General features: G+C 38.1%; 1 non-coding gene and 1 pseudogene across 1 annotated transcript; both read right to left on the bottom strand.

The window, feature by feature from the left end:
* Positions 1 to 19,016: 19,016 nt before the first annotated feature.
* On the bottom strand, positions 19,017 to 19,122 carry LOC141422064 (U6 spliceosomal RNA). Its single transcript, XR_012446726.1, has one exon. It is a non-coding gene; the product is annotated as a U6 spliceosomal RNA (small nuclear RNA).
* Positions 19,123 to 30,449: 11,327 nt separating this feature from the next.
* Positions 30,450 to 32,123, bottom strand: LOC109675984 (prolyl hydroxylase EGLN3 pseudogene; annotated as a pseudogene).
* Positions 32,124 to 72,089: the final 39,966 nt, after the last annotated feature.

Here is a 72,089-nt window from a genome sequence, read left to right as displayed (position 1 = left end):
TCATGTTTGTTAAGCACTTATGCAAATGGCAACTGACAATAATAATACCTGTCCCACAGGGTTGTTGTGAGGATTAAACATAGGGAGGAGAGAATGGTAGATGCTAGTTGCTGCTTATGATTATGGTCAAGGGGTAATAGTAGACTATGAGATCTGACTGGATGGAGCCTGGGAGACAGAGAAACCAGTAGATTTTGAAGTCTGAGTGTCCAGAGAGATGAATTTGGAAACATGAGAGACTAAGATCTTGATGAGAAGGATAGGGTAGAGAACAGAGCCTAGCACACAGCCAACTCCACAAGGACACATGCTGACATCTGAAACTGCATGAAGCATAGAACTCAGCAAAAGGCCTCTGAGAAGCAGGAGAGAGGTTTAGACAGCCTCACTATATTAAGAAGCAAATATAAAGTTCAGAAACTACCATTCCAGTAAGTACACCAGGTTCCCAGTTGAAAGTCCCAGTGGTCTATATAATAAAAGTGTTGGGAACCAACAGAATCACAGTCAAAGTCTTTAGCCAAGGACCCAATTGGATTAAGTAATTAGCCTTCAGTCTGTCTGCCTGGCAGAGGAAAGCATTAATCACTTCTATTGGAAGATAGTAGGAATTATCTGAAACCTCTACACTATTTTCACACATAGTGCCTAAAATTCAATAAAAAGAATGGGCTAATGCTAAGATAAACCTTAAGACCAAAGTGTTCTTTAAAAAAGACAAAACTGACAGAAGAAACAGATATGTGGATGATCCAAATATTGAGTTAGCAAAGACTTAAAGTGACTATGATTAATATGTTCAATAATACATTTTATTTTTTTTTAGGTAAAAACTTTATAAGCTTTAATCATTTCTTCTAGAGTGATATACTGTTCATTTTATTCAATAATATATTTTAAATAGTTTTTTTAAAGACTATTTTACCAAAAACTTGCAATCTACATAAAAGGATCAAATGGAAATTCTAGAAGAAAATATAAGCCACCACTGTGGATTGAATTGTGACTCCCCAAAATTCATATATTGAGGCCTAATCCCTGGTACCTTTGTGAGTGATTGGATTTTGGAGATGGGCCTTTAAAGAGCTAATTATGTTAAGTGGGCCAGGGAGGAACCTGTAGGGTGGAGGGGCTTGGAGATAGTGGTGAACATCTAACCAATGTAAGGCTATTTGGAATTACCACAATGAATTCCCCCTGTACAACAAATACATCCTAATAAAAATGGGGAAAAAATAGCTACTTATGTTAAAATGAGATCATTAGTATTGGTCCTAATCAATGTTCCTGAAAGACTTTAAACATGGAAAGACAGGCTGGGCACATGTGTACAGAGGGACAACCATGAGAAGGCTGATCTGCAAGTCAGAGAAAGGACACCAACCCTGCCAGCTCTGTGATCTTGAACTTCCAGCATCCAGAAATGTGAGAAAATAAATTTCTGTTGCCTAAAGGGCTAACTCTGTGGTATTTTGTTACAGCAGCCCTAGACAACCAATGCAATAATTGAAAATAAGAATTCAATAAGTACATCTAGCAGCAAAATGAACAGAGTTGAACAGGAATACAGATCAATGGAAAATATCCAAGCTGAAGAATAGAGAAAAATATACAGAAAATGCAGAAAAGAACTAGTTGGCAAAGCAAAAGATAGTATTTATAAATAATTGGAGTTCCAGACAGAGAAAAGAGAGCAAAGGGGACAAAATGATATATGAAAAGATAATGGCTGAAAATTCTAAGACAAATGAATTCCAGCAAACCCCCAGAACGATAAATATAAAGAAAACTACATGGAAGCACAGCAGAATAAAATTGCTAAAAACCAAAAGCAGAAAGAAAAAAAGACAAATTACCTTCACATTCACAGAAACAATGGAAGTCAGAAGATAATGGATGATAGCTATAATGTGCTTAAAGAAAATAACTGTTCCTGTATAATTCTATATCAGTAAAAATATCTATTTAAAATAAAGGGGCAGAGATTCCAAGATGGTGGCTAGAGGGGCGAAGCAGAAAGCATGCCTCCTAAAGTAAAATCTTAGAGAGATGCTGGAGATACACCTTACAGGAAAAACCACCAAGAAGAGGCAAAACTTTGACTCCTCCACACCTCCACACCTCCACACCTCCAGCCTGCACATAGCATTCTCCACTTCACGTTAAACAGAGAAACCAGGAGGGCTCCCGCACCACTAGATGCCAGTGTCCAGACCACTTGGGAAGAAGTAGACCACAAGGTGAGCTAAACGGCACGTGGTACTCCCACAGCCAACCCTGGGCCAGATCAGCATAGCCCCCTGGACAGACTGACCCCCAGCCAGGGAAAAAATTAAAAAAAAACTGAATAATAGGCAACAACAACAAAAAAGACACGTAGCAAAGAGGGCAAGGCACCATGAGCACTGAAGGGCGGCGAGAATCCCGCATGGAACTGTAAATAAACAAGCCAGCCGGAGAAGGCAGGAGCAGCGGCACAGGCCCAGCAGCAGCCAGGAGTGGGAAATCTTGTAAAACTGGTGGTAGGAGAAAAACTACACAGGAGAGGGGGAAAGGCCCACTTCCCATGCTAGATGTAAATAAACATGCAGGGCTGAGAAAGCAGGTGCAGTGTCACCTCCCCCAGTGTGCTTGGAAAGGAGAAAGCTTGTACAGTGGCAGTTGCGCCCAGGAGAACTCTAAGTAAACAAAGCCTGAGGGGCCAGGTGAGTGTTAAGCTCACTCTTCAGATCTGCATAAATAACATCTCCAGCAACAGCAGCTGACAGCAGTGGGCAGGAGAGCCACAGCCTCAGATAGCCATTCACAGACCTGTCTCCAGACTCCCTTTTTTTCTCCCTACCTTTGATGAGACAACAACCGAACTACACCTGCATACTGAAAAACTTACTGAAACTGTATTGCATTTGAACTTGGGACACTTTGTGGTGGTTTTTTTTTGTTTTGTTTCTTTTGTTTTTCTTTTTCCCCTTTGATGAGACAATGACAGAACTACTTCTAAGACACCATCTCCAGGATTGGAGGCTGAGAGACTAACACCAAAATTATTAAGACTGAAACTTTATTGCATTTGAACTTGGAGATTTTTTTATTTTTTTAATTTTTATTTATTTAATTTTTTAAAATTTTTATTTATTTTTTTCTCAATCCTCTCTCTGTCTCTCTAATGCCTGTTCAGCTTAGTGTTGATTAGTACACTATCTCTCCCTCTTTATATCTTTGAAACATTTTTTGTTGTTTGTTTGGTTTGGTTTTTTTGTTTCTTTACTTGTTTTTCCCTCTTTCTTTAACTTCTTTGCTTTCCCTATCCTCTCACTCTTCCATTCTAAATATCACCATTGTTATTATTACAAACTAGAAAATATTTAATTGCACAAAGTACAGGGACAATAACAACACCAAGGGCAATGACGGGAAGACAGAAAAAACAGGGAAACCAGTTTCCCCAAAGCAAAAAATTAGTACAGGAACCAGAGGAAAATGAAGAAAACAGATACTCAGATCCAGAATCCAACAAAATGAAGATAAACTATGCCAAAGAACCCAATGAAGCCAACAAGAATAATCTAAAAGAAGAAATACTACAGGTACTCAATGAGAATTTTATAGAGATGATACTGGATATGGTCAACCAAAATGTACAGGAGACACTCAAGAAATTCTAAGACAATGAAAACAGAGAATTTGAAAAAGCAAAAGAAGAAATAAAGGAAACCATAGAAGCACTGTATAAACACCAAAGTGAAACAAAGAACACAATTAATAAAGAGATAAATGAACTCAGGACAAAAATAGACAACATTAAAGAGGAAATGACCCAGGATATGGAAAACCTCAGAAAAAAGAACAAAACAGAATTGCAAAACAAAATGGAAGGCCAATCCAGCAGAAGAGAACAAACAGAAGACAGAATCTCAGAACTCAAAGATGAAATGGTAATTAAAGGAGAAACTGAAGAACTATTAGTTAAACAACTCAAGACCTGTGAAAAGAAAATGCAAGAACTCACCAACTCCATCAAAAGACCAAACCTGAGAATCATGGGCATCGAAGAAGGAGAAGAGGTGCAAGCAAAGGGAATGCATAATATATTCAACAAAATAATAACAGAAAATGTCCCAAATCTAGAGAAAGATATTCCCATAAAGATGCAAGAGGCCTCCACAACACCAAACAGACCAGATCAAAATAGAACTACCCCACGACATATCATCATTAAAACAACAAGTTCAGAAACTAGGGAAAGAATATTGAAGGCTGTAAGAGAGACAAAACAAGTAACATACAAAGGTAAACCCATCAAAATCACAGCAGACTTCTCAACAGAAACATTAAAAGCAAGACGAGCGTGGGGTGAGATCTTCCGGGCACTGAATGAAAATAACTTCAACCCCAGGATACTCTACCCAGCAAAACTATCATTCAAAATAGATGGAGCAATAAAAATCTTCCATGATAAGCAGAAACTAAAACAATATGTGACCACAAAGCCACCACTACAAAAGATTCTTCAAGGGATTCTGCACACAGAAAGTGAAACCCAACATAACCATGAAAGGGCAGGCAGCACCAAACTACAGGAAAAGAAAAAGCAAGAAAGTAGAGAGTAGCCTCAACTTAGGTACACACAATCAAACCTTCAAACAACTAAGACAACTAAATGACAGGAATCACCACATACCTATCAGTACTAACACTTAGTATTAATGGACTTAATTCCCCCATCAAAAGACACCGTTTGATGAACTGGATTAAAAAGTAAGACCCAACAATTTGTTGCTTACAGGAGACCCATCTCACCAACAGAAATAAGCATAGGCTTAGGATGAAAGACTGGAAGAAGATTTACCAACTCTTTACACCCCAAAAACAGGCAGGAGTGGCAATACTTATCTCTGACAAAGTAAACTTCAAACCTACATTGATCAAACAAGATAAAGAAGGACATTCCATACTAATAAAAGGGGAAATAGACACAAAGGAAATAACAATTATCAACCTATATGCACCCAATGTCAATGCAACCAATTTCATCAAACATACACTAAAGGACATAAAAGCATATATTAACTCCAACACAGTGGTTGTGGGAGACATTAACACCCCATTATCATCAATAGATAGGTCATCCAAACAAAAAATCAATAAAGACATCCTAGATCTAAAATATACAATAGATCAAATGAACCTAGTTGATGTCTACAGAACATTTCATCCAACTTCTACACAATATACATTCTTCTCAGCAGCCCATGGAACCTTCTCCAAAATAGATCATATCCTAGGGCACAAAGCAAGCCTCAGCAAATATTAAAAAATGGAAATTATACTATGTATTCTATCTGATCACAATGCAATAAAACTAGAACTCAACAACAAAAGTAAAGACAAAAAACATGCAAACAGCTGGAAACTGAATAACTCATAGCTTAATGAACAATGGGTCATTGATGAAATAAAAGGGGAAATTAAAAAGTTCCTGGAAGGCAATGAAAATGAAAACACCACCTACTGGAACCTATGGGACACAGCAAAGGCAGTGCTGAGAGAAATGTAGACTAGTACAACCACTCTGGAAAAAAATTTGGAGGCTACTTAAAAAGCTAAACATTAATCTACCATTTGATCCAGTAATACCACTCTTGGGGATATACCCAAAAGACTGTGACACAGGTTACTTCAGAGGCACCTGCACACCCATGTTTATTGTGGCACTATTCACAATAGCCAAGTTATGGAAACAGCCAAGATGCCTCACTACTGATGAATGAAGCAAGAAAATGTGGTATCTATACAGAAATGTGGTATTTATACAGAATGGAATTTTATGCAGCCGTGAAGAAGAACGAAATGTTATCATTCGCTGGTAAATGGATGGAATTGGAGAACATCATCCTGAGTGAGGTTAGCCTGGCCCAAAAGACCAAAAATCATATGTTCTCCCTCATATGCAGACATTAGATCAAGGGCAAACACAACAATGGGATTGGACTTTATCACATGATGAGGCGAGAGCACACAAGGGAGGTATGAGGATAGGTAACACACTTAAGAAACTAGAAGGCATTTGTTGCCCTCAACGCAGAGAAACTAAAGCAGATACTTTGGGGCAACTGAGGCCAATAGGAGAGAGAGACCAGGAACTACAGAAAAGGTTAGTTCAAAAAGAATTAACTTAGAAGGCAACACACATGCACAGGAAATCAATGTGAGTCAACTCCCTGTATAGCTATCCTTGTCTCAACTAGCAAAAGCCCTTGGTCCTTCTTATTATTGCTTATACTCTCTCTTCCACAAAATTAGAGATAAGGACAAAATAGTTTCTGCCGGGTAGTGAAGGGGTACGGGAGGGTTAGGGAGGGGGTGGGGGGTAAGGGAGGGGGCAGGGGAGGTGGGAGAAATTACCCAAACATTGTATGCATATATTAATAAAATAAAAATTAAAAATAAATAAATAAAGGGGCAAATACAGGTCATTTCAGGCAAAGAGTGAGTGAATTTGTCGCTAGAAAAGTCAATAATAAAAGAAGTACTAAAGACATTACTTAGGCACAAGGAAAATTATCTCAGATGAAACACAGAAATGTAAAAAAAAATAAACAAACAAACATGATGAGCACCAAAAATAGTGAATAGGTGGGTTCCATTCACTAATATCCCCCCAAAATTCATATGGTAAAATCTTAACCCCCAGTGTGGCTGTATTCAGAATGGGGCCTCTAAGGAAGTAACTGACGTTAAATGAGGTCAAAGGAGAGGGCCCTGGTCTGATGGTATTAGTGTCCTTTGTAAGAAGAGACACCAGGCTGCTTGTGTGGGAAGGAAAGTCCATGTAAGCACACAATGAATAGTCCTCCATCTGCAATTCATGAGGGCCTTATTCAGATACCAACCCTGCTGGCACCCTGCTCCTGATTTTTGTAGTTTCCAAAACAGTGAGAAAATTAACTCCCTTTGCTCAAGCCAATCAGTCTGTGGTATTTTGTTGTGGTAATCTAAGCAGATTAGAAACAGTGGATAGCTATCATTGAATATTGACTGTAAAGTCTTATGGAGGTTAAAAATGTGTTCAGAATTAAAGTGCATCATGACAACAATAATACAAAGTAGTAAGACACAAATGGAGTTAAAGTGTTTTAATATTCTAGTTTGTTATAGAAGTGATAAAAATTAATATTTGTATTACAATGAACAATTTACAAATACATGCTATAATTTCTGTAGAAACTACTAAAAATGAGAAGATGAATAACTAAAAATGCAAGAAAATATACTATAATAAAAATATTTGATCAATCCAAAGGAAAGCAAGAAATGAGAGAAAAGGGCAAATAAAACAGGTGAGACAAATAAAACACAAATAGTAATATGGTAGATACAAACCCAATACATCAGTAATTGCATCAAATACAAATGCATCAAATATGCCAAATAAAAAAGAATGTCAGAATGTATTTTCTACAAATATATATTTTAGAAAGTGATATATCCTAACTAAAAAATGCTAGCATGATGCCTGACATATGGTGTCCCCAAAAGGGAGCTGGTGGTGAAAGCTGTAGTTAATAGGATTGTGCAGTCTCCTGAGGAACCAGGAGGTGAGCTCTTCAGAAGAGATACAAAAAGGGACATGGCTAGTTCACAATTTTACCAACTATAGACTCACAGAATGGACATTGAGAGTTATATCTATAGGAAGGATATGAATTGAAGCTAAATATCATATGCTTTGATTTTTTTAAAAGGTTTCCTTATTAAGAGATGGTATACATCAATAGAATTTTACACATGTTCCAACCACTGACACATTCTGACAATTACAGCAACCCATGGCGACCATTTATAGATTTTAATTGCTTCTTCAAAACAAGTAGTTTTTCCTAGACTTTAAAACACCTTAGAGCCAAATGTACTGACAGTTCCAGTACTTGGAGCACCAAGTACTGGAAGCCTATTTTATAATCCAATATCCATGCTTCAAAGGTTAGCTGCACAAATCCGTCAACAGTCTTTTGCCACTGCAAATGTAACTTTAACTGCTAAAACTTTCTGTTTTTTCTTCAGAAAATTTTAGAATTAAATGCTTCAATTTTTAAGAAAAGTGTAAGCTATTTTAGTTTTCCTTTGGTAAAAACTTCAAACTATAGGAAATTTATAGAAAAAAATCACATCAATAAAACAATGAACTCTTTGCCCTGTCACCAGTTTTGAACATTTTGCCATATTTAGTGTGTGTGTCTCTCTCTCCATACAAAAATATACACACATGTGTGCATATGAGTGTACGTGTGTGTAACAATTACTATTTTGCCAAGGATTTTGAGAATCAATTTCAAAAGTCACTATTCCTACCCTAAATATTTCAGTTTGTATCTAAGAACAAGGACATTTTCTTACATATTGCTACAATATAATTATTAAATTGGGGAAGTTTAAAATTGTTATACTATAGTTAACTAATAAAGATTTTAATATTTTAAGTCTAGCTCATATGTCATGTCAGCAGAGAATACCTTCTTGCTCATTCTGGTTCTTTTTATTTCATCGTCCCTCTAATCTCTTCACTTGCCATATGATTTTAGTGTCACACTTGCCATAATCCAATACATTTCCTCTTCCATCTCTATCTTGCCAGGGCATTCTAGAGGGCAGTGACTAAGTTTTATTTGTTTTTTTTTTTCCTCTGGTGCCTATGACAATACCCAGCACATTGAAAATTCTACAGAAATATTTTATGAATGAATGAAATAAATGCATCATGCATACTTCCTTTGCTCTTTTATTTCTTTACCCAAAGCACTAAATCACTGATTTATGTTTAATTTGTGGTCAACTTAAATATCTTGTTCTTTTTCTATACATTAATCAGGCATACTATATAATTACACAATCAACATAAAATTTCTGCCTATTCATTTTTCATTAAAATTCAATCTTTCTAACTCCTGCTAAATCTCCTGCTACTGCTATATAACTAGTTACATTATAAAACTAGTAATATATGAAGATACATGAATGATAAGATATTCTCATAAAAATTACAAAACACATGATTGTGTATTAAGCAAATAACAATAGAGGTCAAAAATTAACATTTGCTGTATATACACTAGGCTTCCGATCTTTAATAACTCTCCCCTATCCTTTTCACACTATCAAGAAAAGAATTTGAGAAGAGATTGGAAGGGAAGAGGAGAGAAGAAAAAGTTGTTACAGGTTAGACCTGAATTTGTGATAACACATATATCATTTGGAAGAATATAGCCCACCTATGCATGACAAAGGAGAAAGAAATGTTAAATAACAGCTTCCATCCCCCTAGTCTTCTGACTCTAAAGATCCCATCAACAAACATGAATTGAATGACTATTACTATCCAATTTCCTTATAAAGTCCATTATATATATTTATCTTACTTTATCTTCACCACAAATGTATACCATACTCACCATTATCATGCCATTCTATAAAGAAAACTGGGATTTAAAGATGCTGCATGGTAGCATCTCATAGAATGAGTCAACTACAGTTGTTTGACTTGTCCTTATTTTGGGCTCCATTAGGAAATAAAAATGTTAGCCCTTAAAGTATGACAACATGCAAAGATGTCATAGATTATAAAATGTTTCCCAATTTTACACAAGTAAAAATGTACCTTCAAACATATGAAATAAGATAAGTGGTAAAGGTTGACTTAAACATAGTCTATTCATCTTCAAGCTTAGTGCAAATTCAACCTGTGCCAAAGTCATACACTCTGTGCTTGCAATCCAGGCAGGTAGGTGTTGAGCACTGATAATTCCTAAGGCTTTGAAAGGAAAGTGACATTTCTGACCATCTCCCCAGGTGAGAAAGATCAAGGTTTGTCTCCCTTGGAGGTGATGCTCATTCCAGTGATAACAATTGAACAGCTGGAAAGAAGACACCGAGAAAGCCAATGACTGCCTGACCTGCTCTTGGAAGAGACATTATTCTCCCCGTATTCCAGTATGACTGGGAGTACAGCCACTGGGTCTTGCACCTGAAACCCTAGACACAAAAGGTTCCAGACTCTCCCAGTGATGCCATGCATCAGGAGCAGACTCCCAATGAAAACGTGCAGTTTCCTGCTCCCAGGCCTGTGCTGAGTCCACTTTGGCATTCTGCTTTCCCTGCACAACTGTGATTCTTGCTGAATAATTGAAGCCCAGGCTTTGTCCATATCAGGGATATTACTGTTTGATTTTGCGATCCCAAAGGGACAGCTGCAAACAGCTGATGCCTCTGCTTGTACTGAAATTGCTACCAAATGTGAGAATTTTTCTAGTTTCCTGCTGAAAAAACCACCAGGCATTGTACTGAGAAGTGGAGGCTTTTTAGAGGTTTTATAAAAGGTGCAAGAGTCTTTGGATGGCAGGGATGAGAGGCTAGTTGCATACTTTTCTGCAAGGCAAAATTGCATCTGAGCAATACATTGCAAAGAATTAATTATGAATGGAATAACCCAGCCCCGGAGGAATTGAGATAATGTAGAATAGATTCCTGCTAATGGGAAGACGTGAATTTTAATACACACACCATTCCAGGACAATACTGGTCACAGAATGGACTACAAAACCATGCTCAATGGCCCCTATGTCACCCTAAGCAAAAGCAAAAAAGAAGCCACACAGGTGAAGTTACAAAAGATAACTTTTTCAAATATAAACCTCCCAGATGTGCATCCATAAATGAAGCAGGCTGGCTGTAGTACCATTCTGTGAATACAGTCGTGATCTTACCCTAACAGATCTGCACACAGGTCACAGAGCAGAGGGCAGGGTCCTGACCAACAGCAGAATTTATGCTCTTTGCCATGTGTAACCCTTCCAAAATGTTTGTAGTGATTTCTCACAAAAAAATGTTATTGATCAAATATTTACTGTTTTATTATGTATGAAAAATGTTTGAAACAGAGGCACAAAAAGATTCAATGAATTGCCTTAAGAGAAGTACACACCATTGAACTCTGACATATTGGAAGAACTTTTGTAACTGTTACAAGGTACCCCCAGCACAACAATAATAAAAAATATATATTAAAAAATTCCCAAGTTGAGGCCAAAGAATACAAGCAAAACATCTCTTCCTGCTTGGTGGCAAAGAACCTGGGGTGAAAATAGAATTCTGGAGTTTGCTCAGACCCAAATTTCTAAAAAAGGTTTAAACAGCTGATTCTCAAACATGATGTGACAAAAATGGTTACCCACATCCCCCTTTTTCCTCTGTTATTCCATGGCCAGGGATAAAAATCCACACGTATGTACAAACATTGGCTACCTAATATAGAAACGGAGCTTAAATTGTCTTTAAAAAGGTAGTATATACATGGAATTAATAAATGTAATAGTGAGAAATTCACTCAACAGACAAAACAAATGAAAAAAATAAGAGTGCTAAGATGCTGGAGTTTTGTCTCAAGTTCTGCTTTCTGTGGAGGAAGAGGACTGCATTTGAGGTGAGGAGACCTAGGTTCAAATCCCATCTCATTTCCCACTGTGTGAAACCTAGCAACTCATCTGCCCATCACTCAGCACTTTCATGGGTGACACAGAGTGAAAAATATCCATTGCACATTTTCCATCAGAGATAAAAATTCAATGTGGAAAGCTCTTAGCACAGTGCCTAGTTTCAATAAATGTGAGCTGAATATTAACCTGTAGTCAAAAAGCACAATTTGATGGGCAGCCTTGAACAAGAGTCACTTATCTCAAAATATTGTCACCAAGAAAAAATCCTTTTCATTTGCTGGAAGGCAATGAATAACTGGTGGCTAAAAATTTTATTATATTTTATTTTAATTTGTGTCTTTGTTTTGGTTTGAATTTGGGGTTTGGTTTTGTTTTTAAGTTTATGTGTATGTGTCAATGTGTGGTGCCTACTATATGCTAGGTATTTAAGAAGTGTTTGTTGAGTTCAATTAAAAGAGGGAGAAATTTGGTCAGGAATCTTGTCTTCCCTGTAATTCACTGTCTTCCCAGGATTTAGCATAGTTCCATGTATACATTACATTTTCATAGACTATTTGTCACATTACTGAATACTGGTTGTTAAAATAGAGATTTTTCAAGTTTTTTCCCTATTATATTTTACATTTCCTTTCTGAATTTTCATCCTCACTTCCAGTGCCCTCTCCCTTTATAGTAGTTATGGCCTCTCTATAATAAAACAGAAAACCCAATCCTCTGTCAGATTCTCAGTATTTTAGAAAACTCTGGTGTCTTTCCAATATCATGAGTGCCATTCCATAGTACAGAACTCTATCCAGTTGTCTCCCAATTTAACTGTCTCCCAGCTCTTCTCACCATAGCATCCTACAGCCCTAAACTGCTAGTACATCATGCAACCAGCCCTACATAAATTCCAAGAGTTTGTGTGTCCTGACAACCTCTCAACTCAAGTCTACAATTTAAGTTTACCTGTTTCCTCACCCACATCCACCTACACATTCAAAGAAAACAAATAACAAATAAAACAAAGAGGAGAAAGAAAATCCCATCTTTAATTGTGCTTTCCTCACAAAAGAGGCCTTCAGAATTATCTGGACCCAGAGGGAATGCCAACTGCCTCCCATAAGTGGTGCCTTGCAGAGGAAACCTCTCACTGCCTGTGGCCTGTTCCTCTCTGTCTCATACTCCCCATCTTAAAATGGGACAAGATGATCTACCTTACAGAGTTGTTAAGGAGAATAAAAAGGTTTACGCTTTTTAACTTTATTCATTTTATACAGTGTTGAGGATTGAGCCCAGGACCTTGTGCATGCTAGGCAAGCACTTTAACACTGAGCTGCATCCCCAGCCCTTAGTTTTTTGAAACAGGATCTCACTATGAATACCAGGTTGGCCTCAAATTCATGATCCTCCTGCCTCTGCCTCCTCAGTGCTAGGATTACAAGCATGTGCCAGCACACGTGGTTCTAAGAGGCTCATACTTTAAAATGTTTAAAATAAGGCACTCTATAAGTATTATAAAATACATACTGTTTTTTTAAAAAAAAAACATGCTATTGGCTTTGAATCACTCGTTCAAGGCTAGATGTACAGCCAGTAATCCCACAGACTCTTATGTAAATGATCCAAAAGGGCAAATCGGAATTTCCACGTGAGGAGGGGGAGGGGAAACTGTCCTGGACAGTCAACCCAGAGGCTGACATCATAAGGATTTCTAACTCTTTCATGGTGGGGAGCCAGCCCCACTCAGATCATTCCTCCCCACTTCCTCATTTTTCTCATTAGAAATTGTTACTCACACAGTGACAAATTCGCTTTTAAAGCAATGGTCTTTTATTTCTCAGACAATGAAATATTTTGACTATCTGAGGAACACCACATACTCTCTTCTCTAAGAAAGACTTATAAACATATCCATAATCTATTCCAGGCACTGAAGTAGGTTGTGGATAATTCTGAGATATTACAAAGTCTTGGGATCTCCTCTACTGGTAGAAATTTAAAAAGCCCCTTAGAATTTTATTGAGTCAGGAAGCCATTGTCACTGTTGCTATTGTTATTATTATTAGATGTAGCAACAACAACAAAACAGCTAACTTTTTTTTTTAAGTCAATATTATCGGTAAGACTGAGTGCTAAGAACTGGGTTAATTCTCTTAATTCTAACAAACTGTGTGAGAAATTTTATTTTAAAAAAAAACATGTTATTAAGGGTGATTTTTTAAAAAATATCTTGAAGTTGGCCCATAAGCCACTATCTTCACAACTACACAAAAGCAATTCCCACAGAATATCAGAATCAGTCACAATTACTGCTATGATCTAAATATTTATGTCCTCCCAAAATTCATATGGTGATATCCACCACCCCTGGGTGATGGTATTAGGAGGTAGGGTCTTTGAGAGTCATTAGACTCTCAAACATCATGAGAGTGGACAACTCATGATTCACGAGTGGGTTTAGTGCTTTTATCAAAGAAACCTAAGAAAGACCCCTCACTCCTCCTACCATGACGGAGGAATCTCCCTGTATAGCTATCCTTATCTCAACTAGCAAAAACCCTTCATCCTTCTTATTATTGTTTATATTCTCTCCTCAACAAAATTAGAGATAAGGGCAAAACAGTTTCTGCCTGGAAGCGAGGGGGTTGGGGGGAGAGGGAGGGGGCAAGGGAAAAGAGAAGGGGTGGGGGAAGGGGGGAATAATGACCCAATCATTGTATGCACATATGAATAAATGTAAAAAAAAGCAGAAAGCAGGACTTTACCACATACCAAACCTGCCAGCATGTTGACCTTGGTCTTTGCCAGCCTCCAGAACTTTGAGAAATAAAATTCTGCCTATAAGCCACCCAGTCTATTACACTTTTATAGCATCCTGAACAATGACAGTCACTCTATGGAGACAGGAGAACAAGGTAGAGACAAGGCCTGTCTAAGTCCAAATTTAAAATGAGACAGAGACAAGTATGGTAAATATTCCCCACCTTCAACTAAGAGGAGTAACTCCTGCTTTTTCTTTTTACCAGTGACAGCTCTAGTTCTACTTTAATCCTCCCATTACCCAAAGAGTTACCAAGAAAGGTGATCATCAAATTGCCCATGTGTCCTGACAGCACTCTATCCAAACCAACTCTGCTTTGCTCCTGTAAACCCTCTCCTTAGTCACTCAGCACAAGCCCTACTCCTACAGTCTATAATAACCCCCCTAGTCTTAGTGGGTAGATTAGGGCCCCCTTGTCACTCTCCCTGCTGTAGCAGGTTAAGAAACCTGACCTTGCTGTGACTTGGTGTGTGCCTGTTGGGCCAGAAAATAATGCCTCTAACAAGACCAACAGCTATCACTTCTTGGTTTACTCCATACCAGAGGCCTTCTAAAGTGCTTCTGTGTACTCACTTTCAATCCTCACAACCACCTACATCCATCCCAGACTTTGAGAACTAAAGTAACTTGTCAACTAAGTAGAGAAGCCAGAATTCAAACACTGGTTTGACAGGCACAGAGCTGGTGCTCCTTAATGGGTTTCCTGCTCTGCTGAATAGAGGGCAGTGGCAGAGCAGGATTAGTATCCTCTGTGTCTTAAATTGAAATTGAGCACAGCTTACAGTTTGGCTTCATTATTTCCCAGTGCATGTTTATCATCAAAGAGATGGGAAAGAGAAAATGAGTACTCTCCAAATGCAGTACACTTTTCATTTTGCATCCACATAAGCTTGAAACTGGAGTTATTAGGTTTTTTGTTTTGTTTGTTTTGTGGTCATGGGAATTGAACCCAGGGCCTCATGCAAGAGCTCCACCACTTGAGCCCTTTATTTTTATTTTTTTTTTATTTTATTTTTGGGATTTAAGATAGGGTCTTCCTACCTTTGCCCAGGGTGGCCTTAAATCATGATCCTCTTGGCTTTACCTCTCAAACAATGGGAATTACAGGTGTGCACCACTACACTATGTAATTATTGGTTTTAAATCTGGAGCTGAGAAGAGATATTCAGTTGAGCAAGGAGAGTAATAATAGCCTGTGACATCCAGGAGCCCTGGTTCAGCCCTGGCTGAAACTCTTCTAACACAATGGACAGTTTCCTAGTCAGTACCATGGGCACCTCAGTGTCTATCTCAGATGGCAACAGTGAAAAGTCTAATATTAAAAGAACTGGATATATGAAAGCCCCCTCAAGGGCTTTTAGTGGCTCACACACCCTGAGAAATCACAAAAGTCCCCATTGGGTCCCTTAGATGTTTGCTATAGGTCACAGGAGCCTTCAGCACTAGGAATGAGGACAGGGAAGGGAAAGCAAGAAGAAAGGGGCTATTTAGAAAAGAAGAAGGTCTCGTTTGAGATCCTGTGCCTACTCATCAAAAAATCCAACAGCACAGAAAATAAGAAAGCTCTCAGTTCAGGACATTGTCATTTAAAGAATTATGCTATGGGAGACTTCACAATCACATTGAACAACAACAAATTCTCATCTTCATAATAATCCTGGAGAGTTTAGACTTCCAAAAGAAAAAGAAAAAAGTATGTGTGAGTATGTGTGTAGTGTAGTATAGTGTGCATGTGTGTATGTGTTCATGTATATATTAGAAAAGAAAGTTGCAATTTCCACCAGTAAGCAAACAATTCCCTGTATTTACCACAAACCTCTATTTAAAGAACTGCAACTTACTCATTAAATGAAGGGGAAAATATGAGGACAGGAAATGGAAGGGAAGGGGGGTTGGGGGAGAGGAGAGAGGGTAAAAGAAATCACTTTGTTTCTAACATGATACAGGAAGATAAAAATACAATCAAAGGGGTTAATCTAATCCCTTTGTGAAGCACTGAATCAGAGAACAAGACAAAAACAAACCTGTGATCTGGAACTTCTCGGGCCCCCACTCGGGGGATTAATGAGGAGTACACGGCTGTGAAATTACGTGCCCTCTGAGTCAGGAAAATGGTCCTACTGGTGCATGACCTTGAAATGAGGGGATGAAAACTTCACCTGATCCACAATTATGAAGCCCAAAAAGGAGGGGCTCGGGGAGAAGGGAGAGGCCACGTAAAAGAGGCTATACAAATGCTCAGAATATGAAAACCCACAAATCTCAACCAACCCCAGCTTGAAAGGAGATCTAAACACAACATAAAATATTCAGAGGACTTTAAAAGGACGCTGGCATTTGTGCGACAGCGTTAGGAGGCAAGCCTGTCCTCTTTATTTACATGAAGTAGATATTTTGTGGCTGTTGTTATGGACTTAGTGATGTTTGTCTCTGTTCAATTTTCCCTTTGCAATGAAAAATTGTTGTGAGATGATTTCTAGTCTTAGCTGCTTTTACATGACAGTATTATCAAGGATTCATCAAGAGGCCATCTGTCGAATTTATGAAAAAAATATGCAAAAACAAAACAGATGAAAAGGAAAGAGCAAGACAGACTGGTCCAGGGGAAGATAGATGTAACAGCATGTGCCTCCGTGTGAAAATTACAACATTTAAATCCTGCAGAATAAATTACTGTGCCGAAAAATTAGCGAGGCTCTCCCACTTCAGACGCTACCCTTCCATAAGAACATAATGAAATACATCACATATCAAATCGCCCTTTCTCAGACTATTATTATATTCTAATGAAAAATTAGGAGAGGAGAGATGCATAAACCTCAAATGGGAGGGATGAAAATGGCCAGAATGGATTTGCTGTGGGGCTGAGCCATGAGAAACACCTCTGAAATGCTCAGTCCATATGGAAATAAGAGATTTTCCCCCTATTTATTAGAAAGTCAAAATAAATTACAGATTTTGTGAAAAACTAAAATAATTTATATTAAAATGACAACAAGTCTGGCCAAGTTTACACCCAAATTCTGAAAAACAACGTATTTCAGAAAGGAAATAAGGAGCAGAGGAAAGCCTGAGGATACAAATGACCAGGGCTGTGGGTGTCGCCCCCTGGAGGCGAGACACAGAACCCACATGTACATACTGCTCCCTTGTTCCTGAAGAAGGAATGACCCAGGAGCAGCTCTGCCAGATGCTAGCACCACAGGGACTGAGTCTTAACACAGCCCAGCACTAGGTTCCCTGCAGCCACAACTCTTGACAGCTCCCCTGACCCTCACAGATCATCCTCTCATTTTCCTCCATTTCGCCCTCCCCTCCTAGAGTTTGATCTACAAAAAACTTCTATTCCAGTGCCTTAAGAAGATGTTTAACAGCCTGGCTAATAAGGAATTAAAGCAAAATGCTGCAGTTGCAATAAGATTACAGCTGACACCTACTCTAGATGTCCAAAGAAGAGCAGAGACCTATCAAACCAAGAGCCAGAAGTCAATAAATCTGTAAGGGAAAATTGTGAACAATAACAGCAGTAGCTAACACTAGCCTAAGTGCATTGATTAAGCTAGTTTATGCCTCACACAAACCCTGTGAGAGAATTATTCTTTGTCATTGTTCCCCCCTGTACAGACAGAGAAATGGGAGCACAGTGTCCCAACCAAGGTCACATAGCTAGTAAGTGATAGTACAGGGACTAGAACCCAGGCTGCCAGGTTCAAGACTCTAGGCCCTTCAGAAAGCAGCCCTATGGTACTTCATTTGTTTTGTTTGAAATGTTGCCGATATTTTCACCAATGTATATAAGAATAAAAATGATCTCCATGAAACTAAGTTGGGCTATATCTTCCCTCAGACTATTTCAAACCATAATCCTCAACAGCCCTAGTTTTCTAGCATGATTGGATGATAATATTTACAAATGTTTCCTTCCATCTATTATAGGAGTAAAGAAAATGAGGTAATGAAAATAAGGAGAAGGAATGTGTCAACAAAAGGTTGAAAATGAGAAATGACAAGAAGAGATATGCTTTATGAGAGCTACTTGGAACTAAATTAGGTCCTCTTAGAGTGGTATCCACATTACCATTCACCCTGGAAAATCCAGAAATGTTTCAAGCCTACAATTGATCAGTTTATAGACATTTTATCAAGGCACCGCAAAGCCTCTAATCTACATTCAACACCTGATTAAAGATTTCACATCTGGACTAAGCATTGTATTATTCGCTAAACCAAACAATAATTGCAGCATTTGAAATATGTAAATAACATTATACCTAACATACATGAGACCATTATGTATATTGGTCCTTATAAGATATTTATATCAAATTGTTCTATTTTCAACATAAATGTTAAGTTGACCAACTTCAATTAATTGCCTTCTTTTCTCCCAAGTTTACTTCCCTTTCTTTAAGCAAAAATTGTTCACATATGCCACCAAGTTTGTTTTAAAAATTCATGTATAGTAAATGTATATATTTATGGAGTACAACGTAACATTTAAAAACATATACATCTCTGGGTGTTGGTGGCTCATGCCTGCAATCTTAGTTGCTTGGGAGCTGAGATCCAGAGGATCATGGTTCAAGGCTACCACAGGTGAATAGTTCAAGCTACTCCACCTCCAGAATAACCAGAGAAAAATGGACTGGAGGTGTGGCCAAGCAGCAAAGCACCTGCTTTGCAATAGCAAAGCCCTGAGTTCAAACCCAGTCCCACCTATATAAGTACATATATACTGCTTCACAAATTTGGGGTCCATGCTTGTGCGGGGCCATGTTAATCTTATCTGCACTGTTCTAATTTTAGTATATGTGCTGCAAAAGTGAGCACTTGACCTTGACTTTTATGAAACTGTCTGCAAATAAGCACAGGAGTATATCAGTTCAGGAAGCTTGCTCAACTCAACAGTGCTTCTGGCAATGAGAGTGATCACATCTTCAGAAATTCACCAATCAATCACGTACGGGGATCCCATGAAAACGTCACAGTGATAGCAAGACTGGATTACTGTCAGCTGTTCCATCCTCCCTCTGATTCTCTCACACAAGCACAGAGATATTGATGATGCTGCCTGAACACAATTTTTTAAATTTTATGTATTTTTCAAATTATAAGTAAAGCAGAATTATACTCATTGATCACCTTATGGAAGCCCAGTCCCATTCCTAAATTAACTTCTAAAATACACCAAAACTGGGAACCAGGTTATTAACGGACCCTCTCACACCTGCTACTAACAAGTCCTTGGTCTTGCTAACTCAAAATTCAACACTGCTGTGGGTAGCTCGAAAGAAGCCAGCCCTTCCAAGTATGGAAGTTAGCTCAAGGGACAGTAAAACTAGATGGCTACCACAGTGACCTCAGACAAATGTAAAACTGGGGAGGCACAAAAAATATTTTATTTACCTGTCATGTTTACCCAAATTCTTCCCCGCAATTCTGTTTTTCCTCCTAGTCATCAGACTTGGAGGCCAGTGGCTTGTACACACACATCCTCATGACCAAGGCATAGAGAGTTGTACTCTGGCCACTCAAGATCCTAGTACCTGGGATTAAGCTCCATCCAGGGATCCTTTGGTAACTGAAAACTTCATTGTTTCTGGGTGGCTCACTAAATTGCAACCAGACTTGACTTGCCTATTTTTGAATCCCAGACTTCTGGTAGATCTAAAAAACTCAGAAGCTGTGCATGGTGGTATACTTCTGTAATCCCAGTCACTTGGGAGATGGAGATAGAAGGATCTCAAGGTCTAAGGCTGCCCTGGGCAAAAAGCAAGACGCTATCCAAAAAATAAAGTAAAGCAAAAAAGAATAGGAGGTGTGGCCGAAGTGGTAGAGCTCCTGCTTAGCAAGCACAAGGCTCTGAGTTCAAACCACAGTACCACTCAAAAAAAGAAAAAAATGAAGGAAAAAAACTATCACACAATGCACACAGGTGGGGGTTATAACTATATCACGCCACACAACTACTTCCTTCAATGAATATAAAAGTGCGTCATTCAAACTTATAAGTGAAAAACATATAAAAGGCATTTTAAACTTAATACACCCTAAACAGAACTCTTAACTTTTTTTTTTAATTTTTTTGGCAGTACTAAGGTTTGAACTCGGGGCCTTGCACTTGCTAGGCTCTACCACTTGAGCCAGCCTATTTGTGCTTTAGTTATTTTTCAAGTAGGATCTCACATTTTTTTCCTGGGCTGGCCTTGGACCATATTCCTCCTATCTATGCCTCTGCCACAGTTGGGGTAACAGGTGTGAGCTAACACACCCCAGCTTGTTTGTTGAAATGGGGTCTCACTAACTTTTGGCCCAGGCTGGCCTCAAACCCTGATCTTCTCAATCTCTACTTCTCAAGTAGCTGGGATTAGAGGCATGAACCATGGTGCCCAGCATAGAACTAAATTTTTATGCCCAGAAACTATCTCTTTCCCAGCATCTATTATCTCTAAAAACTGCCCCAACGTTCATTCACCCAGTTTCTTAAGCCAAATATCCTGTACTGTCCTTGCCTCCACTGCCCCTTGTTCCTAACTTACTTCTGGCATTTACAATTCCCTTGTAAAACAAGAAGAACAATATTTTCTAGCTTCAATTTTGGCAAAGGCTGTGATGTCTCTTTTGCACATATAGCTTTTACCCAAAAAGTTTTACAAAATGAAAAACTGACTATTGTAATGGCAAGAATACATAGATAACTTCCTAAAATGTTTAAAGGCACTATCTTTCATTTGGGATGTGTTTTTTATAAAATATACCTCATATTTTGAAGAATATGAGATTAATATAACAATGAAGAAAGATTGCTAATACAATGATTTGCTGATAATATTCAATAAATGTAGATGAGCCCTTACATTTATGGGGGGCCAAGCATTTGTCAGTGCTGTTCATATTAATGATAGCATCATATGTTCTTATAGCCATTTACACTGGTCCTCATGCCCACCATGTCATTTGTGCTTTGCCATAGCACCATGACAACTGTTTTCACCACCCTACAGATGGAAGTGCTGGTTAATTTGCCCAAGAACACTTAGTGTGTCAATGCTAAAATTCACCCCAGAGTCTCAGTTTTCAAATGTCTATAGCACACATTCTAACTTTCTCTGGGCAATTCTTTCCCCTAAATCAGTAGCAGAGCCTGAGAGGGAGGGAGGGAAAGAGGGAGGGAGGAAAAGAGGGAGAGGAAGAGAGAGAGAGAAAGAGAAGTTATACACATACACAAACATGTTTAAGCATATGGATACAATATGCATGCATGCACCTGCACACATGCTCAAAATGCACATACATGCACTCACAAGACTGAGTTTCTTCATAGTCACCAAAGAATCAGGCTGTTTTGGGAATTCCACAGCCACCTTTGAATCTAGCAATTTGCCTGAAATTTCTTTTTTTGTTTCTTAGGGGTTTTTGTTTTGTTTTGTTTTGGAGAGGGTCTGACTATGTAGCTCAGGCTGGCCTCTGATTCCCAATCCTCCTGTTTTAGCCCTCTGAGTGTTGAGATTACAGGTGTGTATCGCTAACACTCAGTTAGACTAGGGTATTTCTCAAGAAGCTTGAAAGGAATCACCTGAGACCCCATTAATGTACATTAAATTAACCACGCAGTGCAAAACACTGCCCCACAAAGAAGTCCCCGACACCAATCACCAAGGCTGCTCCTCCCCAGACCTTTGCCCTGGCTTATGAAGGAGACAGTGTTCAGGTGCTGGGGCAGCTGTGTACGAAGCTGGAGCAAAGAGGCAAAGATATTGAGTGGCAGCCCTGACCTCAGGTTCTACTTGGGTCCATTTTGTTCATTTTAAAGCAATCGTCCTTTATAGAACAAATCTCTTCTGATCTGTGCCTGCTCAGCATGTGGAAAGGAGGCCGGAGGAGAGTCAGTGTTATCTCAAATTACGGGTACACCAAATAAACACGACACACTCCCCTCAGCCTTACAGAAATAGAAAATAAATCAGCACCAAAAAGCTTATTTTACAAACCCACAAATCATCAGAAATATAAATGCTTTCCTTTCTAGTCCCATGTTTTAATAAAACTTCCCCCCCTCCGATTTTTCAGACTCACTCAATTACAATATCACTATCAGTTCACATTACAGGTCAGAGATATGGAGCTTAATGTATGAAGAACCACTTCCCTCTCCTAATAGCCTGTCACTCCGGGAATTTGAATGTCAGAATACAGCCTGCCGCAGTAATGCTAGTCGGCAGCCCAATGATGAAAACTTTAGACAAATCATGAAGAACAGTCCAGATCCACATCAGGGGAAGGTTACGGGGGAGAGCTTTTCATTCTGCTTTGACCCCTTGATCTGACAAATGACACCTACAAAATGAACAGCTCTCCAACTTAAATTGTTTAACTGTAGCCTGATCAGTTTTATTATCTTGCTAATCCAGATATCAGCCGTTTCATCAGAATGGAAGATATGCATATCATGAATTATTTTGACACGGGGACCTTTTAATTTTTGCCAGCAATATTTCACTGCCCCAATCAGGCCCCACAGTCATGGATGCCGTTCGCCTCCTGGGATGTCAGCGGACAGCACACTCCTCCTGATGGCACCAAATCACCCGGGAGCCGTGAGGAGCCATGGCCACGACTATTATTATCTGCTGTAGTCATGCATTTCATTAAGTTCAGGCAGCCAGGGCTGGGCTTCAGGGCAGTCTTCCTCAGGCATCTCTGCCATTTTATGGGCTAGCCAAGCTCTGGGATGTAATTTCCCTCTGCTTTCCACCAATAGACAAGGCAGGGTGAATTTCTAATAAAAACAACACTAGATAGGCACTGCAGGAAGAGTCAGCTCAATACAGGACATTAAGCAGCAGTAAGGCAGCCTGGATGGCCCCCTTGAAGTTTATGGATGCCATGGTTAATCTGTAATATGGTTTGCTACAGACAGAAACGAAGGGCTGTTTGGTATGAGGGGGGGGGTGGGCATGTAGGGGAATGTTCTCTTCTAAACTGCAAAGTGCTAAGAGTGCTTTAAGGAAAAGTCCCTTGTATACTTAGACTTGTTTCTTAATTTCCTTCTCCTTGCTGTTTATCTTTTTTCTTTTGAATTTCCATTCTCTGAGGATCCAGTGCCTCTCCAAGCCAGAACCACTCTGTCTGCATTCACCGACTTGTGCTTTGGCACAGTGCCATGAGCTAGCCCAATGGCCTCAGGAAGTACTGTTACATTGACTCCAAGGCTGTGTGGATTGTATCAATCAATATCCTAATACTGCCTTGTTGACAAGTACCCACAGGAGAGTTTTCTCTAGTCTCATCTGTGTTTGCCTTGGGAGCCCTGTGAATCATAAAGTTTATTATTTTCTTCCTTGCAATGGCCAATAGAAATCTCAAAGTTAGATCTACTGTTTCTTTAAAAACAAAACATAGGTGATCTAACCAATGTACAATATAAGCCTATTTAGAATTGTCACAATGAATCCCCCCTGTACAATAAATATATCCTAATAAAAGTGTTTTTAAAAAAACTAAACATAGAGCCACCATATAGTCCAGCAATTCCACTTAATGTGTACCCAAAAGAACTGAAAGCAGGAGCTCAAATAAATACTTGGACACCCTTGTTCAGAGCAGCACTATTTTTCATAGCCAAAAAGTGGAAACAATTCAAGTATCTGTCAACAGATGAACAGATAAACCATGTTTGACACATACCCACAATGGAATATTATTCAGCCTTAAAAAGGAAGGGAATTCCACTGCATGCTACAATGTGGATGAACTTTGAAAACATTACACTAAAAGAAATAAGCCAGACCGAAAAAGATAAATACTGTGATGATTCCACTTACATGAATTGCCTAGAGTAACTAAATGCTCAGAGACAGAAAGTAGAATGGCAGTTGTCAGGGGCTGGGAGGTGTCATGAGGAGGAAGAAAAGGGGAATACTTGTTAACCAGCTCTGAGTGTCAGTTGTGCAAGATGAATAAGCGTTATGGAAGAGGACAGTGGTCATGATGGCCACACAGCACTGTAAGTGTACCTAATACTACTGTGCACTTAAAAATGATTAAGAGTAAATTTTATATTATATATACATATATATACTTCATCACAATAAAAAATAAGAAATTTGCAGCCAACCACTACAAATATAAAGTGTATCAAACAATGTACATTATGTAATTATGTCAGTATTGGCTTCACTTACTGTCCCTTCCTTTTTCATTATCTTTGCTTTATTTTCCTCACTGACTTCTTAAAAATATTGTGCTAAATTGGGCACCAGTGGCTCACACCTGTAATCCTCGCTATGCAGGAGGCAGAGATCAGGAGGATCAAGGTTCAAGACCAGCTCAGGCAAAGTAAAAGCAAGACCCTATCTCAAAAATACCCAACACAAAACAGAGCTGGCAGAGTGGCTTAAGTGGTAGAGCACCCACTTAGCAAGTGTGAGGCCCAGTACATATTAATTTTTGCACAATGATTTTTTATAGATCATGAAGGATTTTAATATTAAAATAAACTCACACTTAGGAGGCTGAGGCAAGAAAAACTAGTTCAGAGTCAGTCTGGGCTACACAGCAAGACTGAAGCTAGCCTGAGCTACACAGCAAGACCCTTCTCAAAAAACCAAGGGCTGGAGTTGTAGCTCAGTGGTAGAGTGTTTGCCTAGCATGGTCCTAGCATGAGTCAATCCCCAGCACCACATACATACACATACACACATATGTATACATATATGTACATATATATACATAGCCATGTATGCACAAACTCAGTATGGCAAGACAAAGCTGTTCGATTATTGTGTTGTAGAAGAGAAGAAATGAGAACTATTTCTGAAGTCCACTGGTGACACTGACATGAGATAGGGACATCTCAGAGGAAAGGCTACTTCTCACTTCTCCTCCAGTTAAGCAGATCACTTTCTCCTGGATGGCACCAGGAGACTGCCCACAGGCTCTTCTGGGCCCTTCTCAGACCAGATCCATCTAATATATATTCTCTCTGTTTCTAACTCTGGGCCAGCCTTATGGTATATGAGTTTTTCAACTTTCAGGAGCCCTACACTGGGAAAGCCCCTCACTTGATTTGGTGCTCCACTACCAAATATTAAAATTCTTAATAACTTAAACAAGAACCCAGTATTGTGATTTTGCAGTTTCACAAATCAGGTAGCTTGCCTTTCCTCCAGTGGACAGAGAACATCTAAGGAGAAAAGAATCTGTTTTATTTTTCTTCACATCCATCTAGGTTGGAATCCACACACAGAAGTCACCTTTGACAGGAGGAACACGATGTGTGTTACATTCACAGCACAAGTGGCCATTGCCCAGGTCCCAGCTGCAAGATAGGACTACACAAGGATTTATCCCAGGAAGTCATAATTAACACTATTTAAAAAAAAAAAACCTCCCCAGAGATATAATATTCATCCCTTCTATAGGTAATACAACCTAGTCATTCAGTCATTCTTCCCTAAGACTTTAATGGTTCCCCATTTTAACTAGATCCAAATGCAGAGAAAGAACACAACTAGAAGAAATTTGTGAGAAGGGGAAGGAGAAAGCCAAGGAAGGAAAACAGAAACACACAGATATCACATTTCATAGCTCATGGCTCATTCCAAGTTCAAGGCATACATGATATCAGAGCTCCAGTGAAGAGTGTCCACAAGCTGAAGTCTTCCATTTTTTTTTTCATTTCCTAAAACCTTAAAAAATGTCAAGAAATTTCAACCAAATAATGGCCACATGGAGACTTTAAAATTTTTTTTTGAGAATCAGGGACCAAAGTAAGCCAAAGACATTCATTTGAGGCAGGAAAAAAAGGGGAACTGAGAAATTGGGTGAGGGGGTGAGAAGGGGATTTAGGAGGAAATGGCACCAAGGGCATCATTCTTCTAATTTGCAGACTCTCACTGAGCCATCCTCCACCCACATACTCACTTTCATCAATTAAGATTCTATGAGACTGGCAGGCTCCAAGATCAACAGTACTATCCACATATTCACTATTCCACTGGCACAGTGAACAATTCCGAATATTAAAAGTAAAGCAACACATTCTGCCATGTCTTTTGTATACAGACAGCTGAAGCTGCGTGAAAGTTTGGCACCAAAAGGCCAAGTACCATATTTTCAGCCACCCACACGCCAAACCCTATAATAACTACAGACTCTAGATGTGAAATTTTCAGACATTTGCAGCAAAGAAAAACTAATAGTCATGCTTCTTCATGTGCTTCATTTCCTAAGAGGGCAGTTTCTCAACTTTCAAACCTCATGGATGTAAGCTTAAGAGAACAAAGGGTGCTTCAGAGATATTTTCACCAGATGTCAAATGGTGCTTATTTATTTAAACAGAAAACCCCACTTTGTACATTTGGTTCATTTAGTGGTATGTGCTCTGTAACAAGTATATTTTGTGAGTAAAAAGCTGCCACCAGTGTGCTTAAGTTACAATAGGGCGTCAGGAAAGTCTGTTAGCTGAGACTAAATATTGCTCTTTTTGCTTTTGGTTGGAATGTAAATTCCACTCCCATCTTCCTTCTATAATAGAAACATTATAGTGAAAGTGATTCTAGGATTAATAAGTGATCCTTCTGATGTGGTCAAATCTAGAAGCAAAGAGGTTCAGTCTTTCAAAGGTACATGCTAAAGCTACAGAGTATTTATAGTGTCAAAGATAACAAAAGAAAATATTTCAATTGCCTCCTGTGTGAATACCTGGGTTCCTGTGGCATGAATGGGCCATGCAAACCCAAATTCTGAGAGCTTATGATACCCATTCAAGAACAATAATAAAATGGTTAACCTCAAACTCCTTTGAGCTTCTGCAAATAAGCAGAATGTTAAATGTTTCTATGCAAGAAAGGGCTTGACATCGCACATTGTGCTCAACAGAAAATGTACTTTCAGGTCAGATCCCCATCAAAGAGTTTCTCCATCTGTCATAAATGAGTATACTTCCATTGACAAGACGAGAGGCAGGTGGACAGAGATGGCAGACTCTCACTTGGCTCAGATCAGAAATACACAAATGTTTCAAAGATAAGCAAATATATGGCGAATATATTCCCAGATTATCAAACCATCAATTCCAGATTCTTCAGAGCACAGTGCAGAGTGCCAACTCCCTTAGAAATGCAATGGATAAACAGTGTGTTGATAAGGAGAACTTTGAACAAGTACAAAAAAGAGTCTGAGCATTTTCTGGTAGTTTAAAGTCCGTGACATAAGACACAATCCCCACTCCAGCACAGAATGACCCAAACTATAAAGAAGGGGGTGTTTAGGAAAGGAGCAGCAGCATTTGGTAATGTAATAAGGAGAACCTTTGATGGACTTGAACAAGTTCTATTCACTCAGGTGTGCGTGATAAAGAGTTTTCACCAGTTTCTTGATGAGAAACTGGCAGGTTAAACCATCATCACTATATGCCATTTATGATATACTGGACATAATTTTATTTAACATAACTTTTCAGTAAAGTATACATAGCTCTCATCCCATCCTACATTTTATTCATACTATTTTTTTGCAAGCCCAACATTTTAAAATTCATTCAGCTTCATGCTATGGTTCAAAATTCCATATCAAAGGGGGGCCAAAATAATATTGTGAGAGGATCTGGATGACTTTATCAGATATACAGAGATATCCACTAGGAAGCAACATCTCTTACAAAATGTAACCTAACTTTCATTTCTATCAATATGATTGCTTATATTTCCTGAGAAAATCCACCACTACAAAACATCTGAAAATATGGATCATTTTTAAATTCTCTTTAATGAAGAGCTGCTCTCATTAAAACAATAATAATAATAACAAATGAAAGTTCCTAGGCCAAAAATAAAGAGAAAACTGAAAAAGCAGTGTAGTAAGTCATCTCTGAGTTTTGACCTCATTGTCTTCAGAACATTCACTATTCATCCAAATCAAGTGGTCTAAAACAAAGCCTTAGACCTAAATATGAGTCACTGTAATACAGCCCAACTTATAAATCAGAAATTTTCAAAAATTATAATTTCAAAGAAAAAGTAAGTTTGAAAACAATCAAAGCTCCATCCCATAGTAATATTTTGTTAATCCTAGCCTGTATTCCAGGTTTAAAAACAAAACGAAAAAGCCTTCTGTGACACTGGAGAATATGGAAGCCCAGGTCTTCGTCATGGTCCAGGAACTATTAAGTTGAGATATCAGCATAAAAATGGTGCCTGGCTTGTAACATACCCTAAGGCACCTGAAAGGAAATGTCAATCCAGTCAACCTAGACAACCCAAGCTTCCCATGTAAAAAGCCCAATGAAAATGGGCTCAATATGCAATAATCACAAAACCGCTTAGGGAAACAAGTCACAATAAGCAAAATCTCTAAGAAACAATAATTAGAATCCTAGGAATCTCCAAATAATGATTAGATATGAAGCAAAAATAGTGAAACAAAACATAAGGTAAAGGTTCTTATTTCAAAAGCTGAAGAGACAAAAAAAATCATGTGTTAGTTACTTTTGTCATAATTGTGACCAAATACCTGGCAGAAACAACTTCAATGCACAAAGATTTATATTGACTTTTTGTTTCTGAGGGCTCAAAGTTCATTGTTGCTTGGTCCACATGTTTGGTGGCAGGAGCCCATGGTAGAACACCTTCTACCACATGGTGGGCAAAAAGCCAAAAATTAGAACAGGACTAGGATCAACTTAGACCCTTCCAAGGCACATACACACACACACACACACACACACACACACACACACACACACTCTGTGACCTACATCCTGCAGCTAGCCCCGCCTCCTAAAGTTACCAGAACCACTCAAAATAGAGTCACCAGCTGGGGACCAAGTGTTCAATGCATGAGCCTATGAGGTGCATTTCATATTCAAGCCATAATAGTCACTTTTTTGCTTATCTTTTATCAGGAAAATTAAAAAATAGAGCTCAGAGAGAAAACGAAGTGGAAAACATGTAAGAGTTTAGAAAATGTGGAAGGGGGATGATATGATCCAAATTTTGGACTAAGAATCTCTAAGGGAGAAAATAAAAAGAACAGGGAGTTAGGCAAGAAAATCCTGGTTGAGAATTTTCCAGAATTAATGAAAGATGTTAATTTTTATATTCAAGAATACCAAAGAACATCAAAAAAATAAAAGAAATGAATTTACACTCAGCTGTTTTCTAGATCTTGAAAACAACCAAAGACTAGAGAGACAGGTTGCCTACCAAAAAAAAAAAAAAATGACAAATTAGACCAGTAGGAAAGTTCTCAGCAGCAACCACTTCTACCAGAGAGTAATCAGATTATAACTTCTAAAAGTTGAGAAAAAATAATTCTTAGCCTACAACTTTTTACCTAGCTATCTTTCAAGCAGTAAAATAAAGACATCTTAGATAGTACACTGAGAGAGTTCACCATGAATAGCCTCAAATTAAAGAAATAGCTGAAGTATGTATTTAGGAAGAAGAAAATTGTACTGAGAAGCAAGGAATTCATTTCAAGAACTTATAGCAAGCAAAAATACTGATAAATATGTGGGCAAATCTAAGAAAACATTCCCAAAACATCAGTAATAACCATACCTGATTCTGGTAGCTAAATAACAAATTGGAACTAAAATCTTCAGGCTCATTTGAAAGGGGAAGACAGAAGCTGCCGCCGTGCACTCAGAAAGAATGCGGCACAGGCTTGCTAATGGTGAGCCAGACTCTGTCACAGCCTGCCCCTTCTTTTGCTAATTGCTTTTTAAAATAATAGCAGTATTAAGAAATCATTGATGCACCAAAAAAATTTCTTTTGGTGGCACTGGGGTTTGAACTCAGGGCCTTGTGCTTGTTAAGCAGGTGCTCTACCACTATCCCAAACAGTCACCCTTTTAAAGAACACAATTCAATGTGTTTTAGTATATTCACAGAATTATGCAACCAAAATCACTAATTTTAAAACACTGTACCTCAAAAAGAACCCCCATACCTATTAGAAGTTATTCCCTTTTTCCCTTCCCCTATCCCCTACAACCACTAATGTATTTTCTGTCCTATAGTTTTGCCTATTTCAAATACTTCATATAATTACATATAAATTTAATGTAATATATGACCTTTTCTGGCTTCTTTCTTTTTTTTTTGTTGTTGTTGTTGTTTTATTCACATTTCCTTTAAAAAATACAGCACCCTTTTTAATTTTGTTAAAGTAGGGTGAGCTCATTAGAAAGGAATACTGAAAAAAAACAGGCAAGCCCACACTTTCAACTCCATCTTCCCTCCAAGGATTTATATGCACATTTGTTGTTTATCAGTAGGTCTAGCTCTTTCCACACTGTTACCAGAGGCTGACACTATGTTACCAGACAGATTTTTATCTTTTTATTTAAATTTGACTTCCCATTCCAACAAAGCAACCAAAACCATCCATATCAAGTTTTAGTTCTCTGGGTAACTAGGTACTCCAAGTAAGAAGTGGAAATAGAGAATAAATGATGCTACATCTTCCATCAGAATTCATTACTTTTAGCAAAATGGGGCAGAACGTCCAGGTTGAAGGACCAGGAAAAAAGTGTGTCCACCCATGAGACACTTACAAATTGATCACTATGACAGCAGCCCTTTTCAGAGGTAATAATGTCATTAGGTTGTGGTAATTCTCTAGAGACCCCAACAGCCCTGGATTAGCAACATCTGGACATTGTTCGGATGACACAAATTTCTGCTTCCTGCTGTTAAGGCTTCACTGATGCCTCTCTGTGATATCTGTCAGCAATTTTTTTTGTTTTGTTTTTTGCCACCCTCCTTTTAAATCAGAAAGTGTTCATAAAGTGCAAATAAGATTCACTCCTTTGCTCCCAGGTTATTGTTTTGATAGTCAATATTCCCAAATTTCTCAGTTAAACCACTGGCCAACAAAGTTATCTGCGGGTATTTCTGGAGTCAGCAATCAAGTTCATCTGGTGAAGAGAATGTCTGAAGGTTGATGCAGTCCTGGCAAGAAAACGTGAAGTACCACACACAAGACAGGGATGTGGATGACGCAAGCAGTGGAGCGGGGAATTTATGCTCATGGAAGAAGCCGTCTTTGGATCTCAACTCATAAAGAGTTCAGGACCATTATTAAAATGAACCAGGCCAGTGGATTTCAGACATAGTCAGTCTTCAGCAAGGGCAGATTCAGTTTTCCTAGTTAAATTCCTGAATTTCTTTTTGGCTTCTGCCCTTTCTTCAGCATCAAAGTACCAAACAGTCATAGCGTATCTGGTCGCATAGGAAGGCTGGACTTCATGTGGGTTCCTACGGTCTGACCAGAAGAACAGGAGTCTGTCAAAAATGGGCTCCACATCTGCTATGAATGACTTCCCTTCTGGAAATATCCACAGGATACCGCCATGTAACTTGGCATCCCAATTCTTGTTCAGGTAATAGATGCAGGTGAGGCAACGGCCATCACCATTGGGGTTGTCCACATGGCGAACATAACCTGTTCCATTTCCTGGATAGCAAGCCACCATTGCCTTGGACCTCTCCTTGACATAGTACTTGCCCAGCCAGCTACCGCAGTACAGGACCAGCCCATCGATGAGGGACAGGAGGAAGGTGATGGCCTCGCAGCCCCCGATCCACGTGATCTGGTCGCCCAGTAGATACCGCTTGGAGACACTGGCGCACGGCCCGCCAGCTGGCCGTCCCGCAGGACCCGCTCCAGGACGCAGTCGCCCACCACCTCTCCCAGGAAGTTATCCAGGTAGCAGAAGCCGACCTCGTGCAGACAAGGAACAACGTACTCCAGGGCGATTTTCTCCAGATCGAGTCTCATGATGCGTCCCAGAGGCACGTCGCCCACAGAGCCGAGATGGGCAACCCCGGTGCACGCAGAGTGAGAGAGCGACCTACTCGATCGCGGGGAGCGGGGTTGGGGTTCAGCAACCTGCGGAGGCCACGGTTCCGAGCCACCGTCTGGCTTCTTTCTCTTAATGATATTTTTTGAAGTCCCTCTGTTTTACCATGAATCTGCACTACTTCTTTTCATGGCCAAATAATATTCCATTGAATGGATATACCACATTTGTGTATTCATTCATTCATCATTTGAGTCATTTCAGTTCTGGCTAGAACTGAACATCCTGCTATGAACAATCATGTATAAGTTTTTGTTCAAGCACCTTGTTTTCTGTTCTCTTGGGTATATACCTAGGAATGGACTTGCTGTTTCATATAATTCTGTGTTTAATATTTTGAGGAACTGTCAAAACTGTAAATGGCTACATTTTACATTCCCACCAGCACTATGAAGTACCAAATTTTTCCAAAACCTTGTCAGCATTTGTTATTGTCTACCTTATTTTAGACATTCTAGTGAGTGGAAGGTAGCATTTCGTTATGGTTCTGATTGTTTTCTCAACTGACAATTGTGTAGAGCATGATTTCATGTGCTCATTGGTCATTTACATATCGTCTTTAGAGAAATGTCTACTCGAATCACTTGCCCATTTTTAAATTGATTGCTTATCTTTTTATGTTCAATTGTAAGAGTTCTTTATTCTGAATTTGAGTACTTGATCAAACATACTGTCTATAAATATACTCTCCCACTTTGTGGATTATCTTCCCTTCTTATGATGGCTTTTGAAACAGTTTTTTTTTTTATTTCTGAAGTCCAATTTATCTTGTTTTTTCTTTTACTACATGTGCTTTAACCATCATATATGAGAAACCACTGCTTAATCTAAAGTCACAAAGATTTATTTTTATGTTTTCTTCTGAAAGTTTTATAGTTTTTATTCCTTACACTTATGTTTGTATCCAATTTGCATTGATTTTTATACACAATATAAGGCAGGGATCTAATAACCTTTTCTACTCTTACTCTCACACATGGAACACATTCATTACATCCCCAAGGAGGACAAAACATAGTCCTATTTTATTACTGTATACTCTTCTAATTTTAAGACCACCTGTAGTCCTGTCAATTAAATGTTGGTATAGCTCCTCAAAGGCTGTGTGGCTTATGTACTAAGTTGACAAGTTACTTATGTTCCCAATACACAAAATACTACAGTGGAGTTGGGTCAGGATAACCACAATAAAACCCCATTTAGAAAGGGGAAGAATGATTGACACCCATAATCACTGTCCCTAAAATCCTGCTAGAGAGCCTATATGAAAGTCTTACATCCTGAAGTGGGTGGAAACAGAAGCTCTTTGATGGACTTTCTGTACTCTCAGAGGAATTCCCTTGTGAGCTCCTCCCCCTGAAAGGCTTTTCCATGACCATCATTCTCCACAGCTATGCCTGAAGTGAGCACTGGGAAATACCCATAGCTGGAAGTTGCACAACTTTCACAATGATGATTACAACTCATGGAGAAAATCATAAACCTTCATGTAAAGTATTTTAAAGAATAAAATAAATGGAGGAAAATGGGAAGCTGTGTGTCACACAGAAGTCTAATCTGAGATTTCCTAAATTAATGTGTAATTCAACAAAAGTCCAATCTAAATCCCATGTCTTTGTGTGCATGAATTTTATGAATCTTGATAATGCAATTGTAAAGTTTAGATGAAATGTTAAAGGGGGAAAAAACTCCCAAAAATGACAAAAGAGGAGAGTTCGCCTTGCCAGGTATAAAACCTCATAAAAATATTAAGGCCATAGGGTATTAATGAAGAGATAGATAAAGGAAAAGCAAAATTGACTGATAGAGCAAAAAGCTTAGAATGAAAACCATACATGAATGATTTAAAGCTATCTTTGCTGATCAATGGGGAATAGAATTTCAGTTAAAGAAAAAAAGATTAAATTTCCCCCCAAAAGAAGGATGGGGATGAATTTCAAGTGCATTAAAGGTTTAAATGTGAAAGGCAAAAATGATAAAACATACTACAAACAACATAGGATAATATCTCCATTGCTTTGGGCTACAGAATGATTTCTGATGATATGTAAAGCACAATACATAATAAAATATTTTTTAAATTCAATTTCACTAAATTTAGAACTTCCATATTCATTAATTGTACCTCCAAGTGAGAATTTGTATCCACTATGTATCTTAAAACTTCTGAAAAATAAATAAGTAAAAGATAAACAATTCAAAAGAAAAACAGGCAAAATATTTGAAGAGGTACATTGCTATAGTAACCTGAATGTTTCATCTGTTTCAATAACATATGAAAAATGTTCAAACTCTTTAGATATGGAGAAAATATTAATGGAAACCACAGCAAAATCCCATTTTATACCTCCTAGCCTGGCAAAAGTTTACAAGTTTAGTAATGTCAGGTAAATGAGGATATAGAGAGTTGAATTAATACAATTGCTGTAGTAAACTTTGAATGAACAAAATTGAAGATGAGCACCATTCAATGACCAAAAAATCCCCTATTTATGTGCTCTCAAGAAATTCTTGTGGAGGAGGATCCAAAATGGCAACTGGGACACAGACTCATAGACAGCATGAGCTCCACAAATCAGAGACCTTGCTGAGATGCCGGAGACATACTTGGCTGAGGTAAAGCACCAGAGAGAGCTAAAATTTTGGCACCCTGAACCCCTAGCCTGTGAAAGGCTTCTCCATGTCACGACACACTGAAAGAACAGGAGGGCCACCACCATGGGCCCACCAGGCCTGCTGAGCTGCCAGCCAGCCAGGGCTCCTCCCCCCAGGCCTGTTGGACCACCACCCACTGGCCCACCAGGCTGCCACCTCGCAGGCCCACCAGACCACCACCCACTGGCCTGCCAGGCTGCAGCCCTGCCAGGCCTCCACCCTGCCGACATACCAGCCACCACCTGCCACAGGAGGGCTCCAACACCACCAGACAACAGCTCCAAACCTGCCTAGGAGACGCAGGACTGGATGCTAAAGGAGTAACACCAGAACTACTAACACTGAAATTCTACTATTCCTGAACAGGGGATTCTTTTTTTTTCTGTTTTCTTTTCCTTTCTTTAAGTGTTTGTTTGTCTTATTCATTGTTTGACTATCCACCATCTCTCCCTATTGATTTCTTTGGTTCTCCTTTTTTTTTTTTCTCTTTCTTTCTCTTCTTTTTTCTCTTTCTTTCTTGGTTTTGTAAATTTTACTATTGTAAGTTAGCTAATACTAATTACACATAGACCAGGGACAGAAACAGTACCTAGTGGAATGATGGGAAGATGAAAAAGGGATGGAAACCATTCTCCCCCGCAAAATAAATTAGTACAGGATTCAGAGGGAAATGAAAAAAACAAATACCCGGATCCAGACTCCAACAAAACAAAGATAAACTATACCAAGGAACCCAACAAGCCCACAAGAACATCCTGAAAGAAGAAATTCTGCAAGTGATCAATGAGAATTTCATAGAGATGTTACTAGACATGGTCAACCAAAACTTACAGGAGGCACTGAAGGAATTCCAAGACAACAAAAATAAAGAATATGAGAAAACACAAAAACAAATAAATGAAATCATAAGAGTCCTAAATAAATACCAAAGTGAAATAGAAAATACTATAGAGAGATATATGAATTAAGGGAAAAAATTGACAATAGTAAAGTGGAAGTGACCCATGATATGGAAAACCTCAAAAAAAGAATGAAACAGAAATACAAAACATAATGGAAGGCCACTCCAGCAGACTAGAACAAGCAGAAGACAGAATCTCAGAACTTGAAGATGAAATGGTAATTAAAGGAAAAACTGAAGAACTATTAGTCAGACAACTCAAGTCCCATGAAAAGAATATGCAAGAACTCACTGACTCCATCAAAAGGCCAAACCAAAGAACCATGGGCATTGAAGAAGGAGAAGAGATGCAAGCAAAAGGAATTAGTAATATATTGAACAAAATAATAACAGAAAATTTCCCAAATCTAGAGAAAACTATGACCATTCAGATACAGGAAACATCCAGGACACCAAACAGACTTGACAAAAACAGAACTACCCCACAACATATTATTATTAAAACAACAACCACAGAGAATAGAGAAAGAATATTGAAGGCTGTAAGAAAGAAAAAACAAATAACTTACAAAGATAAACCCATTAAAATCACAGCAGACTTCTCAACAGAAACCTTAAAAGCAGGAAGAGCTTGGAATGAGGTCTTCTGGACACTGAATGAAAATAACTTCAACCGTAGGATACTCTACCCTGCAAAACTATCATTCAAAATAGATGGAGCAATAAAAGTCTTCCATGATAAGCAGAAAATAAAACAATATATGACCACCAAGCCACCACTACAAAAGACTCTTTAAGGAACTCAGCATGCAGAAAGTGAAAGAAAACAAAACCATGAAAGGGCAGGCAGTACAAAACCACAGAAAAAGAAAAGGCAAGAAAGTAGAGAGTAACATTGATTCAGCTGCACATGATCAAATCCTTAAACAAAAAGGACAACATAATGACAGAAATCACCACGTACCTATCAATACTAACACTGAATGTTAACAGACTAAATTCCCCCATCAAAAGACACCACTTTGCAAACTGGATTAAAAAGGAAGATCCAACAATCTGCTGCCTACAGGAGACCCTTCTCATCGACAGAAACAATCACTGACTGAGGGTGAAAGGCTGCAAGAAGATTTACCAAGCCTTTGGCCCCCCAAAACAGGTAAGGGTAGCAATACTTATCTCAGACAAAGTAGACTTCAAACTCACATTGATCAAACAAGATAAAGAAGGACACTCCATACTAATAAAAGGGGAAATACACCAAAAGGAAATAACAATTATCAACCTATATGCAACCAACGTCAACGCACCCGATTTCATCAAAAATACTCTGAAGGACCTAAAAACATATATAGACTCCATCACAGTGGTAGTGGGAGACTTTAATACCCCCTATCACCAACAGATAGGTCATCCAAACAAAAAATCAACAAAGAAATTCTAGAACTAAACCACACCATAAATCAAATGGACCTAGCTGATGTCTACAGAATATTTCATCCAACATCTGCACAATATACTTTCTTCTCAGCAGCTCATAAAACCTTCTCTAAAATTGATCATATCTTAGGGCATAAAGCAAGCCTCAGAAAATATAAGAAAAAGAAATAATCCCATGCATTCCATCTGACCATAATGCATTAAAACTAGAAATTAACAACAAAAGCAATAGTAAAAAACATGCAAACAATTGGAAGCTGAACAACACATTGCTCAATGATCAGTGGGTCATTGATGAAATAAAAGAGTAAATTAAAAGGTTCCAGGAAGTTAATGAAAAAGAAAACAAACCTACCGGAACCTATGAGACACAGTCCTAAGAGGAAAGTTTATAGCCATGAGTGCATATATTAAAAGGTCAGAAAGATCTCAAATCAATGACCTAATGCTACATCTTAAACTCCTAGAACAACAAGAACAAGTGAATCCCAAAACAAGCAGAAGGAGAGAAATCATAAAAATAAGGGCTGAAATTAATGAAATAGAAACAAACAAAAAACCATATAAAGAATCAATGAAACAAAAAGCTGTTTCTTTGAAAAAATAAATAAGATTAACAGACCCCTGACAAACCTGACTAAAATGAGGACAGAAAAAACCGAAATCAGTAAAATCAGAAATGCAAAAGGGGAGATAACAACAAACACCAGGGAAATCCAGGAAATCATCAGAGACTACTTTGAGAAGCTATATTCTAATAAATTTGAAAATCTTAAAGAAATGGACAGATTTCTTGATACTTACAACCATCCAAAACTGAACCAAGAGAATATCAATCATCTGAATATATCTATAACACAAAATGAAATTGAAGTAGCAATAAAGAGTCTCCCAAAAAAGAAAAGTCCAGGACCTAATGGATTCTCTGCTGAATTCTATCAGACGTTTAAAGAAGAACTAATACCAATCCTCCTTAAACTGTTCCACGAAATAGAAAGGGAAGGAACACTACCTAACTCATTTTATGAAGCCAATATTACTCTCATCCCAAAATCAGACAAAGACACCTCCAAAAAGGAGAACTATAGGCCAATATCCTTAATGAACATAGATGCAAAACTCCTCAATAAAATAATGGCAGACCAAATTCAACAACACATCAGAAAGATCATCCACCATGACCAAGTTGGCTTCATCCCAGGGATCCAGTGGTTTAACATATGCAAATCTATAACTGTAATACAGCACATTAATAAAAGCAAAGACAAAAACCACTCGATCATCTCAATAGATGCAGAAAAAACCTTTGACAAGATCCAACACCATTTCATGATAAAAGCTCAAAGAAAACTAGGAATAGAAGGAATGTACTTCCCAGATATGAAGCCACACAACTATAACCAACTTGTCTTTGACAAAGGAGCTAAAAATATACGATGGAGAAATAGCAGCCTCTTCAACAAAAACTGCTGGGAAAACTGGTTAGCAGTCTGCAAAAAACTGAAGCTAGATCCATGTATATCACCCTATACCAAGATTAACTCAAAATGGATCAAGGATCTTAATATCAGACCACAAACTCTTAAGTTGATAAAGGAAAGAGTAGGAAATACTCTGGAGTTAGTAGGTATAGGTAAGAACTTTCTCAATGAAACCCCAGCAGCACAGCAACTAAGAGATAGCATAGATAAATGGGACCTCATAAAGCTAAAAAGTTTCTGTTCATCAAAAGAAATGGTCTCTAAACTGAAGAGAACACCCACAGAGTGGGAGAAAATATTTGCCAACTATACATCAGACAAAGGACTGATAACCAGAATATATAGGGAACTTAAAAAACTAAATTCTCCCAAAACTAAAGAAATGGGCAAGTGAACTAAACAGAACTTTCTCAAAAGAAGAAATTCAAATGGCCAAAAAAACACATGAAAAAATGCTCACCATCTCTAGCAATAAAGGAAATGCAAATTAAAACCACACTAAGATTCCACCTCACCCCTGTTAGAATAGCCATCATCAGCAACACCACCAACAACAGGTGTTGGCAAGGATGCGGGGAAAAAGGAACCCTCTTACACTGTTGGTGGGAATGTAAACTAGTACAACCACTCTGGAATAAAATTTGGAGGCTACTTAAAAAGCTAGACATCGATCTACCATTTGATCCGCAATACCACTCTTGGGGATATACCCAAAAGACTGTGACACAGGTTACTCCAGAGGCACCTGCACACCCATGTTTATTGCGGCACTATTCACAATAGCCAAGTTATGGAAACAGCCAAGATGCCCCACCACTGACGAATGGATTAAGAAAATGTGGTATCTATACACAATGGAATTTTATGCAGCCATGAAGAAGAACGAAATGTTATCATTCGCTGGTAAATGGATGGAATTGGAGAACATCATTCTGAGTGAGGTTAGCCTGGCCCAAAAGACCAAAAATCGTATGTTCTCCCTCATATGTGGACATTAGATCAAGGGCAAACACAACAAGGGGATTGGACTATGCGCACATGATAAAAGCGAGAGCACACAAGGGAGGGGTGAGGATAGGTAAGACACCTAAAAAACTAGCTAGCATTTGTTGCCCTTAATGCAGAAAAACTAAAGCAGATACCTTAAAAGCAACTGAGGCCAATAGGAAAAGGGGACCAGGAACTAGAGAAAAGGTGAGATCAAAAAGAATTAACCTAGAAGGTAACACCCACGCACAGGAAATCAATGTGAGTCAATGCCCTGTATAGCTATCCTTATCTCAACCAGCAAAAACCCTTGTTCCTTCCTATTATTGCTTATAATCTCTCTACAACAAAATTAGAAATAAGGGCAAAATAGTTTCTGCTGGATATTGAGGGGGTTGCGGGGAGAGGGAGGGGGCGGAGTGGGTGGTAAGGGAGGGGGTGGGGGCAGTGGGGTGAAATGACCCAAGCCTTGTATGCACATATGAATAATAAAAGAAAAAATAAATAAATAAATTAGTAAACCCAGTTAAAAAAAAAAAAGAACCAAGCAAGAATTTCAAAGAACCATGAGTTCTTTGAAAGGGCTGGCTCTGGGTACATAGTACAGCTTTTATGGAGATTTATGTGTATAAAATCACTTTTATCCAATCTATGTTAAATGAAAACTACTCCACCAAAATAAAGAGATACTATGACAACCACCAATGTATCTAACACCTATTATGTGCTAATATATCGGTTTCATTCTTTATATTTGAAATGTTTTATGGTTTTAAGCAGAATATAGTTCCATCAGCATTTCTCAACAATGATTTTGCCAGAAACACTGTGAAACTACTGGCTTCTGGGTTTTAGATCATTTTAAAAATTAGAAGAAAATAGGGAGTACTAGCTCACTCATTTATGATGAGCTGCTGAAAATTGGGCCTTGATGTCCCTTCTTTCCATCCTTAGCCTCTAACACCGTGCAGCTAAACACTTTCAAATGAAAGTTAGCAGAAGTTATGGAACAACGAGACCCAGGGAGGCACAAGTATAAACTTGAGTGTGAGAAACTGCTAGCGCTTCTTCAGCTATCTGCCAATAAAAATATTGTAAGTGGGTTAATAATGATGAATTCCATCATACCATCTCCTCCCTTCTATCCAAGCCCAATTTACACCTGACTAAGAATGATTCTGTGTAAGGCATTAGACAAAATTCTTCCACAAATGATGATCTTCTTTTCCAGAACGTTCCATGATTAATTAACCTTGCATGTTTCCAGTACTCAATGTCATTACAGCCAAAACTGCTCTGGAAGCTTTCTGCACTGACAGCATAAGAAGGAGTGCTCAGGTCACAGCAGTCCCACCCCTTCACAACCAGCTTTGTGGCCTTATGCAGTGGTTCTATTTCTTCTTGTCTCTGTTGTCTAATTTCAAGACAGGAAAGATTAAATGAGAGTTAAATGAGTTGATATATAAAGCACTGGATACAAAGCATGTACTCAAAAAAAAAAAAAAAGTGAGTGGCCTTCTCCAGCCATTCTCTGAACTAGTGAACAAAGAACTGGAGAAAAGTTAGAATCAGAGATCATTAAAAGAGGATAATAGAAAGGATGCCCAAATTCCTATCTGTACTCCTTATGACCATTATGTTTTCAAAAAGTTCCATGAGCGTTTAGAGTAGTTTCTACTGAATGAGATTTATACTACAAGCAACTCTATACTATCTTACAACTGTTATGGGAAACTAGAAATTTAGTCTTAGCATAGCTGAGATCAATGATAAAACAAGACTACTTAAAACAAATATGAAATCCCAGAGACGAAGGGATGTCATTTGATTCTTATCTACATATTTTAAACCATTTTGAGTTGTTTAGATTCTTTTGTTCTAATTTTCTGTTGTTAAATATAGATAACATTTTGACAATCTGGGAAGCAGTATCTGCTTTTTTATATTTGGGGGTTCCTAAATATAGATTTTTGAAAAACTGGGAACATAAAACTATTTTAAGCCTGGTTCCAAGAGGCATCATCATAACATTAGTGTCTCCTGAGTGTGTGGCTTTGCATTTTCCTTTGCAGAATATTAAATAAAATGGTAATATTAATTCTTGCCCTCTGAGGGTTTACATTCTAGGATATCTCACTCACTTGGGAGAAAATAGTTCTTTCATTTTGAAAACAGTAGGCAGATGGCTTAATCCATTGGGTTTAGTTTCAAACAAACAAAAACATTTTTGAGATGTAGGAAAACTAAAAGAAACAGATAAAAACATGTGAAGACTTTTACATATAATTTGGCTCTATGGAAGCATTCAATATTAAGTGTTAAATATACATAATATTTACACATTTATTGTAATAAGTCATCATTTTTTTTCTCCAGTTTCCCAAAGATTCCATTGAGTTCAACAAGTATTCTTCCAATACCCACAATGCTCCTGGTTGCCACACAGAAATTTTATCACCATTGGTTTACGTAGTACAAACCAACAGACCTACACAAAAATGGATCAAATAGACTAACTTCCCTGTACCAAAGCATGAGATGTAGTGCCCCTACCCCCACTTAAGATAACTATGTACTTCTTATATGCATATCTTTATTTATATGCAAACTATACTTAAGTGATGTTATAGTAATATGCTACATATATCATAAGAGCATAATTTTTAAAGAATGAGATAAAACAAATATAAATAGCAGTGTTTATATTTCTTCACTCCAATGAAGCACCATGCACACTCCTTGGGATGAATGATCCCAGCTTGGAGACCTCTGCTTGAAGTTCCTTTTAGAATCCCAGGGTGCTTTTCCCATCTGTGTGACGTGCATCAGCTTCTTGGTTGCTCCTCTAGTTCTCACTTCCTACAAGCCCATCAAGGGTGGTCACCCTCTTTGGAACCCCAATTCACTCATCTGGACTCCTAAAACACTGATTTGTTTCCAACCTCTTTCTCCTGTGAACATGGACCCTGGTCCCAAACCTCAGTTACTGACAGGGGATTTGATCTGCAAACATACAGAATGCCCACAACCACAAAGATGCCACTCACCAGGGCCAACCACTGGTGATACCTGGAAATTCGTACTGGTATAGTAAACCCTTCAGGGCACTCAGCTATTCTATGGCTATTATAAGGCTACTCCTCCAGAAGTCGGTTGAGAGTTGTTCAAAGCAATCATCCAGTGTTACTCATATCAACAACAGATTATTTCCTTTCTAACTCCTGAAGCACATAATACACACACACACAGGGGTATGTCAATCTGACAGCAGCGCAAATCAGAATGCTAATTATAATATACATCTAATGTATCTTTGGTGTTGGTTGTATTGACTTTTCTATTAGTCATTAGCACACTAATTAAATAAAAATTCATTTATTACCACATTTTGGACTAGATTGGCTTTTCCCTCTTTACGCCATCTGGTATGCTTTCTTCCACTATAGTCTCTTTCAAACATGTAATGCAAGGATTTTAAAATTCTCTGAAAATGTGACAACTGATACCCCATCTAAACAAAAACTGAAGTCACAGCCTGCTGTGAGTCTGATATCAACAATCACACCAATCTGTAATGCTCAGCATCCCCAAAGTCACAAGATTCCCTAAAATCAGGAGTAAGAGGCTCAGAGGCTGAAATGGAGGGATCCCCATATGTTCTGAAGCAACGGATGGGTTTTGTATAGTAAACTGTCACTCCTGGGGTACAGCCTTTTGGTGTCCCATCCTCAATCAAGATGTTCCCCACAAACCTCACAATTTCAGAACACTGGTCTTCAGCCTTGGCTCCTCCCTCGCTTGCTGTTACAAGCACTGCTCAGCCTGTTGGTGATCTGCTCTAGGTTAGCGAATGCCCCTCCAAGGAAAAGTCACCCTAAATGTCAGGCTCATGTTTCTGGATTTCTGTCTTCTACATCTTACCAAGATAATTCTTTACTATCTTATCAGTCATTATATGCTTTAAGAAAGGATTTTTGTCCTGCTTTTTTCAATAATTTCAGATGGCCAGTCCATCATTAAAGGGAGCAAAAGTCTTCCCACACTTCAAGTTTAAACACTTGCTGAAAATGGGATGGAAGGGGAGCAGTCTGCAATATTGTTCTTTATTGAACAACTAATATATGTCATGTTCTTATTCACTTACATCTAAGTCCAAAACAAATTATTTGGTGAATTCCATGCAGACTTTAGGTGGGATTTCATTCAAATCCATATTAAAGACTTAGATAAAAACCTCCATATAGTAAATATATCATTCACTCAATAAATATTTATTGTCAACTATGAGCCAGTCATGCTCTAGATGCTTAAGATACACAGTAAATGAAAGAAAAAAAGTCTCTTGCCCTTATGCTGCTTATATGCGAGTAGTAAGATACACCAAAAAAAAAATTTAACATAAACTGGCATAGTGGTATATATCTGTAATCCCAGCACTCAGGAGGCTGAGGCAGGAGAATCACCAGTTCAAGGCTGGCCTATGCTACATAGCAAGACTGTCTCAAAAAAATCAAACATATAAAAAGGTAAAGTATATGGTATAGTCTATGGTATATCGTGTGTTTGAAGGTAGTGTTATAGTAAGAGATGAAGAGCCATGAGGAGGAAAAGGGTTAAAATTGTCCATACAGTGACACAAGGAGACTTCATTGAAAGATAGCATTGGAGCAGATGGATGTGAAGGTAGTGAGGGAGTGACACATGTGGATATCTGGGGATAGAGAGAAGAACCTACAGTGTGATTGTGTCCTTCTTGATCATGAAACATTCCTAAAGAGAGTGGGATCAATGTGCGAACCACTGGAATAATTGCTATTATAGCAATTGAATGTGAATGAACTCACAGCTGGGACAGGAAGTCTTGAGGTTTGTCATGTAAGACAGAAAATCTATTCTAGGACAACTGCAGACTCTGGCCCACCCTAAGAAACCTTTCTTGCAATCCTGTCTGGCCCTCCCAAGGCAATTTTATAGAGGTGACTAATGCTCTCATCTCAGTATCAGTGAATTTTACCCACTGCTTTACGCTGTTCTATGGTTTGGGTGTGTTGGAGTGCAGGCTCCGTGAATTCATGTGCTGGAACTTTTAAAGGTGGGGACTAGTGGGAAGTGGTTAGGTCATTAATCCTTTGGAAAGGATTAATGTTGTTCTCACAGACTTTGGTTTGTTCCCATGAGATTGAGTTGCTATAAAAGAGCAATACTGGCCCCTCCCTGCTCTCTGTCTTCCTATCTCACCATGTACTCTCTCCCTCTCACAAATACCTATGCCGCAATGCCATCTTCCATGATGTGACACAGCCAGGAGAACCTTTACCAAATCGGGTACTAGGCTATTTGGACATTCAGCATCCAAAATATGAGCTAAATGAAACTCTTCCCTTTATGTATCACGAGCCTCTGATGTTTTGTTATAGCAATGGAAAAATGTACTCATACAGATAACTTTCTTACTTTGAATTATACATTCAGTGTGTTAGACTTTTTGTCATTGTGACAAAATACCTCACAAAAAAAAGCTTAAGAGAAGGAATATATTATAGCTTACAGTTTTATAATTTTTGGTCCATGATAGCAGGGAGAACAGGTAACACTGTGGTGACCAGTAAGCAGAGAAAGAGAGATACAAATGGGAACCTGGGACAATATACAGCCCCAAGGGCATGCCCCCAGGAACCTACTTCCTACAGCTAGGCCTCACCTTTAGAGTTTCCAGAACTTCCCAAAATAGCCTGACCAGCTGGGGATCAGGCCATTCAATATATCAGCCATTGGGTAGGAGGAACTTCATATCCAAACCATAGCACCCAGCAATGTAATTTTGCCTCTCTGTTTAGTACATTTGCTTTGTGGGTCCTTGTATTGTGTCTTCCTAAAGAGGAGGCCTTTGCTTCTTAGAAGCTGTGTTACTTTGGTTGAGTTTCCCATGACACACCCTGGCTAGATGTTCATCAAGCCAGGGTGAACCTACTCCCTCTTCTTCCTGGAACCATGTAAGTATGAGGTTCCATGGAAATGAGGTGGGGCCGTGTTCCTGAGTCTTTGTCCATGAAATGTGAGAAAAAATGATATATGTCACCCTGGATGCAACAATTAAGAACAACTACTTCTCACTGATCTCCACTCCCAGCTAGATTAGTACAGAAGCTCCAGGGGGGAAGACTCTGGGGCCCTAAGGATATCAGTGTCACTAGATGAAAAGAGCCTGCATCTCAAATGACTGTGTTGTCCTTCCCAGACTCTTGATAGACTGAGAGAGAATAAACTTTGAGTGTGTTAGACCACAGGTGTTGAAGTTATTAAGTGCAGTTAGCTTATACTGTCTAATAAACTCCCTAATCTTTTATTTTCACATCTGTAAAATTGTGGAAATAACAGAACCTTCCACAAAGGGTTGATGTTCAGATTTAATGAAATAACAAATCAAACACTTATCACAGAGTAAGGCCACATAAATAATGACTGCTTTGTAGTTGTGATCACCATCACTATCATCATGATCTCTCTTTCTCAGATAGAAACATTTTCTATATTCCTAAAAACAGCCCAGATCAGAAAATAATTTTGGCATCACTCAGTGGGCAGCACACTTCCAATACCCAATACGTAGTCCACGTTGTCTGAAAGCAAAACTCGTGGGATATCAATAAACCTTTTCTGCCTTAGAGTAGTTTATGTTAGATAAGGTTATACATTAAATGCCTATCATTTACTGAGCAATTCAAATCATTGTTTCTAATTATTTGTGGGCATACAAACACAGAAAATGCTCTTAGAGATACCATCTGATATAACTTATTTGCTACAAATCACATGTGTAGCAAGAAACACTTTATACACTTTGCATGCTGTATAAATTCTTGATGGACCGCATGATATTTTCTCAGTCTCCAGTTCCCTAATGATTTCCTAAAACTTATGCTCATTCCTTCCTGAGAAACTACTATTGCTCCTTCCTGCAGCGAGTGTTACAAAATCAGGCCTGTCTGCAGCACAGTACATCAATCATCGAATAATGACCTTCACATGAGAGTTTATTCCCATGGCAGCCATGTATGAAGACAAGACAAAAAGTTTCAAGTCTGAAAGAGACTCTGGGAGGAGAGGGTTTGGGAATATTTACGGGAAAGGCAATAGAGGTTAGGAAGCAATCGGCACACAGGTAATCAAACTCCATCCACTGTTACCATCGTGAGTCATGTATCGGGGTGTCATCTATGTCTCCAACATTGATGATTTTTAAAGTCCATTAAAAGCAAATAACTAAGAGCAAGTAATGGGTTAAATTTAAAAGGTTTATTCAGGTTTCCCCTCACTTTCATAATTCAGTAAACTTAGTATTCCTTGTTTCGATGAAACATTATTTGTCACTTTGATATCAAGACACATGTATTTTTCCCACTTCAGTTTGCTTGACTCATCATAGGTAACAAGCCTCAACTCACAGCACCACATACTAAAGCACTGCTGAGTAGCTGTAGATAATCCACATATTTTAAGGAAACCGCAAAAGAAAATTTGGGTGCTGATCATCAAATACAAGTTTTTAAATCATTTAAATAATTCAAATACTTCTTCATAGGAAAAAAATGTCATTTAAAGTAAAAATTGAAAAAAATGTATATGTGTGTGTGTGTATGTGTGTATGTTCACATTTGTGTGTATTGTATACCTAAACTCCAATTGAAATAAGCAGCCTTCTAACATACTCTCCAAAAAGTCTCTAAGATCTTCTCAAATATATATTGCTTTGCAGGTACCAAGTCTTCTCTTTCCCCAACATGCCCAAGTGCATACCAGAGTATCACAGCTTGTATTAAAGCCTAACACTTCAACAAGCACAGGTTTGCCCTACACTTAGTTAACTACTTTAATCTTCAGCTCAACAGTCATATTTACTTTGCTACAGTTTTTTCCTAAGGTGAACTGACTTATAAACATATATACAAAAATATTTATATAATTTTGCTGGAGAAGTAAAGACTTAAAATCAGTTTAAAAAATGACTATTTTCATCAAGAAATTCCCAAAAACCAATATATCTGAATAAGCAGTTTACTCAGTTGGGCAAACAGCTTTCCTATCAGCACAAAATTTGCTCATCTGGGTGAAGAGCTTGGTTCTTTTAGGCCCTATATCAAATATCAAGGTTCACGTGAGAACATTTTGGTATTCACCAAGTTAAACTATTGTTACGCCTTTTGCCCAGTTCCTTGAAGACAGGCTCCCCACCTTGAAATGTATACCTGGATCTAATTGAATCCAATTGCCAGGACTTTGTAAATTTCTCTCCTGACCCTCACCTTCTTTCTAAGAAACTACCGTGCATTGTTGCAGTAAGCGTTAGGGAACCAGACCCGCTTTTCCCACCACTCCATGTGATGCTCAGATCACCAAAATAGCGAGTTTTGAAAGAGAGTTTATTCATGAGATGGCCACATGCAGAATCAAGAGAACAAGTCCCAAGTGGGCCTCTGGGAGCATAGGGTTTGCAGATATTTATGGGGAAAGCCATCGAGGGTCAGGAAGCAATCGGCACATGTGTGAACATCATCACTGTGACCTTCATGACCCACAGGTGGAAGGTGTTACCTATGTCTCTACAATTGGTGACTTTTTAAAGTCAACTAAAAGCAAGCAAGTAACTAAAAGGAGATGAGTGGGTTACTTCTAGGGGCTTTGTTCAGCTTTTCCCTCACCTTCCTAAGTTTAATAAATGTAGTATTTCTTTTTTTATTAGGATATATATATTGTACAGGAAGGAGTCATTGTGACAATTCCAAATAGGCTTATATTGTATGTTGGTTAGATCACCCTCACCATCTCTCCCCTTCAACCTCCTCTCCACCCCACTTAAAGCAATTGCAAAAGGTTTCTTTTATTCTATTTCATATAAGTATCTGAAGTCCATCCACCATATACCTTCACCTTAATCTTCATTCACCCTCCCCCCATCACAAGTACCCCCAACATACACTGTACCTATTTTACAGTCCTGTTTTTTGTTATTAATATTTAAGTCAATGTTCCAAAGGGTTTCTCAATGTGTCCTCACTGTGACTCTTCTTAAACAACAGTTTATACCAGTGTTTTTCAGGAAGTCAGAAGCAAGTAATTTGGTGCTAAATCAAATGCAAAATATCCCACTTTACCCGTGAGCACAAAAGGGCAATTTCTGTGAATATTAAAAAGTTACTATGGTGCTACAAAATCAACCTTCAAAAGATTACTTAAAATGGAATTTTTTTTTTAAATGCAAAAGAACTTAGTCAAGGAGAAAATAGGAACAAACAAGGAGGAAGCCATTGAGGGAGGTTGAAAAACGTAGCAAATGCTATGAAGTCCTAAACACTTTCTGAAGATCACTCACAAATTTTGCTCTGCACTTTCTGCCAACCAGTGCAAAAAGACTAGACTTTGGATCTCGTCTCCAATGCACTTTCCTCTCCAACTTCTGCTAAGTCTCTTTGCCTCTACATCTTATTTCTCTCAACTATAAAATAGGGGTGAGGATGAGCTCAGTAGCTTTCAAACTGAAAAACCGGAAGACCTGAGCCTGCTATTAGCAGAAATGGCCTCTATCTCTAACCTTCTTGCCAAAATTTTTATAAAAGGCTCTCATGCTCTTTAGAAGAAAGAAACCTATTATTTTCAAAATGCTAAAAAACCACTAAATGAGATGGTCTCTTATGTCTCTCCCATCTCTAATAAGTCCCATTAAGTTAGTAACATCCTTGAGCAAGAAGACTAAGCAGGTTCAATGACTTCCTCCTATAGACGGGAAGCAAGCATAGTATGAAGCAAGCTCTCGTTGGTGGCAACGACTGCCATCTAAATCAGTTGACTACCAAGCCAGAGCTCTTATTGCCAAAAATTTTCAGGCAATTTATTTTAGGAAAGAATTCTATCAGGTGATCTGCTTATGTCACAAGGCAATATGCACATAGGCACATGAGGTGGTCCCAATTTATGAAGTCATAAAAGCGTACACAAACAAAAAAAAACACACACAAACATTTGCAGCAATATGCTTACAGTCTGTGGACATCTGTAAATAAAATGACTCCAAAAGCATCCTGGTTTTGCTTCTTAAATATAGGTTCTTCCTCCCTGATTTTGGCCTTCTCTGAACTGGCCCACCCCTTTTTCAGTTTGGGTTCCTTTATATACGATTCTGCATTTTATAGCTACAGTTTGATGGATCACAAAAAAATGTTACTTGACACAGAAAACTCACAGTCCACAGTTTTGTCAGGGTAAATTATGGAAAGTGCGGCTGTTGTGTAAAATTAACATTTGATGAATATGTTTGTCTTTTACTTTTTTAAAGTATCAATTTAATTTAAGTGGGGTTAGTCCTGCTGAGCTAAAAATGAACCATAATTTATCGAAAGCACAATAAGGAAAACATTAAGAACAATTGAGATTTTCAAGGTTTATTACACTTGTGTCTGCATTTAAGTAACTAAAGTTATCAAAACTATGACAGGTATAGGTGATTATTATAAAGACAAGCTTTGAAATCAGATTGCCTGTAATTGCAACTCTTATCATTTATTTACTAACTGTATGTCCTTGAACAAATGACTTAACATCTCTGTAGCCTCTTCTGTAATACTGGGGTATAAAGGGCTGAACAAGTATTTTTATATATGCTGTGCCCTTATAACCATGCCTAACCCATAAATACTTAGCATGTGTTAATTTAAAAAATAAATAAGTTGGCCAGAAAAAAATCTAGCTTATCTAAGCCACTATTATTTAGGGTCTTTGTTATACATAGACAAATTTATCTACTACTTATAGTGGTTGCTCACACTAATGTGAACTCACTGAGGAAGGAATATAACTTGTTTCTTATACATGGAAGAGACATAACTTTTCAGCAAAAACTAAGGAAAGAATAATGAATAGCAGACTAAACAGCATCAATTTAAAATTAAAAACAAACTAACAATTTTTTCTTCTTCCCTCCCTTTCTGAATAATTCAGTCTGGAAACATTAACTCTGTCAAAGTTAAGCAGCCCTGTACAGGGCATTGGCGCCCTTCCTATGGAAGGGTGGCGAGTGGGATGTGGGCTCAGAGATTTGTTACCTGGTGGGTGGAAGAGAATGATTGGCAAGATTCGATACATCAAGGGATTCATTAAATGCGTCAACATGTATAGGGTAATGAGAGCCAAGAAGAAAGCTGGAATGAACTCTACGCAACTGAATTTGAATTTTCAGTGTTTATAAACTCTAAGTGTTCAGTACATATGAACACATATCTGTAGCATAGTGAATGTGCATGTGTGCATATCTGCACATCTTCCCTAGCTCTGCCCACTAAAAGGGTGTGTAAGCAGTGATAGCCCGATGGTAATGACCACACTTAGCATCCGGATCCGGATTTCTAGATACTCTGCTCCACTAAAAGAAACCAGGGATCCTTGCAGAAATGGCTGATTGCAGGGCAGGGGCTGGGAAAACACAAGATGAGGCTGAAGCATCTTTTGTAAAATCATAAGAAAATGCTTAAAGAGGGCTGGGGGCATGGCTCAAGTGGTGTTTGCCCAGCATGTGTTAGGTACTGGGTTCAATCCCCAGGACTGCCAATAAAAAGTGCTTAAAGAATGTCAGGCATCCATCAGAGGGATACAAAAGCAACTCCCTCTGGCCAAATCTGAGACCATGTGAGTATCAAAATAAATAATGATAGTAGTAGATTATAACCCATTAAAGAATAAAAGAATCCATGTATCTATATAATATAAGATAAAAATAAGAAAGTTCTAAAATTAGTGGGTAAAATGTTTGATGAAGAATGGAATATTCCTCACAAAAGGTCTTCCCCACAAAACACTTATTGATTACAAAGGGATTATAGAGTAGCTTTCCAACAGACCTGATAGTCTTTTAACCAAGAGATCTAGATTACTGGAACCAGCAATGATAAAAAATTAAGTACCACCTGATAGAATGCAATGAGAACACACCATCAATTTTGTGATAATCCTTCCAAAAATGTATAACCTGAATCTATATCATGAGGAATTATCAGTCAATATTAATTAATAACTGGTCTGTAATCTTCAGAAGTGTCAAGATCACCAAAGTAAAGGAGAAAATGAGGAATTGTTCCAGATTGAGGGAATCTGAAAAGATATGACAACTAAATCCAGCACGTGATCCTGGGTTGACTATTTTAGCCATAAAAGATGGCAGATGTGAAACAGTTCTGTGGACTCCACAGCTTTACTGTAGTATCTGTGATGATGAAGGCTAGAGAGGAGAATATATATGATTGCAGGAAACACTATGACAGTCCGGGGTGATGGAACAGTATGTCAGCAACTCAATCCCAAATGGTTCAAGAAAAACCTCTGTACTTCTCTTGCAACTTTTCTGTAAACTTAAAATTATTCCAATTAAAAAGAAAAAACATCTAGTATTTATTATGAGAACAATTGTTTAGGTTTGGATATGAAGTGCCCCACCTCCCCACCAAAAGGCTCATGTGTTAAACATGTAGTCCCTAGCTGGTGATGCTATTTTGGGAAGTTCTGGAAACTTTATGAGGTGGAGCATAGCTGGAGGTGGTAGGTTACTGAGGGACAGTCTTGGAGGTACACTGTCCCTGGCCACTTCCTGTCACTCTCTCTGCTTCCTGGCCACCCTTATGTGACTGCCCTGCTCCACCATGCCCTCTCCACCATGATGGACTGACACCTCTGAAACCATGAGCCAAAATAAATCTTTCCTCCTTTTGTTTCTTTCAGGTATTTTGGTCACAGTGACCATAAAAGTAACTAATACAATAGTAAACACTATAACTATTTTTAAACTATTCCTAAATCTGTGGTGAGAATTAAATGAGTTAATACCTACAAAGTATTTAGCACAATGTCTCCTCTGGGGTAAGACCATAAAAATGCAGCTAGATATAATAAAGTGCATTAGCAAATTAAATCACAAATGCACATTCCCCCTCCCACTGGTAAGTGAGTACATCAGGAAAGTCAAATGAAAGGATTCAATCAGATGGTTGGAATTGTTACTACCATGAAGCAAATGTCAGGAACAGATGACCTTGAGGCACCATTTGTACTTAATTATGCCTGGTCCCATAGTGCTGATTACCATATTTCCTCAGCCCTTTCATAAGCCGTCTCCTGATTAAAAATCATTTATTAGGCACAGTATGATGTACACCACATCACCAAAGCTTTATAAAGTCTTGATTAAACATTGTGCTTTTCCGGGTTCCTCTTGAATTTAGTCTTACCCACTTTTATTCTGTAAATGAAGGTACTAATTTGAAGTGTCTCACCCAAGGGCATGAGCAGGTTGATGGCAGAGTTAAGAACAAATAGCTTGAGACTCATTGACCTTGTTTCTCCAGCTGGTTCCAAATGACCAATTCAACTTACCAAATTTGAGGACAAGCTCCCAATCAGCCAAATTTTGCTAATAATAATAATACTAGCTTGCTTTGTCCCTTTTCAATTTCAACTTTGCACTGACTTCCATATTCAAAAAATCTTATCTCAGAGCTTAATGCAGCCTCTTGAAAATAATTTTATGGAGCTTATTCTGTACCAAAAAAAAAAAAACCCACCTATGTTCCTTTATCTTAAAAACAAGAAAAGAAAAAAGTCAAAGAAAGAAAAATGTAAACCACTCAGCCCCAGTATCTAATTCTCCTCACACTGCCTCATTCCTGGCGCGCTCAGCTCACTTTGACATCAAGGGACGCTCTGCCAGGAAAGAGCCACATGGACTGCCGAAGGGAATTACAACCTGACCCTCTCATCTTCTACTCCTCCCCCTCCTCCACAGCCCCACTGCCAATTTAACTGACGGTTAATTGCCTTTTCATGCAAAGAGTTTGAAAGCCATTCTCCCACAAACCATACTAAAATCTTACCCCCTGTACTGTTTGTGAAAAAAAGCTGTTTCCATTTTTAGGAGAGCATAAGACCTGGCCCGTTTTATTTAGAAATTAATAATAATTCTGAGTGCTCTCTTTTTCTGTGCTCTGGAAGAGCAGTGAAGCAGCTCTGAAATGAAGCATTTACTACTGTGCATGCCAGGACAAAAACAGATGGACCAAAAAAGTTTAGATGGATGAATCTGAAAAATTGGATGACCTTTATAATACCCTAAAAGTTATAAAAAATTAGAAGAGCAAAACTTCCATTTGCCAGCAAGATTCTCTCCAATTTACAAATTTCATATTGTGGATTCAGGCACAGGAGGCCCATCATTCTGTGGGCAGCCAGACATCATCTCCCAGCCACCAATGAGCAATCCACCAGATCTTACCTGTAAAGTCTAGAAATTCTTCTGTCAGTCAACTGCTATTTCCTGCTCCAATGTAAAGAAGGAAGGTTAAGAGGCTCAACTCATGGTCACGTGACACTCTGAGATCCTGGCACAGAGCTATGGCAAAAGTTGGGTCCAGTTCATTAGAACTCAACCCAAATGAGACCAAGAACTGGCCTAATTCTCAGTTTGGTCAGCTAACTCCATGCTACTGCCTGCTCCAATTGAAACTACTCACCTCCCAGATTTACCCATGATCAGAGTGGTGGAAGAAATTGAAGATTTATAGAATGTAAGTGGATCAGTGCAAATCCAGCACCAATTACAAAATCCATTTAAGGTATCCTCTGTGTCAAAGATGAGTCTGGAGCATGTAACTGTGCAAATGTTTGGGGCATCAAAACAATAGGGAAAATGTTTACTTCATAGTCTGAATAATTCCTTGGCTATGTATAAAATATACTATTGGGACTTAATAATATTATTTATAAATTAAGACTGCTGAGGTAGAGATATGCAGGTTCATCACATCCCAGCTCTGCTATGTGTGGGGCAATGTACTACGGAATTGTAGTCTTTCTGAGTTAGTGCATTTAGTGCTTGAGTTGAACCCTCTAATCTTCTATCTCTGTTCTTCCCAACCATAGTAAGTCTTGAACATCATGTTGATGGTTGACATCATACAGAAAATGGAGTGAAACTTGGGGCAGCATCTCCTTGTCCCCCTTCCATGAGAAATCATTTTTTTTTCTGCTTTAAGCTACTGATGTTTGGGGATATTTGTTCCTGGTACCAGTGCCTACATAAGACAATTTGCCTATAATGTATGAACTCTAAATATCCAACTCAGGTCTTATTCGCCATCTCACATGATTTAACAGAAAGAGTGCAGATCCACAGAAGTAAGAAGTGTATGTCAGGCTTTATATGAGAACCTAATGCCAAAGACGGGGGACAGGGGACAGAGGTATAGCAAAGATAAATAGCTTATTAGACACAGAGCCAGATATCCAAGTCCAAGAAGAAGCAATTCCAAGCCCAAGGAAAAAAGTTAAGTCTTAAGCCATGTAATACCAATATGATAGACACTAGGTATTTCTATGAAATATCACCAGTCTTTTCTGTTGTTGCAGGTGGCTCTTATTGTTACCAAATCACACAAACAGGAACTTTTTCTTTCACTCTATGCTATTCTAGAAAGCACCACAGAACTCTGGCAACAAAGAATGTCTCCCAAATCTTTTAAATTTAAAATCCACTGGAATCCAGATAAATCAACCTATCTATTTTATTAGTTTAATTCTATGATTTTTATTTAAATATGCAGAAGCCAAGCATAGTGGAATAAGCCTATACTCCCAGGAGACAGAGACAGGAGGATCACAATTCAAGGCCAACCCCAGCAAAGTTAGTGTAAGACCCTATCTGAAAAAAACAAATGAACTGGAGGCCTACCTCAAATGGTAGGGCAAGAGCAAGACCTTGAGTTCAATACCTAGTACCACTAAATAAATATCATCCAGACAAGAGTCTCAGACTTCATCTTCACTCCAAGATAATTGACCCAAATACCAATTGCCAGCCCAAAACCGTTTAATTCATCCTTGCCCCTACTGTGAACAGATACCCCACACATTAGCAATAGAGTCACAGAATCATATTTTAAATCTTAAAGCACTCTTGGATACTAACACATATATATATACACACACTCAAAAACTGAACAAAAAAAACAGCAGTAAAATTAAAAGAAGCTTTTAATCCATAGCTTTGGGGCTTTTATATCAGGTACTTCTATATCATGTATAAATCTACAAAGCATTGGAGATGGCCACTGTATATTAATACAAACATATCAAAAACTATCCCACCAATAATTAAATCAAAATGCAAGCTGCTGGTATCCCTTGGGTTTTTTATTAATAGCAAGATGTTATCATTTGCTCACATTCTTCTGCTTATTAGGAAATTTGGACTCTAATTTTGGATGCTAAGTCGAAAGAACTAATTAAATGATAAATGTCACTTTTTCTCCCAACTTACACAACCAGGATTTGAATAACACATTCTTCTATTGTGCCAAACCAAGAGAGAAAATATTATTCTTTTGGTCTTTAGAGGACAAAAGAGAAAGTGATTTATTTATAAATAAATGGAACTTTTATATTACTAGGATTTTTCAGTTTTAGTTTTTTACAAGGGATATTTTAAAGGCATTTGTGATCCTTTGAGCACATCACAAACATTATTTCGCTATCTTGGTATTCCCCATTTATAAAGAGGCAAATTTCCTGGCATCAAGTTTGTCCTATACAAGTAAGACAATGGTAAGACCTGGTCTGTATTCTAGACATTTTTTTTCATTTTTAAAGTTGTATTTCAGTCAGAGTTCAACAGTCCCCTCTTTTCCCTAAAGGAAGGAGGGAAGGAAGGAAAAAAGGAAGAAAGGAAGAGAGGGAGGGAGGGAGGGAGGAAGAAAAAATACCAACAAATCCAGCTACCAAGAAAACTGGCAAGGTTTAACAACTCAAAATATAAACTAAATAATGCTTCTCTGTCTCATCTTTATAACATTCATATATCCTTATATCATCCTTCAAATTCTCAGTCCCTTTAAAAACACAGTTGATATCTCAGGCATGGGCAAACTACATCGACTCACTGTTAACTAGCATTTTGGGGTAATGAACTATTAATAAGAATAGCAATTATTTTTGAGAATTGATTATATGCACGCATTATTCTAAGTATTCATTGCTTCACCTAATGCCCCAATGAAATATACATTGTGCCTAATACCTTCATTCTACAAATGGGGAACTATAGCACGAAGACATCATTTATCTCACCCCATGGCAGCCTAGGACACACACCAGGAATGTCAGGTCCTGGAGTTTACCATATTCTATACTTTTAATTCAGTATTCTGCCTAACAAAGAGTTGTTCCATGCAATTCAACACTTTTCAGACTTACAAAATATTACTCACACAGCAATAACACTATACCTAATTTCACTTTTCTTTAGTCAGTTAGAAAAACATCAGTACTTTGTAGGATTCCAGGGTTCATAATGATAACACAGAAATAATAATAAACCCTAAGAGATGGGGGAAATGGGGTAAGAAAGAGTAATAGAGAGAGTGAACTTGATCAAAGTACATTATATACATGTATGGAAATATCACAATGAAACCCCTTTGTACAATTAATATACACTAATTTTTAAAATTAACAAAAAACCTAAAAGGCAAGATGGCAGGAGGAAGATACTGTAAAAGAAACACATCCCTTTGAGTTTCTCTCCCAACAAACACTGTGTCCTGTTTCTTGGAGACTGGACACAACAGTAATGAAGACTCAGGTTGAGTATAGCTCGTATGTTGTCCTATTTCTCAGAAAATGAAAAAGAACACAGCAAAGTCCAGCGTAAGCAGAGCGCACACGTGCCCATGCTACAAGTTTCTGACCTTAACTCTTCCTGCTGTGACCCAGATGCTTAGGCTTCTGAATTCATGTAAGGCTCTGGGAAATGCCTCTCTGAGCTCAGGGTGGACACCTCACCTAATCAATGGCAAACGAATAATATATTGGTCACAGTTGGGTTTCTTTTTGACATATGGTAAAACAAGAAAGTCTGAAGCTGCAACCTGATGCATTGGTTCATAATTCTACACCTGTAGTGCCATACCCAGAGCAAGATATAGAGCATTTCCCATACTCTATTACTTTCAATTTTTAAAAATTTTGAGACAGGGTCTCACTATGTCACCCAGGCTGGCCTCAAACTCATGATGATCCTGCCTCTGCCTCCCGATCCCACTCACCTGGGATTACAGGTGAGTGCCACCATGCCCAGTCTTACTTAAACCTTTTCTAAGCCAGGCATGGAGAAGCATGCGCATAATCCCAGAACTCAGGATTCAGAGGCAGGATAAGCTCAAGTTCGAGGCCAGCTTGGGATGATTAGTGAGACACTGTTTCAAAAATATTAAAAATAATAAAATTTTATCTAAAGAAAATGCTATGATCCAAATAGTTCCCCTAAAATTTATATGTTGAAATTTAATAATCGGTGTAATTGTATGAAGAGGTAGAGCCTAACAGGTGATGAGTAACTGGGCCAAGCCCTCACGAATGAAATTGGGCCCTTATATAAGGACTAGAGGGAGTAGGTTCATCCCTTTCCATCCCTTCCACCATGCAAGGACATAGCATCTGCCCCTTCAGTTATGTGAGGATGCATCAAGAAGGCTCTCACTAGATGTCAAATGCCAGCATGTTGACCTTGGACTTCTCAGCATCCAGAACTATAAGGAAAAAACCTCCTATTCTTTATAAGTTAACTAGTCTCAGGTATTTTGTTTTAGCAATATGAATAGACTAACACAGAAAGTTAGATGGCAGAAAAGGTATTCTTACTTTCAACAGTGAATTACAGAGACTACTAGAAGAGGTAAAGGAAGTGATTAAAGGTGGTGGGGGTCTAAGGGTTGAAAGTGAAGTTCTGGGAATCAGAAAGACCTGCCACCCACTATATTTGTCATTTGGCCAGGCATACCTCCCTAGCCCAAAGTTCCTTCACTTGTATTATAAGAATTATATCACAATTGTCAGTAAGTCTCATGGGGATTAAATGAATTAATACACGTTAAGGCTCACAAAGTGGGAGCCTTAACTTATGTGAGAGAACACATAATAAGTAAAAACTCAACAAATGACAAACTAAAAATTAATCATTATAATATTCAGCTGACACATAGTCAGTTGAACCAAAACATCCTCCTTGTTTTGAGCTGTTACACTTTTTTTTTTTTTCAAGGGCATTACCCTTGATAATGCCTTCAAGGGTAGAGAGATAGTATTTTCAACCCCATGATTTTGATTTAGCCACTGAAGGAAACTGTACTTGATTTAAACTACTATATCAGTATCAAATCTTATTTTAAAAGCAACTGTTAAGAAGGCAAAGAGAGAATAAATTTATACTGTCTTTGGTCAAACAAGATGCTGTAATCAGAATGACTGTTCTGCAATGATCAAGCTATTTATTTTTCAGAGCTTCCAATTTTTTGAAGCCTAAAAGTTTTAATTCTATCCACCAAGCAATTAATATGTTCTACTAAACAAATCAGGGCTGGAGAACCAAATTAACACCTTTCAAGAGTGATATATCAGCACAAGAGTCTACAGAATGCTTTATGACCCTTCCACCTAACTAAATGGATAAATTCTAAGCATGAAAATGCCCAGCATGGCTTGATTTCTCTCAGACACTGAAAAATATACATTCTGATGAAGTGTAAGTTCTCAGTAGAAAAATGAAACTCCTCTCCCAGGTACAAAATTCTTCTCCAAACCCCTCTTTAACTGCAAAACTAAACTAAAATTCTCTTCATTGATTAGCACTTAGATCAGTTAGAAAGAGGGTTTGTGAAAATGAGTTAAGAGGTAATATAAATGCACACCAGACTTCCTTCCAGCCTCCCATTACTGAACAATCATGTCCTAGGACTGCAAGCCTCTCAGATGTGCAACAGATTGGCTTTTCCATACACTTGGGTGAAGGGTGCACATAGCCCAAAAACCTCAGCCTTACCTCCACCATGACAAAGCATGTAGACTTACTTTTTCCCACATCCCTACTCCCTTTCTGGATTTAAAGGTGTTTGGGGTTTTTGGTTGGTTTGCTTTTTGGTCCTGGGGGGTTGTACTCAGGGCCTCATGCTTGCTAGGCATGTGCCCTATCACTTGATCCACGGCTCCAGCCTTTGAAGGTGTTTGGGGAGATGAGCAAAGAAAATTTCTTTTTGTTCACTGAAATATTTTCATTTCCAATATCCTCTTTAGCCAAACTTGAAGGACTAAAAAGTAAAAGAGTGAGACAGCCTAGAATTGCCTTAGATTTGAAACATGAAGCAAAAGCTGATTCATGCTTCCGGAAGTAATTATTGGATAGTATTGATACACAGTGGGAAGATCCTCAACAGTCCCATGAACAACAAGATCCCTCAGGTCACTTCTTTCCCTTGATATAGAGAGGTCACATTTCTGTTCTCTGGCTCCTGATACATTTGCCTGGGTGGGGGACTTCAGAGAGTACCTCTGTCTTAAAGGGGAAGGAGGGAAAAAAAGAAAAGGAGAGATATTATTATTATTATTATTATTATTATTATTATATCAGATCCATAGACTTGGCCCAGAAGTTAACTATGGAGTTACTTATTTTTTCTGATATCAGAGGAGGAGCAAGAACTTGTGCTGACAAATGGGAAACTAATACAATAATTGTTCAGAAAGATGGCAAAATCATACTCAGGAAATAAAAGACGAAGGGTGGGTCAGGCCAAGGCTCAGAACCTGGAGCAAGATTCTAGAAGGCTGGGCTAGAGAACAAGGCAGAGAAGAATGATGACAAGCATGAGATTTCCAAGCCAACACTGCAAAAAACTGAGGGCTGAGCTTGGCCACTGAGGTCAGAAAATCTAAGGGACTGAGTAACATCTGAAGCATCATTTTCACAAGATGGTACATCCAGTACAGCATCTGAAGTCAGAGGCCCCTGCAAGCCAAGGATCCAGAAACTTCATGTGCTTAGTACTTTCCTGAGCACATAACAAGGCCCAACAAGTGTGCACTCTTGTGATAATGATGATGTTGTATTTTAATATAACTCTGATATTCAAAGAGTTCAAATCACCATCCTCGTTAATCCTTCCATACTGCCTGTATGTCAGATACCTAATCAACAAAAACAGGAGTTCCACTCTGATGGAATCAGAATTCATTAAATTTAAAACCATTACATTACAGTGAACCTGTGGATGCCCCAGCACAAAAATTAGTTAAGATCTATAATAAACAGTATTTTCTAGCAATATTATAGAAGTAACATTGTCACAAAGAAAATAAGGTAATAAAATGGTAAAAATGATCTCTTCCATTAAAAAGCTATGCAGAAAAATGCTACAAGGAAGAAAAAAATTCTAGTACCAAGATCTACCATTAACTTAACAGTTTTCATGGTACATCATATTTTTATTTCATCTAAAATAACCCAATCATGAATATACCATCTATTATTTACAAATGAGAAACATATGCTTAGGCAAATCAAGTAGCTTACCTGTGATTACTCAGTCAGAGTAGGAACTGGAAGTTAAACACAAACGCATTTTCCTCAAAAGCGTGTTTTCCCAGTCTCTGGCCTATGGTGGCTCCAGCAGGTATCAAGCCAGGTTTTCAAGTCTAACATTGGTATTCCAGAAAACTATATTGACCCAAACTTTGGCTATCTCTTCCTACAAAAGAAACAAACTGAACAAAACACACAAGTCTGAAAATAATTTCACCTAGAACTCAATGTACACTCAAATAGCAAACACAAAATTTTGTGCTGTACAAGGATTTCATAAAAGAAGAGGAAAAATCCTTTATCACTCTTGCAAACAAAATAGAACTCATATACGTGAGCCAAAGTAATAGAAAACATGAAATTTTGCCCACTGTTGTACAACCAGTGCTGCTCATGTTTAAATCGTGGGTAACAACAACCAAAGACCTATGGGTGTGCCCTATGTCATGTCACATAAAATCAGCTATTGTTATATTCATATACGCAAATGAATGTCTATATAAGTCTCAGCTCATTTCTTTTGCTGTAAGTGCATACCACAGACAGAGCAATTTCTAAAGATTGGGGACTTATTTAGCTCATGGTTCTGGAGGCTGGTAAGTCCAAGAGTACAGACCTTTTTGCTACATGACAACATGTCAGAAGGTATCACACAGAGAATGCAAGCACGCCAGCTCGCAACTCTCTTCCTGTTCTTATAATGCCCCTAACTGCCATCATGGGGTCTTACCCTCATGACCTCATCTAATCCTAATCACCTCCCAAAGACTCACTTCCAAATACATTAGCATACAAATTTGAGGATCAAGTTTCCAACACATGAATTCCAGTGACACACTGAAACCACAGCAGTAGTGTGTATGTATTTTTAATTCTTCTTCAGGACTATAAATATATTTGTAAATATGCTTATAATTAAATACTTCACCATGCCACTACTAACAGAATATTGTTTGGATTTTATTTCTTAAAACTAAACTGTTTCGTATATCCTTTCCTCCTTTCTTTGTCTCTTTATCACACATTTGCTTTAGCTGTGTGGTAGTTTGAAATAATTAGAATGAATGAATATGAAGAAATATACAGGCATCTGCCCTACCTTAGGGCTAGTCCATTAAAAGAAACAAAATTCATGTGAGGTACAGAGAAAGAGCCTAAACAGCCAACTTATCAGCCTTTTCAGACACACCTAATCTCAGAAGCAAAGCCACCATAAGAACCATTCATTCAATGACTATTTATTGAGTGAACATCATGTGCTTGGCACCAGGCTAGTTTCTGAGGACACAGTACATGACTACTAGAAGATCAGGGGCTGCTCAGCAAACCCATCAGCTGCAGAACCATTCCATCAGTATGCACTAGATGTGGTGGCTATGGAAATGTATTCACTGTCCAATAAAAGGACTGGTGTATTAACATTTACCACATATAAATATTTGCTGACTAAAGTACAGATGACAAAGAGTCATGCTGAGATCTAATAAAAATTAGTTTTAATTTCAGTTAATCCATAAACTACACCCAGTTGTCTCTGGTATTGAATCCTAGTAAGCACCTATTTATCAAATCCTTATCAGTTCCAAGTTGCAGATCACTATTGTCCTGTGCCCTCTAATTTTTTATCTAATTTTCTACCTTCAGTTTCCAAACCACATGGGCATGTCATCCACCTTTCAGTTTGGGGTGAAGGTCATCACCTGGTCATTCATATTGCTGTGTTCTCAGTATAATAGAGACATATGGCTAATGTGTCCTTAATTGTGTTATTTTGTTGTGCTCTGTTGCTATCGCATCTCCTGAATTTTCTTCACCCAATTACTGTCAAGTGCATTTAATTTCTTCTATTTCATGTTAGCCCATTGCCAATATCTTCCTCCCCACAGAGCCCATATTCTGCGGGAGAAATATTAGGTTTTCCTTGTACGCTGAAAACAGAGTCACTCTGTGATAGTTTCTTAAAAGTGAAGTCATTCTTTCCTGGAAAGCCTAAGTGGACATTGTTAAAAGCTGATTACTTTTAGCCATGCAGTGTATGTCCACATTCTTTATTCAGAATGTCACTGTTTCCTTGTTATACTTAATTATATGATAATGTGAAGAGTTCCACCATACTCCAAAAAAAAATATTCTATATGTTAACAACTAGTGGCAGAGCCCACAGGCAACACCATTTACTCATCCTCTGGTCAATAAAAAAAAACACAACTCAGGTCTTAGTAGAAGGATCTGAAAGTACACATAAAAGATCTAAAATCTCTACTGCAAAATGAAATACTTTTTCCTTGAGTGTACTATAGTCAGCCCTCCATATTTGTGAGTTTAGCATCCACGGATTCAACCAACCATGAATCAAAAATATTAGGGGGAAAATGCATCTGTACTGAACACATAGCATTTACATTGCTTTAGGTATTACAAGAAATCCAGAGATGACTGACAGTATATGAGAGGATGTGCATATGCAAATTTTACATTGTTTTACATAAGGAAATTGAGCATCTGGAGATGTAGGTATCCATGGGGGTCCTGGAACCAATTCCCATTGATACAGAGGAATGACTACATATGTACTATAGTTTCAACAGTTTCCTGTTCCTCCTCAGAAAATGGTGTAAGAATCATTTATAATATATTTGGTTTACAATACAATTGAAATGCTTCATATAGAGATTGGAAAACACTGATTGTACTTCTTACATTGTAGTTTCCTTTTTTTAACCATAGAATCTAAGCAGGTTAATTTCTACCTCAGGACACAATTTCACTTTTCTTTCACTCCTTTAATTTTTTAAAGTGCATTGTTTCCACAAGCTTCAAGTGTTTCTTTCAAGTTAAAATTTGCAATTTTTAACTTTTAGTTTTAGTGCAAGTCCTAAATGTTCTAAGAAGTGAAACACTTTTTTAATTCAACATGACAGCTTAGTCCAGATCATGATTTTTATAATTTTAGTTATTTAGGGAAAATGTTAACAATTTAAAAAATGTATACATTTTATCATGAAATTTGCAGTGTATGGATACCAAATTTCTCCACAAAGATTTTTTCAAAGGTGTATAGGCACCAAGTTTCTCCACAAAGATTTTAAAGAGGATATTAGAAGTGGACTTAAAATGCTAGGTGGCAGCTGGTCTAACATGACAGTCTTGAATAAATGTGCCAACAAAACCCTTATGGTTTATTGGGTAATTATAGGAAGTGGCATTGGTGCCAGCCAATCAGATTCCTGGGCAGCTACTTTTAAACCCACTTACACTTAAAGCAGATCATTAAAAATGCACTTTGGTAGAGAAGCTTTGCTCCTACTCGACATAAATAGTCTATTTGCAAAGTTAGTCATTTGGTCAAAATGCAGCACATCAGTGCTGGTACAGTGAACAGCCACCTCTACATTACACAAACATCTTCCATTAAAGACATTTCAGAGGAAGCATTCAAACAGAGAGGGATGAACAGGACTGCAATGGGCATGTGCTCATCTATTCCCATCCATAAAACTACATATTGACACACAAAAGTGAGTTCATTCCATTTGTTTGCAGGATTTTAAAAATTTCACTCCAGAGCTTATGTATACAGTACAAATTGAATTGCCTGTTGTTTTGGTTTTTTTTTTTTTAATGCCAAACAGAGGATAAAAATTCTAACTTAAAAAGACAAATTTTAATTCCTGGAAGCTGCTTAAATCCACTTCTTACCACCAAACCACTAAACAAAGAGGTGATACCTAAAAAGCTTTCCAAAAAATTACTCAAGATTGGAACTTTTTCTTCCTTTTTTTGCAATACTAAGATTTAAACTCAGGGCTTCAGTGCTTGCTAGGCAAGCATTCTACCACTTGAGCCACATTCCCAGTCCTAGATTGAAACATTTTCTTAATGACATGGAGATGAATATTTTTAAATATGCAATCATCCACTACCCAAATGTCAAAAGTCTATCTAACTCCAAATATAGTCTTAGGGAAAAGTATTAGAACAACATCAAGAAAACCATGAAGAGTTAGGCTTAGTCTATAAAAATTGTCTAAAGTCCCTATGGGATTGACATGCATTTGATGTTTATTATCTAATATGACATTCACCTTCATTCCCAGAAGTGTATCTCTTATCAAACCTTAGAAGTCAAGTTTCTCAACAAAAAAATTTAGTCCCCAGAAAAAGTATAGACATTAAGTACTGGAAAGTTCTGTCAATAAATCTGTCTCATAACCAGAGGCAGTGTTCAAAATATTGAATAACTAGTTTGTATGAGCACTAACCTATCAGAATGGACTTTTGAACCCTGGCACAGGGTTCAAAAAGCTCCTTTGTAGGAAACTCTAAGAGATAGGTTCTGGGGATGGCCAAATAAGCAAAGCAGCAGGAGGTGCCCAAGGTCTCAAGAAAAGTGCCCTTTGCTGACCACTTCATATGTATTTCAACATTTTAACAACTAATTCAGATGTACCTGTACATACTGGCTACATGTAGGCCTTGCTCCTACCTGTATGAAAGCATCCATCACAGGAGCTAGACTCAGAGAACTATTTTTAAAGAAGATAAGCAACTTGAGTTGGAAATGTAGATGCCTATCAAGTGTACCTGTAGTCCTCACCTGAGAATACAAGAGGGAAAGTGGGAGGGCAAGGAAGAAAGGAATGAGTTCAGGGATAGCCATAACCTACCACAGCAACTAAAGGATTTATCACTGTGGACCTTAAAGGAAGGGAAACAATAGTGACTAGAAAGGAAATCTTACACAAAAAAGGGCTTAGAAAGGTAAAAGGTAGTTTTATCTCTGGCTGACAAGAATGACAAGTGTGTAGACCACCAGGAGCAATGAGGTAGATACTGGTTTCCATCAGCATCCTAAATCCAATTTGAAATCATCATTCCATCTTCAAAGTAACAGATGAAAAAGTTTACAGTGAAGACAAAGTACCTGATGTGGAATCACATCAGCAACCTAGGACTGATGAACCACTTAGTGCATTTCTATTACATTCCTACAGAATGAACATCTGTCTTAGAATAAGCTTATTCAGCCTCGGCCAAAAGCTTTCATATCCAGGCATACTCACCATATTCTGAGGGCATTGAACTGAAAGAATACTCTGAGGAGACAAGACAGACCATTGGGAAATAGTTTTTACTCATAAAACCTTATCCTGAAGAAGGAAAAAAATGCCCCAGATGAAGCACTATGATAAAAGTACCCACAGCTTAGCAACCATATTCTTTTAAAAGATGAGCCTTTGCCACTACTGCAAGGAAAATGACCTTCTGAAGCAGGGCCAGTCAGTCACCAATGGGTGACATTAAGAGCACAGAGTGCTTTGACACTGGGGCCAAAGAAAATTCATGTACAGTACTTATAGTTTCACATAATAGGTATCAATAAATGTTGATCAAACAAACAAGGAGAAGAAATCCATTGCAATTCATTGTGTTATTCTGAAGGTGGGGAGCTATGACTTAAATCCTGTCCTGAGAATGAGATCAGGACATACTAGAGCCTTGGCCAACCCTCCTTCAAGAAACCCTGAGAAAGCCCTCATAGGATCCTGAAACTTAATGAGTTTGGAAAACTACAATAGCATATCACAGTGTTTATCCATCTCTTCCATTTCACTGTGTCAGCCTTTCCATTATGCTATTCTACAAGGAATCAACAATTAGAGATCACTACCTCCTCCAAGATACTTCCTCCTTAACTCCGACCCAAAGAAGTAAAATAAATCCTATGCCTTAATTCATCCCATGGAGATCTAAAAAAGCCTATGCATCTATGAAATAATATTTGGAGAATCATACATTAGAGGTATGCCTTCTTTCTCCAGGGAAAGTTGACACACAAACTCCTAGATCTTGAGCTCTGAAATGCTTTTGCAAATGGTGTGAACGTAAGGAAAACCTTATGGACTCTCTTACCTGCCCTTAAAGCTCTCCATGCAGCCATTTGATCACAATTGATCTCCTTGAGATGCTAGTAGATGTCTCCTGAAGCAATGGTATGGTGCACTTCACAGAAAGCTTCTCTCTGGAAAGCAGCTCCTTGGAATGGTACCACGTTGGCCAGAAACCTTCATTTCCTGCAGTGCAGCATCTATCCAAGAAATACTCTCTCTAGGACCAACATTGCCAAGAATAATACAGACAAACATGTTGGCTTTCAAAAACTTTGAAGGTAGCCCAGAAACTGACATGCTTAGACCACTCACAGCAGAGAAAGATAGGCACCCCCACTTCTTTGTCTGGATTGCCTACCAACTACCTGAGAGGGGTAGCTAGTCCACTAGTGGTGATCAAAAACTGACCCAGGGGGTAATAGTTTCTTTTAAAAGAGCAGCTCATGCTCAACAATTGGAGACTTGGGCAAAATCTGATTCTACTTAGAACAGTATCTCCCAGCAATGCTGGTCTAGATCTTGACAGTGTCTTTATTTGATTTTGTGATTGAAGCTAGACACTAAGGGAAAGGATATGCTATAATTTGGATCTGATGTGTATCCAAAAGTCTATGTGTTAATAGATTAATCCCAAGCCTGTGGTGCTAGTGAGAGATGGCAGAACCTTTAACAGGTGAGGCCTAATTGGAGGAAGTTAGTTTATTGAGGGCATGACCTTGGAGGGGATATTTGGGACTTCAGTCCCTTCCTCTGTTTCCCTCTTTGTTCCCTGCATGTCATGAGATGAGCCTCTTAGCCCACCACTCACTCCTATCATTATGTATTACCTCACCAAAGGACCAAAGGCAATAAGCCCAATCAACCAAGGACTAAAACCTCTGAAACTATGAGCCAAAATCAACGTTTCTTCATTATAAGCAGATTGTCTCAGCTATTTGTCACAGTAACAGAAAGTTGGCTAATACAGATCCCCAATAGGTCAACTAAAACTAATCTTTAGTCTAAATCCAGCAAAATTTATACATTTGATCTAGCTGACTTGAAGTTTATCTGACCAATGTTTCAAACGCCCTTGGGCTACAAAGAGGAGAGGCATGTCTAGAGGTGACTGTTATGATCCTCTCCCTGAACCTCAGTCCCTCAGTCTTTCATACACAAAATAAACAGTATACAGAAAGTATGAAAGACTTCAATGTTGACAGGGACTGTTACCTTATACCCGCTTCACTTTAATAGTGGGAAATCCTAGCCAAAACTTTCTTAAACCCCTTTCTACAGTTCTTAGTACTACTGACAGAACTAAAATTTTAACATTATTAGTGCCCATAGGCTGTTTTGACTTAAATAGCTCCTTACTATAAAAAGAAGAATCACTCTCTTAAAAGGATAATTTCATCCCAGAACATTTTATATTTTAATTTATAAGTATTTCTTAAATAGTGTTTTGATACACTGAACTAATAGTTTCACTTGCGAACCTGTTAGTAACTAAGTTAAGGCAATTTCATAAGTGACCAATTTATATTCTAGAAGTAATTTCCTGTCCTGGACTAATCTAGACAACCATATTCCCATGCACTAGGCTGAGTTTCATAAGCAAAATTTGCAGATATTTTATATCAAGGTTTGAGTTGAAGATAGAGATTGGCAAATACCCTGGGAAAAATAATGTTAAGACATTGGAATCACAGGCTATCAAGAGAGGCAGAGTAAAATTAAGAAAGATGGGCAGGGAGAAAATATCTAAATACCTTTTAAATGAGATTTGAAAAAGAGATGGAGAAGCAATGAGGTGTAAAGAGAAGACAAAGGCAAACTTTCAGATTTCCTGATAAACAAGCAGACATCATTCACACCCTGTGAGCTACAGAGGCAGAGAGGACATCAAACCTTACAAGGAGCAATGCTCCCACTTCATACGTTAATTTTAAAAAGGAAGTCTAGTCTTTGTCTGGCATTCAGCTAGTTAGATTTCTAGTTTTCCATTTCACTGCCCTAAGGAATCATTTATGTTGGCTCAAGCCACTAGAGACTAATGGATATTCCCCACTCCATAAACCAGCAATCCCATTCACATGTTTCTATGGAAAGGGTGAGGAAGGAACACAACCATCATTCACCATCAACACTGATGGTGAAATATTCCCACATAGAAGCCAGGGGAACCTATATCTTTCTAGTATGCTGGTCACCTTAATACTTGGGCAAATATTTATCCAATCTGGTAGAGAGTTTAGTACAATGCTGCCCCAAAAATGAGAAAGAAACTGCAAACTGGAAAGAATCTCCATGTGGCAATAAATTTGAGAAACCTACTCTGACTATTAGGTCAACTAAGGTTTGTAGGGAAAGAAGAAAGTCTCGCTGCCGAGGACCCAGGTCTAATTAGATAGCTAAAGAGGTTGCTTATGGCCCAAAATGCCAACTTCTGAGCATTGTACTATTCATCAGTACCTTTATCAAGCAACTTTTTATTCATACTCAGTCTGTATCTTATAAAGTAGCACCAAACGAATAAGCAGGGGGAAAAAAGCAAAAGAACAGTTTAATTTTTCTTGTTTGAAACAGGCTGAAAGAATATTGAAATTTTGGAAAACTTTTCACTTGACTAACTAAAAAAAGTTGAATCACTGATTAAAGTTGAGATATCAGATTTAATCCAAGATATCAGGCACTCAATGACACCATCTTTAACCCAAATAGGTACTCCAAATATACTTACAGAAAAAGATGATAAGTCAAATCATAGGATTTTGAATTAAATCCAAAGCCCCATGACATTAGCACTAGAAAAAAATATACTATTGGTAAGTCTAGCCTCATCTTAATGAGGTTCAGATATCTGTTTGTGGCTTTTGGGTTTATGTAGTTGCTTGTCTTTTATTATTATATGTTTTCTATTGTTGTCTACTGAGTTCAGAAAATGCAAGAATGATGCTGGCTGGAAATTTTACCCTAATCTAGAACCTAGAGGTTGGCCTAACCAACTCTATTTGGCAAAGCCAAAAGTCTAGTTGTATGACCTTCTTCCATACTCAGACTAATCTTGCAGTAATTCTCCATTCAGGAACAGAAAGTTAATCTCTTTTGAAAACAGTCTCCTCTTCCACTGTGGAACAAACTTAATTGCTCCTACGAAATAGTAAAAGTCTAAACTACTCTGATGCTGAATTGACATGAAAGAACTTGGATTTGTCTGAACAAGGATCTGAAATTAATTGAATCATGAACCCAGCACTGCAGGAAATTCACCATTGTTTTTGGTGGTAGTTGGAAGTGACAAGTGCCACTTAATTTTTTTAATTAATAAAATGTTTAATGAACAAAGGTATCCAGCATTTCAAATAGTCATGCTTCCTCCTTTTTATTGTTTTCTCTTCTTTAATAAAACAAATGACAATTTCACTTTTTAATCCCCCCTCAAGTACTTTAAAGAAATTTGCAAGCTGGAAGCCATGAGAATAAATACTCCATGATAGTAGTGAAAAACAAGAGTGTCCCATCCCAAAAGAATTATTTGACCTGTCTGAATGCTCACTGAAAATCTCCATTCTCAGGGCTTATCTTTATAAACTTATTCCATGATTCAGCTTGCTTTCTAAGGCACCTATTTAATATTGCTGCAGCCTTGGGCAGAATTAAAAATGGGGCTAATAAGAGGCTGACCAAAAAAATAAATAAAAGGAAAAACAGGGAATGAGATGACCATACATACAAACTTTGAAAACTTCTGAAATACTTATGGAAATCAAGACTATTGTGTATATGAATGGGCCACGTGTATAACCAGGCTTGTGGACATGTCCAGAAGAGTTCTAAGAAGACCATAGTCTCTCACCCCTAGCTGACCTTGATGTTTTGATCAAGCAGAAAATAAAGACTAGAGCACACTTGTAAATAACCTACCATAGAAATTGAAGATGTGCTTACACACACACACACACACACACACACAGAGAGAGAGAGAGAGAGAGAGAGAGAGAGAAACAGAGACAGAGGGAGAGTCACTTGGCAAAGGCTGAGAGTTCAAAGCATTTAAGGAAATTTCTATCTAATCATTAGGTGATCACTAAGCTAACCAAGTAGAGTCTTCAGTGGCTACACACAACTTTACAGACTATATAAACTTTACAGAATTAGTCCAGAAGTGTCACTTAACAAACAAACAATAAGAACAAAACTCAGGGAGAAGAGAAGGGTAGGGAGGAATAAATCAGCATAATTGTCACATTATATTATTTAAATCACCATATGTCAACAAGAAAACTGTGAGATATGCAAAAAATGAGAAAGTATAACCCACATATAGAAAGAATATCAGTAACAGAAGCTGTCCCTAAGGAAGTCCAAATGTTGGACTTAATAGACAAAGACTTTCAGTCAGCTATCATATATATATACGTATATATATATATATATACGTATATATATATATGTACATATACGTATATATATATATATATACGTATATATATATATGTACATATATACGTATATATATATATGTACATATACGTATATATATATATATACATATATATATATATATCCAAAGAACTAAAAGTACTCATATACAAAGAATTAAAGGAGGTCAGGTGTGGTGGCTCAAGCCTGTAATCCTAGCTATAGAGATCAGGAGGATTTTCAAGGCCAATTTAGGAAAAATGTTCATGAAACTCCATCTCAAACAATGGCTGAGCACAGTGGCTCACACTTGTCATAACAGCTACACAGGGAAGCACAATAGGAGGTTCCCTGTCCAGGCCAGTCCAATCATAAAGCAAGATCTATCTCAAAAATAACCAATACAAGAAGGGTTTGCAGAGTAGCTCCAGTGGTAGAGCACCTGTGTGGCAAGTGTGAGCCCATGAGTTCAAATCCCAGTACAACCAATGAAAACAAAGAAAAAATAATACTCCTCAGTGTGTCTACCCCTGAATTCTTTTCTCAGTGAGACCAAGGACCTGCAAATTGTCTCCCCTGACAAACAGATAATTTGTCTTTCTAGTTTACAGGTTCACTGTAGAGTTGAATTTTTCTTCAGGATGGGAGACATTAATCTATATCTAATTCAGATTATTTAGATGATCAAATTTAGAACTTTTGAGTTAAGATAGGTTGAGACATAAAGATA

This window comes from Castor canadensis, chromosome 3 (assembly GCF_047511655.1).
Source record: "Castor canadensis chromosome 3, mCasCan1.hap1v2, whole genome shotgun sequence".
NCBI classification, from domain to species: Eukaryota; Metazoa; Chordata; class Mammalia; order Rodentia; family Castoridae; genus Castor; species Castor canadensis.
This window is presented reverse-complemented; position numbering and strand designations above follow the sequence as displayed.